General features: G+C 33.8%; 4 protein-coding genes and 1 pseudogene across 5 annotated transcripts; 4 read left to right on the top strand and 1 right to left on the bottom strand.

The window, feature by feature from the left end:
• Window positions 1–32565: 32565 nt before the first annotated feature.
• LOC117917788 (putative disease resistance RPP13-like protein 1) lies at window positions 32566–39006 on the top strand. Of its 2 annotated transcripts, XR_004651768.1 has the most exons (4): window positions 32566–33055; window positions 34642–36728; window positions 38523–38590; window positions 38700–39006. XR_004651768.1 is itself a non-coding variant. In XM_034834175.1 (3 exons), exons 1-2 carry the CDS (start codon window positions 32744–32746, stop codon window positions 36706–36708), a joined length of 2379 nt encoding a protein of 792 aa, XP_034690066.1. In that variant the 5' UTR covers window positions 32566–32743; the 3' UTR covers window positions 36709–36728; window positions 38523–39006. The 2 variants fall into 2 exon arrangements, 1 of the variants encoding a protein (XP_034690066.1); XM_034834175.1 differs by having other exon boundaries at window positions 38523–39006.
• A 475-nt stretch (window positions 39007–39481) lies between these two features.
• Window positions 39482–40663, top strand: LOC117918097 (G-type lectin S-receptor-like serine/threonine-protein kinase At1g67520). The gene has a single exon (XM_034834623.1). The coding sequence runs from the start codon at window positions 39482–39484 to the stop codon at window positions 40661–40663; it is 1182 nt and encodes a 393-aa protein (XP_034690514.1).
• Window positions 40664–40973: 310 nt separating this feature from the next.
• On the top strand, window positions 40974–42754 carry LOC117917792 (annotated as a pseudogene).
• A 17723-nt stretch (window positions 42755–60477) lies between these two features.
• On the top strand, window positions 60478–62471 carry LOC117917791 (G-type lectin S-receptor-like serine/threonine-protein kinase CES101). The gene is made up of 3 exons (XM_034834177.1): window positions 60478–61718; window positions 61934–62026; window positions 62110–62471. Exons 1-3 carry the CDS (start codon window positions 60560–60562, stop codon window positions 62286–62288), a joined length of 1431 nt encoding a protein of 476 aa, XP_034690068.1. The 5' UTR covers window positions 60478–60559; the 3' UTR covers window positions 62289–62471.
• An 885-nt stretch (window positions 62472–63356) lies between these two features.
• LOC117917793 lies at window positions 63357–67520 on the bottom strand. The gene is made up of 4 exons (XM_034834178.1): window positions 67273–67520; window positions 66722–66947; window positions 66152–66628; window positions 63357–66031 (listed from the first exon to the last, which is right to left on the bottom strand). The coding sequence occupies exons 3-4, from the start codon at window positions 66197–66199 to the stop codon at window positions 65162–65164; spliced, it is 918 nt and encodes a 305-aa protein (XP_034690069.1). The 5' UTR covers window positions 66200–66628; window positions 66722–66947; window positions 67273–67520; the 3' UTR covers window positions 63357–65161.
• Window positions 67521–72089: the final 4569 nt, after the last annotated feature.

Raw genomic sequence — 72089 nt, 5'->3', positions numbered from 1 at the left:
CAAAGTTAGTAATGACTTTGACCAACAGGTGAAATCCTAAAGCGATCTTATATTCCCTATGAATTGGGTCATTATTGATGGAAGTTGATAGGGATAGAGAGGCACCATGATATCTCATGAACTTTGAGATAGTGTATCCCTTTGGTGTCCCATTGTAATATACATAGGGTACTAGAGTGCAATTGACTCATTGTAGTGAGATGTCAAGTCAAATTTAAAAGTATATTTTAAAGGAACCAATACTATTCTTAAGGTCCCAGTGTCCCCTATTCTGGCTCATATACCTTAATAGTAAGGTTTCATGAGGGTTGAATCGACCCTTGGTTCACTTATGTGCATAAGGGTATGTTTTTGGTAAATTTTATGAAAATAAATTTTCATGGAATTACTTTCTAAATAGAAATATTTATTTAAATTGGAAAACATGTGAAATAAGAAAAGTTATTTTTTTTAGATTTTTTGAAATAGGTTAAAAATAGTTTTTTCCTATTTACAAAATTATTCTTAAAGATTTTATTCTAATAATCTTCTCAAAATATTTTTTGAGGTTTTAAGAATCAAAATTTTCCATTAAGGAAAAATGCTTTTATTTTCTAAATCATATTAAATATGATATTTTCCTTATTACACAAGATTTCAATATAAAAACAAATTTCTTTGAAAATAAGTCCAAGATAAAATATTTATTAAATTAAAATAGTGCATGAAACAGAAGAGTTCTACAAAAATATAATTTTAAAATTTGAGAGCTCATTTTATTTTTGAATTTTTATTGGATAAAATGCTCTCATATGAATTTTAAATTTTTTCAAGATAACCTTAATATTTTTGGGAATTTTCATAAAGAAAAATTTATCCATCAAAATATTACTAATTTTAATCTCTTAATCAATTTTAAAGATTAATTGAGAGAAAACCTTAGTAAAAGCCCATAGTTTCCATAGCAAGTTCATCTTGATTTTGGATCATCACCATCCCAATAATAGGTCACTACATGGCTCATTCTTGAAATTGTTATGTCTGTAAGAAACTATCTAGTTGGCTTACTACATACATGGTTCACTCTTCCACATAATTTACTTCCTAGTAAAGATGCAACTTATAACTAATTGAGTGATGTCACAAATTTATAGTTGTTGCACCATGCATATTAGATTTAGGTATTTAAGCTATGTTTGGGAAGTGTTTTTTAAAATAATACTAAAAAAACAATTTTGAGGACAATTTTTTAAAACTATTGTCTAATCAATGTTTTGTAGAATAAAAGTCTATTTGGGAACTTGAAATGTTCTTAACCAGTCCAGGACAAGAAGACAAAGAATTAATGACTTAAATGCAGCAGGACTTGTTGACAAAAATATGTGAGAAAATAATCATGTATTATAAATCTAAATTAGTTTCTAATCCAACACTTTACAATTACTAATCATGTATTATAATCAAGAAAAAGTTGTCTTGCAATATTTATAGATTCAAACAAGGAAAGAACCAAGTAAAAGCTCATTGGGATAGGGTAGTGTCTAAAAGATACTTGTCTCCTTCTATTCTAATAGGTTGGTGAATAACCCACCCTTATTTGAACCGCTTAAGCAAGTTGACGTGTTTCAGCTTCCTAATTTGACTTAGATAGAAGAGTATGTGAGTAGAGGCAAGGATACCTACTATCAGTCACTCTAATACTAGGTGCCTGGGAAAGGGAATAAGAATATATTACAATGAATGTAAATGCATTCACCGCTGATGTCCACTTGTTATTTATAGGTGCTTTCCCACGTTCGGGCCTCCTTTGTTAAGAACCTAAATAGTAAATTAAATCCCTTTCCAAATATTTAAACTCCTCTTATTCTACTCATAAGTGACATGGATCTATCTGCAATACGCAATCAAAGATTCTCCCCCAACGAAGAATTTCCATTGCTTTGTCTTCACTCTACTCATGTGTGGCACTCCTTGCTGGTAGAGCGGCATTCCGAAAAAAGAAAGCTATTATGTTCCTTCCCTACCCTATAATTGTGCAATAAAAGTACACGTGCAATCCTATCTCCAATTGAGACTACTCGATCGATGGGAAATTAAAGGAAAAGCTCATATTCCTCTATCACATGTACTACGCGTAGGTATGGGAGGCCCCTACACCTAACAAGATTAAGTGAATACCCAAAATTGTGGTCATTATCTTTCTATCTTTCCATACATAACCGAAGAATGAAAAAGTTTCTTCAAGAGTCTCAAGTCCCGAAAGTGCATGATAAATACCGCCAGAGCTTGCGTGACAATGATTTTGTGTTTGACTTTCTCGTGAGATGGCAAGCCCTTCCTGTTAGGTGTCCACAAAAGGTTACCTTATCTTTTCCTAGCCCTAGAGGACCTACCACTTCCTCCCCTCTCTGGTAGGGGCATAAAGAAAGGACATAGCAGGCCAAAAGGGTCTAAATGTATGTACCTTTTAGGCATCAAATTCAAACATGTGGACACAAAATGCTATCCTGCTCCATTGTTGCATAGAAATATAAGCCTTCTCATGCAACTTGAACAGTGCTTTTTCACCTTCTCTTCACTTTGAACAGGAGCACTAGTGGACACGGGGAGAGAGCAGGCAAAACATGTTGTTCGTAATGGAAAGAAAGATACCATTACTTGCCTTTTTGTTGGACCATTGGATGGTTAGTTGGAGGATTGCAATACTTATCCTTCACTTAACCGGATATTCAATTTGCAGTAAATCTCGTTTCTCAACATCTACAACAAGCATGCTTGCATTTAAATCAATAAAGAGAATCCTACGTTATTTGCCTTGAACTTGAATAACTTTGTTTTTCTGAAGGAGTCATCATTTTCTATCAGGTACACTATGTCATTTACAACCTTGAAATATTTCAAATGCTTGAAGGCCCTATTAACCCAAAGTAATTTAGAAAGATTCTTGTGCCATTGACTCTGTCGTCGTAATAAGCACTGTTTTAAGGTTGGAAGGCATAACCCATCTTTACTTGCCTACCTTGTTAGGAGTTTGAGTTCATCACCACTTAGGGGAGCAAAGGCACTTACGCATCTAGATTCCATTCCATTCTTTTTAAGCTCTGATTACTACCAAAAAGTGCTATTTTGTAGACCTAATTATAATGGTTTTAAGCTCCTTTGTGTAGTAATCATATTCATTTAACCCAATTAATTCATTAAGGTCCTTAGTAATTGGTTTTAACCATTTTGTGGCAAGTTTACATGTTTTTATCAGCTTATGAATCAATTCAAGCATGCCAAATGATGGAGGAGCTACTTGGACAAGTTAAAGCAAGGATTTTGGAAGTTTACAAGCTTGAATTTCAAGTGGAAACACGAGCACAAACAAGAACAATGGAGAAGAGGAAAACAGATGACAGCAGCTGCAGTCTTCTTTCTCACTTTTGGGGCACTTCCCGAAGTCCATTTTCTACATTCTATATACCATTTCAAATCTCAGGAAGTCAAGAATCCAATGCTTCAAACCATGTACAATTTGGAGCTGAAATGAGGAAGATATGGCCTTCGGAAGACAACTGCATCAAACCTTGCGAAAATTTCGCAAGGTGAATTTCTCCTTGCGAAATTTCGCAAGGGGATTTTCCTCATGGTGCGAAATTTTGCCATTTCGCAACATTGCGAAATTTCGCAAGGAGAAATTCACCTTGCGAAAATGCCAAATTTCCTCTGTTTCTTCACGCACGCACCACCGACTTCCCAGATATTTTTAGCTTGATATTTTCTCATGTAAATTCCTTTTGTAACCTTGTATTCAGCCATCATAAGGCTTTATCTTGTAATTTTGCTATATATAGAGGTGCACAACACCTTTAGAAAGGGGGGATTGGAATATAGAGATGATTTGGGGAGATCGATCCTCTATACATTAACTTAGGAATATATAAAGCTCTTTTTTCTCTCTTCTCCTGTTCTTCCCCATTTCTATTTTCTTAGTAGCCAAACAGCCTCTGAGGACTTTTCCTCAGAGGATGATTGGCTAAAACCTTTAAGTTTCTCAAAGTATGGATGTTATGTGATGGCTTGGATGCAATCCCATGGAAATTTCTTGCACCTGGAAGGTAAGGTAGTCGTTTTTCATTAATGGTTCATTAATGCAAAGTTTGGTTTTTATTTCCTTTGGACAACTTCCAACGGCCAATACTTGATAAGCTTTTGGATTTCTATCCATTAGTTATCTCCTACGAGCTATTGGAAGGTGAGGTTTTCAATTCCAAGTTTTGCATTAATCCATTAGAACCAATTTCAATGGCCATTGAAAGGTGAGTTTATCACCTAGAATGACTTTGAGTTGCCAATATTTGGTAAGCTTTTGGCTTTAGACCATTAGTTATCTCTTACGAGCCATTCAAATGAAGTCTAAGGTGAATAACCATTGATGAAATCCACTACCATCTATTTTGCCATTTTAAAGGATTAAAACTTGATTTGCTAAATCCATACCGGTTCGGGAAGCAAGCATCACCATAGTTGCAACCCCAACGCGAGGAGCCTATCCTGAGATTTCCAATTTGCATAAGAGCCAGAGCATAGCTATCCTATCTTTGAGAAACTTGTTTTTACACCCTTTCATTTTAGTCTTTAATGTTAGCTTAAATTAGTTTAAATCTCTCTAAAACATTTACATCTTCTTTTAAAGCTAACATCCATAAGAAAATCACCTATTTTCCTAATTTGAATATCACTTGTGTTTGCGAAAACCCTTCCCAGTGAACGATCCTAGAACCACTATGCTATAGTAGCTTAGCTACTTTAGTAATAGTATTTAAGGTATAAATTTTGTTGATACGCCTTTAAAGCTAAGCTACCATGAGTCGCATCAAGCTCACATCGGGATAATGGTTGTTTGCTTTTGGTCAGTTGTTCCCAAGGAGTCTTTCAAAAGATGTGGCACAATTTGTTTTGTTAGAAAAGTCCTTGTTTCATCAAGTTCATTAGGCTCCACTTTATTGACAGGATGAAACCTACTAAGGATAATTCATAGTCGCTAGTTTGAATCCATTCATGGATTATCAAACAACCTTGGTTAGGCCTACTAGGAAAAAGTCGGCTACGCTTCGCTCTTTTTAACTATTGCTAGTTTATAGTTTGTGAAAGAAGATTGCAAGTTTGGTCACTTTCAGTCTAACCCAGATTTACTTAGTTGGGACTTCCTTCTTAGCGTGTAATAGATCAACCAAGCTAGCTTTCCATTTCTCTTTTAGATTTTGAGATAACAAAAGAAAACAATTGACCTGGTTTTGTAAGGGTCATTTTGCAAAGTAGGGACCCTATTTAGAAATTATTGTGTGAATTGAAGGGAAAAAAGAACAACAAGATATATGTTTAAACTATGCTCTAGAATGACAGAAAATGGCATAGAAAAAGATTATCTTAAACAAATCCCATTCAAATCAATATAAAGCACAACTAAAATAGAATTAAGAAATGTTGTTCCATTTCTTTTCCCATCGAACATTTCACTTTAACCTACCTTCCATCTCCGAGTTAGACTTGTGGCACAACTTCCTAACTCAGCGGTGTGGTTAACAACATCTATGGGTAGAGTTGGAGGAGAAAGGGGCACAACTTCATTAGTTAACATAAAAATTGCATCTAACACTATAGGCATATTTGCAGCATTACCTTGTATACATAGCATAGCAACATGAATGCATCTCAACATTTAGGCTGTGTAGTTGGAAAACCCCTAACTCTGGATCAACTAGCTCCAAGCTTTTGCCTTCTTTCCATAAATCCCAAGCCTAAAATCAGTTTATTTTAAACATAATTTATTTATAATTAGCATTAGGCCTTCGAGAATGTTGAATGTATTCATTGTATTGGCTTAAGAATTAGTTCATCAGAGAAGCATTTGTTGTTGTAGTGGGCTAAACAAATAGAAACAACTATATAAAGAGATAACAAAATTAGAGAAACTAAGAGGTATTAGTGCCTCAACTTTTTGGTCAATGTTTGCACTACTAGTAATCCCGATTGCATCTATATTTGATAAGTACTTTGTACAAAATTCTATAACTTCCTCTGTAATATAACATTCAGCAATGCAACCTTCAAGGTGGTTACGGTTTCACACATACCCTTTCAACACTTCAAAATCTTTCCAATGGGTACATCCATCTTAGGTAAACCAGTCCACAAAGCCTCACCTCTCTTACAAGATGCACATTAAGATGAAGCATGATATCAAAGAAAGAAAGTGGGAAGTACTTTTCAAGCAAGCATAATGTCACCACTACCTCATTTTGTAACTCATCCAATGTAGGGACATCAACCACTTTGTTATAAAGAGCATTGAAAAAGAAACTTAATCTATAGATAACATGCCTTACATTCTTTGGCAAAACTGATTGTAGCGACACTGGCAATAATTGTTACATTAAGGTGTGATAGTCATGAGACTTTAAACCATAAAGCTTTAAGTCTTTCATTGACACTAAATTTCTCTAGTTAGAGCAATACCTTTCAGAAACCTTCAATTGTGATAAAGTTTGGCAAAAAGCCTTCTTATCCATTATAGATAGTGTATAACATGCAGGTGGGAGATAAGTTCACTTTAATTCAAACCTTGAGTAAGGTACCAATGATGCTTTCACAAACATTTTTCTCAATGTGCATCACATCCAAGTTATGACGAACATGTAAATGTTTCTAATACTCAAGATCAAAGAATATGGATTTCTTCTTCCAACAATTTGTAGTATTGGTGTTCAACTTTACCTTAGGTAACTTTATTTTTTCCCCATGAATTACAAATAGCTTCAATTTTACTGAGAATTTCCTTTCCACTTAATGGTTGTGGAGGTGACCCAAACTCTTATTCACCATTAAATGCCTTTTTCTGTTTCCTGAAAGGATGGTTGCATGGAAGAAATCGTTTATGGCCTGTATAAGAGTTCTTTTTCCCATCATTTAATCTATGAGAGTATGTTTCTTTCCCACACATGTGACATGTAAAATAACTTTTAATTGTGAAACCAAACATGTTTCCATATATTAGGAAATCATTGATTGTCCAAAGCAGAACAATCTTAATGTAAAGACCTCTTGTTTATGCTCATCATAAGCCTCAACTCCTACATCCCACAATATTTTCAAATCTTCCAATAATAGTGCTGAATAAATATCTATGTTATTTCCAAGTTGGTGTGGACCTGATATTAATAAAGATAACAGCATAAATTTTCTTTTCATGCACAATCAATGGAGGAAGTTATAGATGATCATTATAATAAGCTAACAACTGTGTTTGCTACTCAATGAACTGTGAGGATTTATACCATCTATTGAAATAGCAAGTCTAAGGTTTCTAGGTTCTAATGCAAAGTCAGGCCATCTATGATCAACTAACTTCCATGATGGGGAGTCTAATGGATGATGCATTCTCCCATCAAATTCTCTTCCTTGGGCATACCATATGGGGTCTTTTGAAATTTTTGAGGATTGATACGTTCTTATAAATCTTGGAATAGAAGGAAAATGCCACATTACTTTTACTGGAACTCCTTTTCACTTTTTAGTTCCAGTTTTATCTACCTTCCACCTTGAAGTTCCACATGTAAGACATGAAGACGCATCCTTAAACTCGTTCCTATAAAGTATGCAATCATTGGGATATGCATGTATTTTCTCATACTCCATGCCTAATGCATTCAATGTCTTTTTTGCTTCATACATAGACGAGGGCAACTCATTGTTTATAGGCAACATATCTCCAAGTATTCTTAAAAGCTTTGAAAATCTTTTATCGAACCACCCATATCGTGCTTTCAAGTTGTATAATTTGACCAATGCAGACAACTTTGTAAAAATTCTACAATCAGGATATAAAGCTCTTTGGGCATCTTCAAGACATCTTTCAAACAACTCTGAGTCATTCTTACTATCATCATGTGCAGGTTCAACCATTTCTATTGTACTATCCATATCATTTAATTCAATCCTATCTAACGTTCTGTTTTTTCAGTTGGTGGTGCACTTGGAGCTACCTCTCCATGCCAATACCATGTATGGTAACTTTGATCAATTCAATAGAAAAATAGATGCTCTCTAATCTTCTAAGGAGTATTGAATATCTCATTACCACACTGTAGGCATAGACATTTAATGAAGCTTTTATGTGTATAATTTTGTACTACAAATACAATAAATTTGTGAACCCCATCCTCATAATCCTTGGACCTTCTATCATTTGACATCCAAGAATGATCCATTTTTTCTAGAACTGATGAACTACATTCCTAGATAGCACAAAAAATTAAATGTCATATTAATGGCCTTAAAATGTATAATCCATCAATATCAAATTTGAAGCATTGTTGGAATCATATAAACAAACTAATAGAACACTATGAAAGTCATCTAACTATCAATCATCCATATATTCATAAATTTGAAAACATTTTTTTTCAGAACATAAATAGTCCATGAAGGAAGCTAAAGTTGGATGTGATTCGAGGAGGTTTATCGAGTTGAAAGAACCTGGTAATGAGAATGGTAGTAATAAACAGTCCATGGAAAAAATGTGTAAAAAAAACAAAAAAAAAAAACACTAGTGGATTTACAAAGAAAAGTGCAATTGATTAGCCTTGATAATTGCAAGTGTCAAATTCAAATATTGGTGCCAAGAAATAATCAAATAAAATAAAAGAAGAAATTTTGACATATGCAATAATCTAATTTGGAAGCTTGTAAATGATCATGAATGATTCTTTTCCAAAACTACTATAATGAAAAACATTTAAAAATTGAATTAGATGTTAAAGAGTCTAAAAGAATACATTAGCTAGAAAGATCTAGATTTAATTAGTAATGATAGAATAAACTAGAACAAAACCAATCAAGAGGAAATTTTTTGAAAACTATTTAGTATAAAGTTGAAATGTAGGAATTAGGAATCTAATACATAGGCTACCATAAAGAAAGATATACTTATCAGCTTTACCAAAACCAAATCTAGCACCATAATAAAAGGTAACAGCAAGTAACCAAGCATCATTGTGTACAAATTAAAGGTTAGATGAAAGTGAATGTTAAAAGGTATTTGATGAAGAAAAAGATGATGAAGGAGAAAGTTATTCATCCTAAGAGAGTACTACTAGGATTCCCAATGCAACTAACTCAAATAAAAAACAAATGAAAATTATTTCAAATTAATGCAATATAAAAAGAAAGTTGCAGAAATGGATTTGAACTAAGACTGTTTTAATAGCCATTTAAATCTTTCCTAAAAAGAAAATAGAAATAGGTAAAAATAGAAGCTATTTGAACTCAAGCCTAAATTTTGATAATAGAGGCATTTTGATTGCTTAGTTTCTTGAATTTCTTTACATAAAATAAATTAATCCAAACATAAGAATGAAACGATGCAACATAAAACTAAAACTACACATAAAGAGGCTAAAAAAGGAAACATACCCATGTTAATTTCATTCACATGACTCATAATATATTAATACAAAGAGGGAAGTTGGTAGAGTATGCCAAAAATGCACAAATAAATGCTTGAATTATATTATGCAAAACATTAGAAGATTCAGCAACGAAACGACAATTTTAAGCCAAATCAATCACCACTACCTGTAGACCCTCAATTTTGTCCTCCTAGCACATGTCCTATTAGATACTTGTTCGATACTTTACAGTAGTTCCTTGGTGGCCCATAGCTACTCACACTACTTACCTTTCTTGAGCCACCTCAGAGATTCTGGTTGAGGGATTGCATAACCCCTTATTATGACCCTTGGCAATTTTGATTTAGACTTGAGCTCTTCATTCCTTTTTAGTATAGTCCTTAGGCATGTTTAGGTCACTTAGACACCCTTTCAGAATAGGTCCAATTAGACACTTCATTGGGCTTAACTTTTTAAGTAATCTCTTCATCATTATTGCATGCATTCCATAATTATATTTATTTTCATTTTTACTCTTTATTTGTTTATTATTATCATTATCATTATTATTATAATTACTATTTTTTTTTTTATTCACTTATCTAATAGGAAATTGCTTGAATTGTTTAGACTTCAAAATGTGCATACAACCCCCTTATTGAATGATGGAATTGTACAACCTGATATCTCATTTTCTCTTTCATTTTCTTTTAATCATATTTCATTTTATTACCAATTTCATGACTTTCATTAGTTTCTTCTCTTTTCCTTTAATTTTTAATTTTATCTTATTTTGTTTTGCATGAGGAGCACCATCTTGGGGAGTACAGAGGAAAGGGGGGGAATCGATTCCATGAGTAGAGAAAGAGAAAAGAGAGCATATTTCAGTTTGCATCTTCTTAGAGGGAAATCCTGCAGTCTGAGTTAATTTGTGGAAGATCTCAAGAATTGTATTCAAGAAATGAGTTGCCGCTATCTACTGATGATGATGATACTGAATCAAAGTTATGACTTTACATTCTTGCTTCATTGAAAGAATAAAATGAGAAGCATGCCTCCAAGTTGGGGCAAGATATAGCATGCATAGAAGTAGATCTTAAGGAAGTTGAGACAAGGAATTTATTCAGGATGTCCTCCACTATTTCTTGTACACATACTGGCTTTCCCCATGGAAGAGGAAAACAGGGCCTCTATCCTGAAGATCCTCTGAATTCCAATGTTCATTAGGAATCCATCCCGGGCACAAATGTAAATGAGGCAATATTATTGATGAAAAATATCAGGCAGCTTGAGAGTGCATACTTCTCACTGAGATCCAAAATTGGGCTTTCGAAAACTAATGTGACTATATGCCCAAATAAGGATTTGCTGGAGAGCCGTGATAAGTTGACTCAAGTGCAAAATGAGAATGAGGAGTTGAGCATGAATCCGAGGCGGCAGTTGAGGGATTGGAGCATGTGACTGCTGCAACAGAGACTATATTAGAAGAAGCTCCTGTAAAGGCAACTACATTGGAGGGGAAATGTCCATAATTTTTCATTCTGCTGGTCGCAATGATGGCTTCCAGATTATCAGTGAGGGGGTTTTGGCATCATTATCTGAAGGTCCTCGTGGAAGCGAACACCATGCTACTGTTTTTGCAGCTTTCGTTGCAGGCACGGACTGACAGGGTCTGATGCAGAGCAATCCAATTCGCTTTCAGGAGATGCTCTTCAACAAATTTATTTAGCACGAGTACCAATTATGAAATGTGGAGAATGATGATAAAGTTCAACTGGCAACTTTGATAGAAGACATTCAAACGCCTGAATTTTGGAGACAAAAACACTTGTTTCTACTAACTTATGGATGACCAGTGCTCAAGCTAGATCGAGTGCTCACTACGATCCACACGATAATCTTCTATGCATAATTGATGGCTGCAAGCAAGTTGTTTTATTTCCCCCTTTTGCAAGTCTCTTATTATATCCAATGCCTATATATGGAGAGGCCTCAAACCATAGTTCTGTGACTTTAGAGGAATCTGATTTTTCAATTCATCCAAGAGCCGAACACTCAATGAAGCATTCTCAGAAGGTTATTCTTCATGCAAGAGATGCATTGTTCATTCCTGAAGGTCGGTTCCATCAAGTGGATAATAATGATTTGACTATTGTTGTTAACTTCTGGTGGCGGTCGAGCATAACGACCAGCCTGTCAGAACACATGGATGCATGTTATTTGAGGAGAATATTGAGGAGGATTTGGACACTTACCAAACAAGATACAAGGCGGTATCTTGAGGGAATCTCCAAGTGAGTCACATGTATGTACTTTCCATATATCGATGCCCATTAAAAAAAGCAAATAAAGAATTCCATATGAGTAGTCTGCCATATAGGAAAAAAAGATATGTATATATATATATAGATAGAATAACAGAGAAAAGAGCAGCGAGACGGGGGGATTTGGAGACATGGGATGAACGCGGCTGGAGAGGAGACCACAATGACAGCTCTCGTTTCTGGGGGATTCTGAACGTTCTAATTAGAGGGATCTCTGGAGATGAATCTGGAATAATACATCATCGGCCTCATCACGCAGGGGAGAGAGTTCATCAGAAGTGTTTAATTTGCACATCTCTAGACGATGATTAATAAGCATGACCACCATGCATGGATTTGTCCACAGCGGCCTAAAGATACATTGATAGATTGCTTAATCTCGAAGGAGAGTCGAGATCTAATCCAAATCTGGCTGCCATAAAGAAAGGAAATTGTCGGAACTCTGGGTTTTAATTTAGATTATAGGATTATTGCTAGCGGTAAAGATTGAAGCCACGTGCATGGGATTGGAGTTTGGGGTCAGATTATATGGAAACAGATTGATTTCTCCTACAAACCAATTGGTTGGTCTCTTGGTGATGCTGACAAGCTTTAGCGGTTGCAAGGAACCAACTGTTTGATGGTGGCAATTCGGTTTCCCAGCGGACAGAATTGAGGATGGGAAAAGGAAGGCTGTGACTGATCTTGAATCCATACAGAGAGTGTTCGAGAGAGAGAGCACGAAGTGGTGCAGTGGCAGCAGTGTAGTGGCTGAGATCGGAGAGGCACATGGGTCGGAGGCACGAGGTGAAGGGGAGGAGAAAGAATGGGCTTTTGATTATGACGTTCAAGTGAGATTTCACTCCATTAAGATGCAACGCTTTGGGGATTGTGCAATACACGAGCAGCCATCACACCATGCATTCTTATAATTGATTTTTAAAAATCCTACTGTCACTTTTGGTGGAAAACGGCCCATGCATTATTGGAAAAGGTAAGCTAAAGGTAAGTTAGAACTCTTTGTTTAATTTTTGATGTGTGAATCTTAATTTGGTAGTGGTTTTAGAATTTTAGTTTTTTTTTTTAATTTAATTAATTCCATGACGATATATTCATCTACGTGCTTTAGACTTTATTTTTATGTTTTTATTTCTTTTTTTAATGTTAATGTGAATAAAAAAATAAAAATTTGTTTAGGAATGTTTAGATAATTAATTTGGTGAATCTCATATTGGTGTTGTATTTCCGAATTCGTTAATTTTGATTTTAATCCATTAATATTCAATTGTGTACTTGATTATAATTTTAGTCAATTAATTTAGTCAATTACATGCTATTAATTTTGTTTTTTGAGTTTAGTAATTTTAATTTGGATCTATTACTTAAAGGTTAGAATTGTGTTTAAATTTAGTTTTGATGTATCATTTTAAATTAAAAAAGAAATAAAATTGATTTCATATAGTTTTTAGCTTTGATTCATTATATTAGAAAAAAGAATGATTTGATCTCTATTTAATTTAATTTTGATTCATTACATTAGATTGAAAGCAGTTGAGTTTTATTTATTTATGTATTTTCTACTCATTTAATTACTTGTTATTCATTCATTTATTTATTAATTAATAAGATTGATTCTATAGGTTAGACATATAGTTTTAAAATTTGTTTTCGTTAGTTTTTAAATGATTTTAGGTACAAGTGCTTTTATAAAATTTTAGTTCGTTAAAATAATTGATCATAAGTGTTAAGGGATTTGATTTTTAGATTTGCCTTAATTAGTGTTTAATTCATTCACCTATTCAGTTTAAGTATTTTCTATAATATTAGTTCTTTAATAAAATTAATTCTATGATTGAAAATTCATTTTGATTGTTACTCTTAATTGACGTGTTTCTTGAAAATTAGTTATTAATTCTTGGTGAGTACCTCGTTAGCTTATTTGACCTAAGTTTGAATAATTTATTGCTTTGGTAGTCTCTGGTAAAATTTACTTTTCAAAGGCCATCGGAAAATAGTGAAGATTGGCCTCCACTCTCACTTCAATTTTCTCGATTGTCAAAAATTCTATTTTGTGATTTTGTTCTCTTTTGTTTTGCTTGGTATTTTGATTTCGTACATTTTATTGTTTTCAAATTAATTTCTTTCATTTTTAAAACATAACACTGTTCTCAAAAGATCCCTTTAAAAATCCATTTCAAAAATTCATTTAGAGTTCTTAGAATCAAAATCTCATTCCCTTTAGAAATCCATTTCAAAAATTCATTTAGAGTTCTTAGAATCAAAATCTCATTTTCTTAAATAATGTGCAACCATGTTTTGATCAGTTCGCATCTTTCTCGTTTTTTTTTTTTTATGAAAATTTTGGTTTTAAATCAGACACGAATCCAAGCTTGTGGTCCCACATAAATGGGATAATTCCAGGTTAGATTTGTGTATATCAATTAGGGAATTGGTGAAACCCCTACATAAGAAAATCTTTTTTTAAAATTTATTTTTACTACCACTCTACTGTTTATTGTAATTATATTTACATTTTTCTTTTAGGAATGGTATACAAGATATGTATGATAATTAATTATTCCGAATTTTATAATTTTTGCTAATTAATTAGATAAGCATGCTAGGATTTATTATTTATTATTTATTATTTAACACCCATGTCCTAAGGATGCACATTAGGAGTTATAAATTCTATCCAGGTACGTTCCCAAAATTTCATGAATATGCATGTCATTGCCTTTGTTTGGTGTCATACTTGATTGTCTCGATGCTTGTTTGATCATCCTTGATAAAATGTATGTCGTGTGTCATACTTCTGAATTAACCATTGATGTTTTATGATAGTGCTTAAGAAGTGGTTCAGGTACGCACCCTAACTTTCCTTTATTGTGATTGATCTCCTTATTTAGCATGCTACTTTTTGAAATCACCTAGCTTACTTAGGTATATACAATTAATCAATTAATTGTCCCATTTCCCCAATTTAGTTAGTAAAGACCTCTTTAGGGCTTAGAGGGGTGCTACCTCCTAGAGGTACCTTCCCAATAAGTAACCTGATCCCCGGACCTAGACTCGGGTTTTTCAAAGACATGTTTTTTTCCAAAAATTATGGAGTCATGTTTTAGGGTTTTTCTTTCTTGTTTTATTTTCCCTTTAAAATAAAAATAAAATAAGTGGCGGCTCCAACTTTTCCAAAACTAAATAATTTTTTCACAAATAAAAAGTGAGTCTCGTCGATCGAGTGGGGACGAATGTGAAAAATGTAGGTCCACACTACCATATTCGAGCTACTAACTCAAACTAATACTCCACAAAAGACTAGATATTGCATAAAAACATTTTTAGAAAATAAAAGTTCTAAAAATATAGTTAAAGAGTGAAGTAGAGGTGGAAATCCTCACCAAAATCACACTACTAAACCAATGATATGTTTAGATTGAATTTAGATATTTAATATTCAAATACTAGGTAGTACTATAATAAGCTATAAATAGTATGACAATGAAGTTTTAGTTTATATCATTTGGTTGATATGTTGTGTTTTTTCTTATTTTATAAGTGGTTCTCATATTTTCTTTTTCTTTTTTGTATTTTTTATAGGAACTTTTTTTATGTTTTATTTTTTGTATTTTCTTTGTATTTTATCCAAAAGACCAAAGCCATACAAATATTGAAATGAATAAAACTAATTTGATATCAAACAAAAAAGTTTGAATTAGGTTATAATGCCTATACATGTAAGCACCTAATATATGTATATATAATATAAAAAGACAAAACAAAGCCTAAATCTAATTGACAAAACATTTGACCAATCAAACAAGGTTCATCAATAAAAAAATAGTAAATATGTAAATAGTGTACAACCTAGGTAAGACAATTTCCAAGAGGCTTGTTAAAGACTGTGGAATTAGACCATTTTGTTTAGAAAATTTTTGTGTAGTTACTTTATTTATTAAGAAATAAAGGAAATGAAACCTCTTCAATAAGGTCTTAAACAAAATGCCTAAAAAATCCTATTGCGGAAAATGGATTGTATCCTTTGAGAATGGGCTTTTAGGTAGGTTTTTTTTTTTTTTTTTTTTTTTTTTTTTTTACTGAATCTTCTGGAGCCTCGTTGTTTTTTAGGCTACCTTCTTCCCAGGTGAAAAAACATTTCTTATTTATATTCGAACAAACATGTAAAATTTCCAAATTCATAACAAGATTATCCAAAATATCCAAGGCTTTCCTAGCCACTTTAGTTTTGTTTTTATAATGTTTTTTACCAATTAGGATTGACCACACTTTATTTCAAAGGAAAGTTCTTAAAATTCTTTTAAAAAAATGTTCATTAGAAACATTTTTTGCAATACCACAACCTCTAACTAGACCTTATCAAGCATTCACACAAAAAATGAAAACAACTAGGAATACAAGTATTGAAACTCAAAGACCAAAATTGGGAATACATAAGTTTCTTGAAAGCTTGAATTTTCTCCAAATGTCTTGAAATGGGCAAACACCCAATAGTAAATAGAAAATTATCTACTTATTATGAAATTCTTTAATAAAATGAAATCACATACATAATTTATAAAAATTAATAAAGAATAGAGAACATAGATTTAAAAAGAAAAAAGAAAAAAGAAAAAAAAAACAACAGAAAATAGAAAGTAAGAATATATTCATTCTATGAATGAGTATATCATGAAATATTTAAGTGGTTTTGTAGACTTTCTAACACAATTTTTTTAACTTTGAAAGCTTATATTTCACTGTCTCTTTGTGTGCAAAACACCATGAAAAATATCCATCAACAATTTACATTGTTCACAATATATAGCATAACCTTAAACTACACCTTTTCATGCATTCAAACAAAATAAGAAAACAAATAAAAATACAAGTATATATTGAAACTTAGAGACCAAAATTGAGAGAACATAAGTTCCTCAAAAACTTGAATTTTCTCAAAACGTCTTGAAATTGGCAACAGCCCAATAGTAAATACAAAATTATCTACTTATTATGAAATTATTTAATAAAACTAAATCACATACGTAATTTATAAAAATCAAGATATAGATGTAGCCTTCCTAACACAATTTTTCCAGTTTGAAAGTCTATATGTCATTTTAGCACTTGTTGTACAGAACACCATGAAAAAAATAAATATATCCATAAGCAATTTACATTCTTTGCAATAGCTCAACCTTAAACTATACCTTTTTAGACATTCACACAAAAAAAGGAAAACAAAAAGGAATGCAAGTTTTGAAACTCACATATCAAAATTAATTGGGAGCAAGTAAGTTCCTTAAAAACTTGAATTTTCTCTAAATGTCCTGAAATTGGCAACAACTCAACAAAACTACACTTTTTCAAGCATTCACACAAAAAAGGAAAACAAACAGGAATCAAAGTATTGAAACTCAGAGACCAAAATTATTTAATTAATAAAATAACATCACCTATGTAATAAGGGGAATGATACATATTTTTCCTAAATAATTAATAAAAACACAAGAATAATGAATAGAGAGCACAAATTTTAAAAATAAATAAAAAATAGAAAGCATGAAGTGAAGTTGAGTTTAAGGGTTGGGATACCTGAATCAAAGGATAATCTTCCAAAATAAGATTACCACCCAAATTCTAAAAGATGGAGTAGATTTACCACTTAGTCATGTAATACCAACAAAATGACAAAGAAAACCCTAAATCATTAAATTAACATATTTATCCTCATAAATTATAATTAGAATAAAGGAGATTGAGTAATAATGGAGGTCGTGGAGTAGTAAAAGAGATCATGAAGGTAATTGGAATAAATGAGGTAAAAAGGTAAAATAAAAATGTAGACTTAAAGAATAATTTAATTGTTTTTACTTATTACTTAAAAGTTTTTTTAGTACTTCAGGTCATACTATTAACTTATTTTACCAAATATATTTAACTTACTTAGGTGGTGTTTATTTTTTGGCTGAATAGAAAAAGCCAAAATATTTAGCTTTTTCTATTCAGTTAAAAGTAACTTGTTGACATCATCTAACATAACTAAAATGAACTTGTTATCAGTAGGTTTGGTTTAGTTATGTTGAATGATGTCAACATGTTACTTTTAACTGAATAGAAAAAGCCAAATATTTTGACTTTTTCTATTCAGCCAAAAAACAAACACCACCTTAGTAACTTAAATTAAATTATTAAGTTACTTTAAGTTATTAAGTTATAATTTGGTTTACCAAACACCCACGAAATGTCTTAATTTTTACTTTTTAAGTAATAAATGGATAATAGAAAATTATCCACTTATTTATTTATAAAGTCATTATAAAATATAATAACAAAATGCTAATATTTTTTTTATTAAGATTTTGTAGTAATTTTTTTGAAAGAACTTTACAAGAAATCATAATTAATCATCAGAGCCAAATAGGGTGTTTGATAAAATTTAATACTTATTACTTAATAACTTAAGTTGATTTTAAGTTAAATTATTAACTTAAAACTTATTACTTAATTCTTTCTTTAAATATTAAGGTTGTTGGATAAAATTAACTTAAAACATATTTTAAATTATCAAATTAATGTATTTATCCTTATAAATTATAATTAGGGCAAAAGAGGTTGAGTAAGAGTGAAGGTGATGAAGTAGCAAAGGAGACTATGAAAGCAACTAAGGCAAATAAGGATAAAAAAAAAAAAGTAAATTAAAGATGTAGACTTAAGAATAAGTTAATTAGTTTTACTTATTACTTAAAATTGTTTTTTACTTTAAGTGATATCATTAAGTTATTTTACCAAACATATTTAATTTACTTAATAACTTAATTTATAAAATCACTTTAAATTATTAAGTTAGTTTATCAAACATCTACTAAGGCCTTTTTTTTTTTCTCTCTCATCTCTTCAATCCTTTTTGTACTATTTGCTTTTTTAAGTTAAATATAATCATTTATAAAAGTTTTATTGATATACACAAAAAGTAAAAAAGCTTTAATTATTATCTAAAATATGAAATCTGAACTACACTTTTCAATGACTTCTTTCTTATTTTAGGCAAATTCAAAAACCAATAATAATTCTCTGAGAGATTATTTTAAGTCATGAAAGAAAAAATTAGAGATCATACATTTCATTTCAATTTTGACTGATGAGAGCTGCATATAGAAGTTGATTCCAAGTATCTGGAACTCCTGCAATACACCAATGGGTACAGTTCATGCTCCTGTTGATGCCAATGTACATGCTAGGATGTCCATCTTTTCTTAGTTGTGAGAGAGTTGTAATATTGAGGAATTGAACTAGTTTTGTCACACCACTTAGAACTCCTTCTACTACGTAACTTGATTGTGGCAAGCCACTCGGGTATGTTGATCCACTTATCGGTTGTCTCCTTAGAGCAATTAGTCACTCTTGGCTCATCCCATTCCTTGCCACTAAATTTGACCACACAAAAAAATAAAGATATAAAAGTTAGGTTGGTCGTAAATGATGTAGTTGTTAAAAACTTACCATACAATGGTAAGATATATTGTTTAGATACATATCGTAATTCGTGTTATATTTTAAGTGTATCTTATGATATTTATAAACAATACATGATACAATACGTTTTATAAATTAACATCAATGGTAAATAACCTCATAAAATATCCATTTAAATGAGTAATTGGTGGTAGTATGATTATGAAACGATTAATATACTACCATGAATCTTTTTTATTTAGAAGGAAAACAAAGTGAAAGTTTTTCTTGAACAAAAAATAAAGATGCATTAGCATTTGGAGTTTAAAAGTTAGGTTGGAGATATAAAAGTTAAGTTGGTCGTAAATGATATAGTTGTTAAAAACTTATGATAGAATGGAAAGATATATTGTTTATGAAAATCGATATATATTGTAATCTATGTTTGTAGACTCCAAAATTTGTCATATTTTTATTTTTTCTTTAATTTGAGCTCAATTTTATCAACAAATTTCAAACCTAATTACATTTTTTTTAGGCCCACATATTTCACTATTTAATTTATAGTTTTTATAATTTTGTATATTGTTTTATTTTATTATTATTATTATTATTAATATTATTATATTTTTTTTATTTTTTATTTTATTTTATTTTATTTTTCCTTTTTTTCCTTTTCTCTTTTCCTTCTTTTCTCTATACTCTCTCATCTCTCTTCCTACCTTCCCCAACTACCCCACCCACACACACACACACACTCTCTCTCTCTCTCTCTCTCTCACCCATACCCCCATGTGACCTCTCTCATTTCTCCTCTCTCATCTCTTCTCATTTTTCTCTTTTTTTAGTTTTTTTTCTTCCCCCCATTTCCCAAGAACGGCTGACCCCCATTCTTCTACTCTTTTCTCTCATTCCCTCTTATACTCTTTTCATGGCCCTTTCTATTTTAGTTTCCCCCCTCATTTCTTTTTCTTTTTTTGGTGGTAGACCCTTTTTTTTTGCAACACCATTCTTCTTCCTCAGCTGGCACCCCTCGACACCCACACACATGCCCCCACTCTCTTCTATCTTCTTTCCCTTTCATTTTTCTCTCGACTTTTTTTGTCCGTTTCAGATTTTGTCCTTCCATTTTCACTTCCTCATCTTCCTCCGAGACACTCACCACACCTTCATTTCAAAGACATCCTCCACTCCCACACGGCCGACCCCCATTTTTTTTCCTTCCTCATTTCCTTCTTTCCATTTTTTTTTCATTTTCCATTTTTTTTATTTCCCCAAAAAAAACCCATCAATCCCTCTCGCTGTCGGTAGGGCCACCGATGAGCCATTGTCAGCCAACAACTCCCTCATTCTCTCTCTCTCATTCTTCCATTTCCTCAAATTTCTCTCACTTTCTTCTCCTACCAAAATTTGAAATTGTGTAAGTTTTTTTTTCCTTTGATTTTAATAGTTGATTGTTGTTGAAATTAGGCTTGTGTTTGTTTGTGGGCCTTATGTTTGGGCTTTGAGATTTGGTTATGGGCTTATGCAGTTATGTTTGTTTGTGGGTCATATGTTTGGGCTTTGAGATTTGGGTATGCATATTGTTTATCTTATTTGGACTTGGGCCTATTGCTTATTGGTTATTTGTTTGGGCTTATTGGATTGGGCTTGAGATATTATTTCCTTTGGTCATGTGTGTTATTAATGTGGACTTGTTAATTGATATGAATTTTGGTTCCACAATGTGGGTGAGATTTGTTGGATGACTTGAATATTTGATATGGGCTTGGCCAATTTGAACTATTTAATTTGGACATGGGACAATTGTGGTGTATATTAAATTGAGCTTGAATTATAAGATATTAAATTTAGGCCTAATAGGATTTATTTTAATTTATCATGTTTTGGGTTTGATTAATTGAACTTAAATATTGGTTATTAATTTGAAAATTTTAGATTGTGGTCTATGACAAGTGAGATATTTTTGTTGGGTTATATTTGTTAATTTGGGCTCATTTTTTAATTGCTGAAATTTGTTGGACTAATTTAAAATTTGAATTTGGGCTTGAATATCTATTGAGAATTTTATACAGTTTTAGATATTTATATTTGTGCTATTTTTGTTTTTGCATGGACATATTCTACAATTCTGTTGACTGAGTATGAATTTATGACATGTGGAGTATGGAATTTCATGGAAGAAAGTGAGATTGAAAAAATTGTAGAAAGACATTAAGCTTGTTGTAAGTTTATTTGGGTACATATTTTATTTTTCACTTTTATTTGGTTTTATTTTTATTAGTTTTGTAAATATTTGTTTGTATATAATTACTTGTTGTGTACAAAATTGAACATCGAACAAACCATAAATTTTGTTTAAATAAGAGGAAGAATTCAATAAATATGTTTTAATAAAATAATAATTTTAAAATATTCTTTTTAATAAAAGAAAGTTTTTTTATATTATTAATAAAAATTTAGAAAAATCCAAAAGAATTGTTTTGAATAGAATTTGTAAATTTGTCCAAAAATTTATTTGTTTAATAAAAATTTTCTAAAAAATTGTTTTGTAAATAAAGTTGTCCCAAAAATTAATTTTTAATAAAATTGTCCAAAAAAAGTGTTTTTTAAAATAAATTGTTTTTCCTTAATGAAAATAAGATTAAAAGTAATTTTTAGAAATAAGAAATTTTGTAATAAATTCTTTTGATACAATAAGTGTAAATAACTTTTTTGAAAATTGAATACAAATAAAATTGATAAAATAAATTGACTCTTTTTGTAAATAAAAAAAAAATTGAAATCATTAATTCAAAATTATTTTTTTAATAAAATCCTTTGAAATTTCTTGAAAACTAATTTTTGCATAAATCACTTTGCATAATTCTCTCGTCATTTATTTTGTACATTCTTGTAATTAGATTTCATCATTATTTTTTTATATATTGATTTGTTCTTTTTCTTGGTATCCATGATTAATTAATTAATTTCCACAATTCCTTTAATTTTTTTAGTAGAGATCATATCTATACAAGTTTAGAGGGGTGCTACGGCTCACCACCGTACATTCCCAATAGGTAACCTGACCCCCAAACCTAGACTTGGTTTTTCCCAGACCTGTTTTTCCTTCAAGAGTCACATTTAGGGTTCTTATTTCTTTTTTTTTTCCCTTAAAAAATAAAACAAAAAGTAAGTGGCGACTTCAAGTATTTTTTTTAAAAAAAAAAAGTCAAAATTTTCGCCAAATAAAATAAAAGGCGAGTCTCATCCTTCGAGTGGGAACGCATCGAGCAAAATGCAGGGTCCACAAAATGACGACTCCACTAGGAATGTTTATAGGGTCAAACTTGAACTCGAGTTAAGGGAAATGTGGCTTTTGATTAGTCGATCAATGGATACCCCTCTCTACGTGTCTTTGTATGATTGGGTGATGATTACACGTTGAGAGCTTTCATAAGTTTATCTGTGATGCATGTTTGGTTATTATTGTTCATTAGCTATATTGACATGTTGATTACATCGATTGATTCTCTTACCTACTTTAGCATAGTGACTCTTCTTGTTGTATGATTATCTTATTTTCCTTGACATGTATATTCTCATTTTTGTATATCTTATTCATATTGGCGTGATTGATTCACTTTATTATATATTATCTTGTTTATCTCAACATATTGTTTATTCTTGTTATATACCTATCTTGTTTATCATGTTTCTCGCTTAGCTTGTGTGTAGATATGGATGATATGCCTATTATTTATGTGACTATTTGGTGCATGACTGCTTTTCTTCTATATGATGCATGTATTGTTTATCTGTGTAGGACACACATCTATCCTCTTATCTCCAACTCCTTAGTCTCGGTTGACCTTGTTTTCCTTGATCTCGTATTTGATACAAGACTTGTAACTTTGTTTGCTCTTCGACCGAGCTAATGATTTGGAGTAGGGTTTAGTGATGGGCTATATCTATGTTTAGAAGCATTCTAGAGGAGGCCGACACACTGATGCTGATTGGAGTCTGATCTTTTAAAACTTGTATAGCCCAAAGCTAGATTTCAAGATATTTGTGTGACTAGTGTGTTTTCTCTCTGCTTAGTTTGATAGAATTTTCGGATGTACCCACACCACTCACCGTGCACTTTAGTCGACTATTGAGTGCTGAGAGTTGCAAGAGCTTTCACCATAGGAAACCCCCTGGGATGTCGAGGAAGTACATGTGTGGAGGTGATGACCATCTTGCATGGAAGTGCCCCGTCTCTTCAGAGGCGTGCAGAGGGTTGCGTACCGCCGGAGGGTATGATCGCTTCTGCTAGGGATCCTTTAAATTCCATTATTTTTTCTTGCTAAAGTCACCTTAACCTTATAGGTTGAGCCTTAAATATTTTGATTAGGATTTCCTTTCCTACACATGGGTGCATCTGAGAGCCTTTAGGGCCTCCTTAGTTATAGTTCGAATCCAATACTCCCTCTTTTGGTCTCCAGTCCAGAGTTCTTAGATATCAGTGCGAGTTTGAGTATCAGTTGGACCACCCTTTGCTCTATGGTTTTGGTTTATTCTCATTGCTCGTTGAGTCTAACACATTTTCTCACTAGGGCTTTAGATAGTTTTTTTTTTCTTGAGTCGACACATTTTCTTTCGGGTTGTTGTCACTTTCTACTTGACGTTTTGGGATATGCTCATTGATCATGCTTACTTTTTTACATTTTTCATCTGTCATGGGATCGGTACTTCATTTTTTGGTCGATTTGCCTAATTTTATTTTCAACCTAATATTTTTATTACAGGAAGATGAAAGGCATGTTTTCACATTTGCACCCTTTTTGAGAGATCTGCCTTGATCACCTTATCATTTTTCTTTATGGAGCTTGGGTTGAAAGTGAATTAGGGATATTTTGTTATAGATGGAGTATCAATCTCATGACAGTGTTGTTTTTCACACCACATTCATTTTCTGGATTATTGATAAAAATTCTTTAGTCACATTTGTAGCCATCTCACAGTGGACACCTTTATAACCTTAGAGTTTTTGTCATATTTCTAGTTTTAGATTGCCATCATAGGACCATATATCATATGATGTGTTGTACTTTTGATTTGAGACATCTCTTCACTTGCACATTGTGGTCTTGAGGCTTGACCTATCATAGAGGATATTGAGCCTATTAGCCTAGGACCAGAGATTTGACTTAGGGAGTTCAAGACTATGACCCATCTTCTTATGATCAGAGTAGTACCTTACTCACTCTCACACTTGGACTTTGCTTCGACCTACATTTACCTATTGTGAGTTTTACACAGCATCACCCTTGACACCATTACATGACCTTTCCATCACCAGTTGTTCTAGCTTTGCATATCCTTTCTTTGACGCGACCAGGTAGAGTGTGAGGAGTTTGAGCCCAAGGATTGATCTTGCATGGCGAGAGATGACTTATGATCTTTGGGTGGCTTACGATGTGAGGATTGGTTGATTGCCTGATGGGACTATCACTTATTTTGCCATGAGTATAGGGATTGATCTTGCATGATGAGAGTTGGCTTATGATGAGCAATTGTGCCTTATGAGATCATCGTTTATTTTGCTTTGAGAGGATTATCTTTAAGATTATTATGGAGCATTTGGAGTATGGTTTGGCACATGATTCTAGAGAGTTAACATGGTTATATCATATGGACATCGATTTTCAGTATCAATCATTTGAGGGTTTGAGAACACGATGTTTGAGACCGAATTGCAGGATGGGTGGCCTTCATTTCGGTTAGCCCACACCCTATTACCTTTATTGACATCTGGACCATTGCTAGCCCTTTGAGCCTCATATGAGCATCACAGTCTTTTCTTTCTTATAGCCTTGCTCACTTTTTACACCGGGAAAGGGGCCCTCTGGTGTATATATGCTTTATTCGGGAGTCTCATGAGCCATGGACTTATTGACTCATCCTCTTCATTATTTTTTGTTGTCTTGTCATCATTTCTCATCATACCTCTTTGTTTATATCCTTTGTTCTATCATTTGTCTTTGTTATCATGTTTCTTTCCATGCCATGAGTGATGCTCTTTCACATTTCAGTGCATGGAAGACGGTCATGTCCCCTTCCACTCCTATCTCATGGACGTTGGTTCGGAGATCCTTAATTGAGAAGGTCATTTTTTTAGAGAGAGTTTGTATACAACATTGTTTAAGAATATATTTGTTTCATTATGTATTCTCAATGGAGCTCATTTGTCTAATATTCAAAGTATGCGCAAAAAAAAAAAAAAAAATGAAATGATGAAAAAAAGAAAGAGGTAATAAGCGCATGTATTTATGTATGTATACAGTGTCATTCTCCATTAAGTGTATATATTGGGCATTGAGAGCTGTTTTTTTGGTCAGTTGCTTATGAGAGTTCATATGTGAGCTTTTAGGCGTCCTCCTTTCCTTGTACCTATCTTGTTATGTATTTTACATGTGAGAGACAAGTGACCTTTTCCTAGGGACTCCGATCATTGTCTCCTCCATCAGTCCATACATTGATGATTTGACTGTTCTTCATGACTTGGTTTGAGTAGATCAATGCTCATTCATTTTCCTTTTATCTATTTGTTTTTCTGATGGTATATGATTTGTCTTGCCTACATTGATCTTCATTCATATTGATTTACATTTTGTATTCAATATTTTCCACACATCTTTCTTATACATCCTATCAGCAGCTCGATATTCTTCCTTTCTTCTCTTTCATCATTGACATATTCATCTTGGATTCTTCCTTCCTCACCGATATATTCATATTAGACGTCCTCAGATCCCTGGTTTATGAGACTCTTTGCACATATTGCATTTTATACACGAGGGTATGAGGTTTTATCATTGTGTAGACCCTCCATTTTGTCCTCCTTGCACATGTCCTAGTAGGTGTTTGTTCGGTGCTTTACAACAATTCCTTGGTGGCCCATTACTACTCATATAACTTATCTTTTCTAAGTCACCTTGGAGACTTTGGTTTAGGGGTTTATCCGACTCCTCATTGTGATCTTGGCAATCCTGTATATCTAGGCACACTAGGCTCATTTAGATGCACTTGGCCCACTTAGGCTCACCTAGTCTCACTCTAGTCCTGTATAGGTATACCCAACCCATTAAGCACCACCTTAGGCCCATTGAGGGACACCTAGCCCACTTAGGTCCACCTTGACCCACTTAGATTCACCTAGGCTCATTTAGGCACATCTAGACCCATTTAGGTTCGCTAGGTCCACTTAGGCATCCTGGCCCACCTATGTTACCTTTTAAGTAATTCCTACGTAAGTTACATAATTTGCATGATTTGAATTTTTAACGCTCGCATGTACTTGATTTCTTATTTATCTATTTATTTTATTTATTTATCATTATTTGGTTAGCTATTTGTTTTTATTTATCTATTTTATAGAATATTGCATGAGATTGATGTTATTAATTGCGTAAACTGATGTCTTAAATTCTTGTGTACCTATGATAGACATAATGCTTTTAATTGCATAATTTTAATTAGTTTTAATTTTGAATTTCATGACCTTTATTGATTTTAATTTTAATTTTATTTTGGCATGAGATTTGAATGCACACCTTGGAGAAGATCCTTGATGTACTCGACTGCGTATATGTGGGGATATTCTATGCAACATGGAAAAGAGATTTATATTGTTAAAAAAAGGAAGGCAGATCACGACTGAATGGAGGATGGAAAAGAGATTTATATTGTTAAAAAAAGGAAGGCAAATCACGACTGAAAGGAGGATGGAAAGGAGATTTATATTGTTAAAAAAAAAAAAAAGAGAGAAGGCTGTAGCGGCACGGGGGATAGAGTCCATACACACTGCTAGAAAAAGGGGAGATGGAGACACCACAGAAGGGATGGAGCTTAGAACGCATTGAGAAGTTAGATGGAGAGGAGAAAGCAGGATATTCAGAGAAGAAAGATAGGCGAGGAGGGAAGGGAGCAGAAATAGAGAGGGAGTCCATCTTGGTTATCGGGCCTGGTCAAAGAAAGGGAGAACTCACTGGTCTTTGGAGAAGCAGAGAAAGACTCTCGGGTATGATCATTATGACTCCCTGTACATCACTTTTCAATCTTCCAGATTTGTGTATTAATGTTAAAGATTGTTTTATTTTTATTTTTATGGATCACTTGTGGCATAGTCTCATTTATTGGAATATTTAAGATGTGTTCTTTTCTTCTCTGTTTGGGTTTTTATTTCTTTAAGCTCGCTGATAAAAAACATGATTTGGAGCTTTACATAACTTGCCAAAACTAGGCCATTCTTCTCTTTTGCTTTCATGGATTTTCTTGTGTTTTTTTCTTCCTTGGATGTTCTTGTGTTTTATACATTTCTCATACATGCCCCTGTCTCCATTCTGCCTTCAAATGCCGCAATGGATATACACTGTGTTCTGTCTGCAAGTCACGGGTCTAAACTATACCCCTAGTGAGAAGAAAGACCTATATATCATGAGAGCGTGGGGAACTTTGGATAAGAAAGAAGTAGGAAATTGCAAAGGTTGTCTTGTGGAAACAATGTCGTCATGGTTGATTTGCATCAGTTTACTACCACTGGTTCTTAAACATCGAAATCCTGTATTTGGTGGGCCACCCTTCCTTTTTGTTTACTTCTGTTAATTCGCTTGCTTCTGGACTCATTATCAGTGGTGATTAAGATTGTTTTACAGAGACCTAGAAAGATGTAGTTTGTGTTGAAGCATAGAGCATCCTGGTTGTCTTGGGAATGTCCAATTCTGCAGAATGTTATATAGCATGCAACAAAAATCCCATGAGCCCAGCTTCAGGTTCAATAACCTCTTTTGATATTAGATGCCCTCCCACAATCAGCTCGTTCAATGACCCAATTCGCAACAAGTGCCATAGCTCTGAAAGTTCAGAGTTGATTTCAGCATGCATTAAGGGGCAATGATGCTTTTGGTTTGGTATTTTCTACTATCCATGCCTATGGAAGAAGTTTACCTCTTAAAATGGCTACTACAATATCTCGCCAGAATGAGGAGTTGCCACGGAAATTTTGTATTTCATCTGTGACACCAAAGCGAATATTTTAGATGGGTACAACTGGTAATCAGCTTCATGCCTATTCTATCCAAACAAGTCTCAAAGCCTATACACATGTTGGAAATACTCTCCTTTCCTTCTATGCAAAATCAAAAGACTAAGTTTCTGTGCAACGGGTATTCAGTGAAATCGAAAATCAAGATGTATACTTGTAGACAACTCTGTTGTCAGCTTGTACCAAGAGGGAAAATTGGTTATGCTCGCCACTTATTCAATCAAACACCTTGGATGATCCCTGCAGTGTGGAATGCAATAATCACCGGATGTGTAGAGAATAAGCATACAGAGATTGCTTTGAACTTGTTTCCGAAAATGCACCAATTGGGTGTTAGACATGACAAGTATGCTTTTGCTAGTGTTCTCTGGAGTTGCTGGATTTTGGAAGGAAGGTGCATACACTAGTCATCAAAACTGGGCTTTTGGTTAGAGCTTTTGTTATTAATATTCTGCTTACAATGTATTTCAACTCTGGGAAAGTTGCAGATGCATATGAGGTATTAGAAGAAGCAGAATCCATAGTACATGATGATATTATTTTTAATGTGAAGATATGCTAATCATTTATTTTCATGTTTAAGAATTCTCATTCTAATGTAGAAAGGAAACCCAAAAAATCTATTTTCTTTTTATTGATTTATTTAATTATTATATACCATTTTTCAAATAATAATGGTATTGACTTTATTTTATAAGTTTCCAATTTAACTTCTTTTTTTTTTTTTTTACTATTGGTGATACTCAAAATAATTTCATATTGGTGAACAAATCGCTTTCTGCTTACAATCACAAAAAATAAAAAAATTTATCCACTTTCACATATAAAAATAAATAAATAAATAAAAACATAAAAAGTTCCAACACTGTCTTGAGCATTGACCAACATTTTCTAAATGGGATCCCAAATATCTCCAAAGTAAGTAATTAAGTGAGTAGTTGATCTAGATATCTTTACTAAAACCTATATATAGCATATTTACAAGAAACATCATCACTTGGAAGTTCAAAATATTATGTTATGTTGGTTGCTAGAAAATTTAGGCTATGTTTAATTCTTGGAAAATACTAAGGAAAGAAAAAAAAATGCTAAGAAAAATTATTTTCTCATATTTGGTTTTCTTATGAAAAATAAGAAAAAAATTAAACATAATTAAAATTATTAAGATATTTGGATATTTTTAAATTATTTAATTTTTATATAAAAGAGTTAAATAAAAAAATTTAAAGTAGTATATAAAAATAATTTATTTACTTTAAATCTATTTTTTATTTTCCTTCACTTTTTCTTTATTTTTACTTTTCTTCTCTATTTTCTTTCCATTACATTTTCCTTCAAACTTTTAGGGAACCAAACATAGCCTTAAGGAAAACTGTAGGAGTGAAAATAGAGAAGAAAAGTAGAAGAAAATAAAATAAAAAATAGATATAAAGTCAACAAACTATTTTTATATATCATTTCAAACTCATTTTTACTTAATTTAACTTTTCAATATAAAGATTAAATAATTTGAAAGAGCATAAATTACTACCTAGTTTTAATTATATATATATATTCATAATACATCCAAATATAAGAAAATCATTTTCCTTAATAATTTTTTTCTTTACTATGCTTTTTAGGAACTAAGCATAAGTTTAAGGTCTGGATTATTTATTCCAAGTGGGTATAAGATTTAAAGAGATGCAAATATTCTAGCATGTTCAATTTAAAATGGATGAAATCATCCCTAATTTGTATAACCAACCCTCCACTTTTTTCTACCCTGAAAAATACTTATTTTAGATAAAAATGTTCTTACTTTTTTCTTGTAAAAATAATCTTTTAAATATTGAAAGGTATCTATATCAAAAATGGGTTACTCTTCAAGTTCAAAACTGAGAAATATTAGATTTATAGATTTGAATCTTTTCATCCTTTTAATCAATTAATTAAAAAAAAAAGGACGAGAGGGGGAGGGGGAGGGGATGATTCTATTTTCAGTGTGTTGCAACTCTTAAAACATGATGAAAGACTAGTGATAGCTCTATTTCTCTATTACTATAGTTCTATTCTCATGTTTAACTTTAAAAAGTACTCACATACTAGTAATAGCTCTGGACGACGACACACTTTTTTTTTTTTTTAATCAGATTTTGTAATTGCCTTTTCTATTAATCTTTGTGACATGTATATCATATTCTTGCCACTCATGAATCTAGCATTATTTATCCATTTTCTTTCATAAATTATTTCTTCCTTTAATTCTTATTGTCATTTTTTGTAGATAGGTTGAATTAAACTATTACTGCTAGATCCACTTTGTGAGGACTATGTTTTCATTTACAGGAATCCAAGGGTTGCCTCCTAAATATTAGATAGACTTCCCATTTTTCTATTGTTCTTTAAAAATCACTTTTAAAAGGGTATCAAAAAATTTTTAAATGGTTTTTAAAACTATTAGAGTTTGTCTAGTAGTGTGATTTCAAAACAATTTTTTGTTTTTAAAAATAAGAAACTGTTTTTAAAATTCCTAACATGATTTGATCATTGGTTCTCTAAAAATAATTTCTTTAAAAAAAGTGAAATAAAAAAACTATTTTTAGATAACAAATAGAAATTGTTTTCATCAATTTTTAAAAATAAAATGAAAACATAAAATTTTAAAAAAAAAAACATAAAAAACTAAATAAAATTTAACATGATATCATTTTCTTTCATTCTTCTGATCTAATACCAATACCTAAACACTTTAAATATATATATTTTTTAAATTACACCTGTTTTCCTAAATCTCTTTTTAAAAACTATATATATATATATATATATATATATTTAAATAATTTGTCAAATACCCTTATTTCTATAAAATACTATAAAACTATTTTTTTGTTCTTTAACTTAAAAAAAAATTCACAAAACATGACCAAATAGACCCTTACTTTTCCTTTAAAAGTCCTTTAAGAGTTTTTATTTTATAAAAAAATTACTACTATTTTTTATTTTAAAAACAAAAAGCAAGTAATATATGTAAACAAACACTATAACAATGAATCATGCGAATGCTGAGGATGATGACTATAACCATAATGATAATAATGATATGTCATTTTATTTTATTGAAGGGGAAATTGGTAGAGTTCAATTGACAAGTATTATTTTCTAACATGAATTGGTAAGTTGATTCACACTAAAGGTGTGATTCTCATCTCAATTATAAATATGGAAATATATATATATATATATATATATATATATATATATATATATATATATATTAGCCATTATTAATCCTAATTAAAATGGTCTTAATACAAATATCAATAAAGTAGGTTCAAGGAGTAACCTTTATGCCGACCTCACCCCAACCCAACAACAAAAGGGAGTTCTCATATTGGGGCCAAACTGCCCCGGCTCATGTTCTTCTTATTGGATTGAGTCTTATCAAACAGGTCGGGTACTTCCTTTTCACCTGCTGGATACATGTACCTATATACACAACAAATATATTATATAAGCATGAAAAGGCTGGTCATGGTTGCATGATCTTTAAAGGGCAAAGATGGTGGAAAATGCATAAATCTTTAAGCAAAGCTGCATTGATCTTTAAAGGAAGTAATTAGTAACAATTACTTCATTTCATTTCTTTAGCAAAATGAGAATGGTAGACACTCTGTGTCAAATACAAAGAACAGTATAGCAGAGGTGAGTAAAGAGAGTAAACTTTGGATTTTGTAGAGGGCATTTTCCTATACCTATAAGCCCAACGAAATGACATGGTTACAAAAGAAAATGGGTAAGTGGGAACCTCAAAGAAGTAGGTTCATTGCTTTTTCCATTTTTTCAAAGTGTTGAAAAGCAGTGGGACCATCATCAACCTTTTGTTGGTTGTTTTCCGGACATGGCCACGTGGGAGTCACTTTGATAAGTTGTTTTTTCTATTGCGAATGGAATCAATACACTTATAAAGATGCTTTTTCTATGGAGAATAGAATCATATACTTATATTATTTTTTACCTTATCTTTTGGAAAAATGCTTTATTATATTGGATGGGCATCTTAGCTAACTTCAAACCTGTTCACATGTATTACCAAGTCAAGACCATTCAATCAAAATATCTAAAAATAAAATTAAGATACAATGAATTAGAATGAGGGAAAATAACTACAAACATATGAAATTTAGATGAAAATAAATTTATCTGAATTATGGGATTTTGATATTTCAACACTTCCAAAAATAATTTCAAAAGAGTCAAACAGTCAAATGATTTGCCCTTCAAAATCCCTTTCAACTGCTCTGTATGATACATAGCCAAAGCCAAAACCCCTTTACAGTAGGATAGAATTGCCCTTCTCTGTAGAATAAGATGACCCTTCTCTTATTTTATTTTTCTTTTCAATTGCGAATAGTGGGTGTTTGTGTCCATGTCTTCTTGTGAGTTGAAAGGGTCACTACAACAACAATCTTACAATCTGTGGAAACTTTCCCTTCTCTTATCACTTTTGCTCTCTCGCATTTACTGAAAATATGTTTGTGGCTGAGGCAGTTGGATCTTCCTTCCTTGGTGTGTTGATTGACAAATTGATCGCCTCCCCGCTGTTAGAGTACGCTCGCCGGAAAAAAGTTGACACAACACTCCAAGAATGGAGGAGGACGTTGACCCATATTGAAGCAGTGCTGGATGATGCTGAGAACAAGCAGATCAGGGAGAAAGCAGTGGAAGTTTGGCTGGATGACCTCAAATCTTTGGCTTATGACATTGAAGATGTGGTGGATGAGTTTGATACTGAAGCCAAACGAAGGAGTTTGACAGAAGGCCATCAAGCCAGCACAAGTAAGGTACGCAAGCTCATCCCAACTTTTGGTGCTTTGGATCCTAGAGCTATGTCCTTCAACAAAAAGATGGGTGAAAAAGTAAACAAAATCACAAGGGAGTTAGATGCAATTGCCAAACGGAGACTTGACTTTCATCTGAGGGAGGGTGTTGGAGGGGTGTGGTTTGGAATTGAAGAAAGGCTACCAACTACTTCTTTAGTAGATGAGTCTCGTATTCATGGTAGGGATGCTGATAAGGAGAAGATCATTGAATTGATGCTGTCAGATGAAGCAACCCAGCTCGATAAAGTTTCTGTCATTTCCATAGTCGGAATGGGCGGGATTGGCAAGACAACCCTCGCTCAGATCATCTACAAAGACGGCAGGGTGGAGAACAGTTTTGAAAAGAGAGTTTGGGTTTGTGTTTCGGATGATTTTGATGTTGTAGGGATAACAAAAGCAATTCTCGAGTCCATCACAAAACATCCATGTGAATTTAAAACCTTGGAATTGCTTCAAGAAAAATTGAAGAATGAAATGAAGGAGAAAAAAATTTTCCTTGTTCTAGATGACGTATGGAACGAGAAATCCCCCCGTTGGGATCTCCTACAAGCTCCTTTTAGTGTCGCAGCACGAGGCAGCGTGGTCTTAGTAACAACTCGCAATGAAACTGCGGCATCAATTATGCAAACAATGCCTTCTTATCAGCTTGGTCAACTAACTGATGAACAATGTTGGTTATTGTTATCACAGCAGGCCTTCAAAAATCTAAATTCAAATGCATGTCAAAACTTGGAATCGATTGGCTGGAAGATAGCAAAAAAATGCAAAGGTTTGCCTTTGGTGGTGAAGACTCTTGCAGGTTTATTACGCTCTAAACAAGATAGCACTGCTTGGAATGAAGTGTTAAACAATGATGTATGGGATTTGCCAAATGAGCAAAATAATATTCTTCCTGCTTTGAATTTGAGTTATTGTTATCTTCCTACAACATTGAAGCGATGTTTTGCATATTGTTCCATATTCCCCAAGGACTATGTGTTTGACAAGGAGAAGTTAGTATTGTTATGGATGGCTGAAGGCTTCTTAGATGGCTCCAAAAGAGGGGAAGCTGTAGAAGAGTTTGGGAGCATATGTTTCGATAATCTATTGTCAAGGTCGTTCTTTCAACGATACCATAACAATGATTGTCAATTTGTGATGCATGATCTGATTCATGATTTGGCACAATTTATATCAAAAAAAATTTGTTTTAGATTAGAGGGCCTACAACAAAATCAAATTTCTAAGGAGATTCGACATTCTTTGTATGTTTGGAAAACTTTGAAAGCCTTCAAGAAAGTTGAATCGTTTCTTGACATCTATAGTCTACGGACCTTCCAACATTGTCTCCTTATTCTGACCGGGTTCCTAATTTCTATTTAAGCAAGGAGGTCTCACATTGTTTGCTGTCAACATTAAGGTGTTTGCGGGTTTTGTCTTTGACTTACTCTGACATTAAAGAAGTACCCCACTCAATTGAAAATTTGAAACACTTACGCTATCTGGACCTCTCTCATACTCCAATTGGAACACTACCTGAATCAATAACTACTCTTTTCAACTTGCAGACGTTGATGCTATCAGAGTGTAGATATCTTGTTGATTTACCAACAAAAATGGGAAGACTAATCAACTTACGCCATCTCAAAATCAATGGGACTAATCTAGAAAGGATGCCGATAGAAATGAGTAGAATGAAAAATCTTCGAACGTTGACTACTTTTGTTGTCGGTAAGCATACAGGATCAAGAGTTGGGGAATTGAGGGACCTTTCACACCTTAGTGGTACACTTGCCATTTTCAAGTTGCAAAATGTGGCGGATGCTAGAGATGCCTTGGAGAGTAATATGAAGGGTAAGGAGTGCCTTGACAAGTTAGAATTGAATTGGGAAGATGATAATGCAATTGTCGGTGATTCACATGATGCAGCAAGTGTGCTGGAAAAGCTGCAGCCTCATAGCAACCTGAAAGAACTCTCCATTAGATGCTACTATGGTGCAAAATTTCCAAGCTGGTTAGGGGAACCTTCATTCATCAACATGGTGCGTCTACAACTCTCTAACTGTAAAAATTGTGCATCCTTGCCACCGCTTGGACAGCTACAGTCTCTCCAGAACCTCTCCATTGTGAAGAATGATGTTCTGCAAAAGGTGGGGCAGGAGTTTTATGGGAATGGGCCTTCTTCATTTAAGCCATTTGGAAGCCTGCAGACTCTGGTGTTCAAGCAGATATCAGTGTGGGAGGAATGGGATTGTTTTGGAGTCGAAGGGGGGGAGTTCCCTCGTCTCAATGAGCTCCGTATTGAGTATTGTCCAAAGCTGAAAGGGGATTTGCCCAAGCATCTTCCTGTTTTAACAAGCCTGGTAATTTTAGAATGTGGGCAATTGGTGTGTCAGCTTCCAGAGGCACCGTCCATTCAGAAACTGAATTTAAAAGAATGTGATGAGGTAGTGTTGAGAAGTGTTGTCCACCTGCCTTCAATAACTGAGTTGGAAGTGAGTAATATTTGTTCCATACAAGTGGAATTTCCAGCAATTTTGCTTAAGCTCACATCTCTCCGGAAGTTGGTTATCAAGGAATGTCAGAGTCTTTCTTCTCTTCCAGAGATGGGGCTGCCCCCCATGCTTGAAACCCTTCGAATAGAAAAGTGCCACATTCTAGAGACCCTACCAGAGGGAATGACTCAAAATAATACCAGTCTCCAGAGCTTGTACATAGATTGTGATTCTCTTACGTCTTTGCCCATCATCCCTTCATTGAAATCACTTGAAATAATGCAGTGTGGGAAAGTAGAGTTACCCCTTCCTGAGGAGACCACGCACAACTATTACCCTTGGCTTACCTATTTACTTATAACTAGAAGTTGTGATTCTCTTACGTCCTTTCCATTAGCCTTCTTCACAAAGCTTGAGACACTTAATATCTGGGGTTGTACAAATCTGGAGTCTCTTTACATTCCAGATGGAGTTCGCAACATGGATCTCACATCTCTCCAAAACATATATATCTGGGATTGCCCGAATCTGGTGTCTTTTCCACAAGGAGGATTGCCAGCTTCCAACCTGAGATTCCTTTGGATCCGCAATTGCATGAAGCTTAAGTCACTGCCCCAACGGATGCACACCCTCCTTACATCGCTTGACGATTTGTGGATATGTGATTGTCCAGAAATTGTTTCATTTCCGGAAGGGGGTTTGCCGACTAATCTATCTTCACTTGAGATATGGAACTGCTACAAGCTTATGGAATCTCGAAAGGAATGGGGCTTACAAACACTTCCCTCCCTCACATATTTGACTATCAGGGGAGGTACCGAAGAAGGGTTGGAGTCATTTTCCGAGGAGTGGCTGCTGCTGCCCTCCACTCTCTTCTCTTTCAGTATTTTTGACTTTCCAGACCTGAAATCCCTGGACAATCTGGGGCTTCAAAACCTCACATCTCTCGAAGCACTCCGGATTGTTGACTGCGTTAAGTTAAAGTCCTTTCCGAAACAGGGGCTGCCCTCCCTCTCTGTTCTCGAGATTCATAAATGTCCTCTGCTGAAAAAACGGTGCCAGAGGGAAAAAGGGAAAGAATGGCGCAAGATTGCTCATATCCCCAAGATAGTTATGGATGCCGAAGTCATCGTCTCGTGAGGATGCCAAGTTTCATTCAGGTACTTTACTTGAGTCTAAAATTTGAAGAATTTTAGTGTTGAATTAGAGAGAGATCGAGTAAAAGTAACGTGTGCAGGAATATTTGTTATGATTTGAAAGGTGAGGGCATATTTATAGAAATTGGAATGATATAAATAGAGTTAGCATAATAGATAATAAATTTTGTTTGAAAATGAAGACAATGATAGTAAAATTTATTTATTTAAAAAAATTATTAAAAGTTGATAAAGAAGAGATAATTAAATGAAAAGAAACATATACTTATTAAATTAATTATACAAAAAGTTGTATTAGTAGAAAGTGAGTATATCCCACCTAAAAACATCTATCAATATAAACTAAAATTCAAATCTAATATACACCATAAATACCATAATACTACAATTCAAAATGATCTATGTTAAAAATTATTTTAAATTTTTATTTTTTTTAGTGAGAATGAATTATCATGCATCTATTTTGATCTTGTAATTTTAGATATTACATAGAGACAAGTAACTTTACGTATGTTTGGAAGTTGCTTTAAAAAAAGAAAACACAAAAAAAAGTTTGTTTTTAAGGACAAAAAAAACATGAAAACATGTAGAACAATTAAAAAAAAAAAAATATGTTGTTTTTTTAAAACATATTTAAGTTTTCTAAGGGATGTTTTAAAAAATAAAACACTATAAATAAAATTCATTTCTACAAAATATTTTAAAATATAAAAAATATATTTTAAATTCTCAAATAGACTTTTGTTCTATAAAACGTTATAAAATAATTTCTAAAAACAATTCTCAAATTTAGAACTATTTTGAAAATATTTTGCAAGCAAATTTATGTAGTTTTATGAAACAAAAGTATATTGGGAACTTAAAATGTTTCATAACCTATTTTTATGTTTTTAAAATTAAATTTTATTTGTAGTACTTCATTTTTAATCATTTTTCAAACTTGTACAATTTTATTTAAAACAATCATTTGACAACTTATAAAAACAATTAAAAACAAATGAACAAAAATACAAACAACTAAAATAGGTTCTTAGAAAAATATCATGTTTTCTATTTTAAAACATTAAATTGTTTTTTGTTTTTAAGAATATAAAATTGTTTCTTTTTTAGAATAGAAAATTATTTTCTATAAAAATATTACATTTTTCTTTTTCTTTTTGGTTCTTGAGAATGGAGAGTTGTTAAAAGCATATTCCAAACAAACCCTTTATTTCTTGCATACTTTGATATATTCTTTTTATCTATAAGTTTCCAAGACTTCAAATATATTTAATCTTTGATAGCTTCTCATGAAAAATTACATCTCCTCATTCATGACCCTTCTTCTATCAAAAGCTACTTTTAGTGCACATGTGGTCATATGGACTATTAATATGTCACCCGTCATGATGGAAAATACAGAATAAATAATGGTATTGTGACTTATACCATGCCATAATTTTGAAGTCCCATCCAACAAGAGCTTTTCATAAAATGTTGCAGTTACTGAATTACATTACCTGGCAAGGTGAGGCTCTTAATTGGATTTGAACCTAGTTCTTTCAATATCTATAGAGAAATTGTAAAAGTTGCCAAACAATTCACATCCCACAAGAGCTCCAATGTTGGAGTTTCAAAGTTGGACACCTTGACAAATGATGAAATTAGTATCCTTCCTTGTGTGTATATATCTCAAATTCTATCCAATATTCCTTCAATTCAAAATGTGTAATTTTCCACATAAAAGTTTTTGAAGTGTGGCTAGCATTACTTCCTACAAATCTATATAGCCTATTTGAATTTTGGTGGTCTTTGTAGGTGGTGATCCATGACCTCCCTTGAAAATTTGGTGTCAGATTGAGTACAAGAACTCACCACTTGCTGAGGTACAGTTGTCACCACTTGGGGAGTGAAGAGAAGGATGCATTATGTGAAATTTATTAGATCCTTGATTGTATTGTGTTATGGGAAACTGAAGGCATTTACATTTGGTAGGTTGTTAACTCTCACAAGTCTTTGATGGAAAATGCTCCTATTTCTTGGGAGTTCTAGAAGGGGTTTAGCAGCTTTCTTTTGTCTGCAAGGGACTTTTTATGGCATTGAAGGTTGTTATCTATAAAACCAAGTACCAGACTACATTAATCTTCACTATGTTCTAGTTGGATGAAACTTTCTAAGAAAATATTCTTAACAAATCATCATTTATATGCTTTGCTTTTATGTAGACTTTTATTGATATTTTTACTATGAGGTTCAGAAAACCACAATCTACACTCATCTGTCCATCACCTGCTGAGAATAATCCCAAATTTTCTTGTAACTATGTGCATGGCTCTTGGTATTTATTCTGTCACTTGGTCAATAATATCGTGCGTAAAAAGAGTAACTGAGGTGAATGTACATTTGGAAGGATAACATTTGTTACTTATAGCCCATTGCAATTTTCATGTTCTCAACTTCCTATCTATGTTCCCTTTTGTAAAGCAATGAGTAGCACAATAAAAATGGGAGATACAAGAAAAATAATATACGGGATAGCTTGGCCAAGTTCAACTTCAACTTCATTGTCCTCCAGAGAGTAATCTACTTTATCTTCAATAAATGCCTCAAAAAATATCCATAATTAGACTGCTAAGCTTAGAAGACCGGGCTCCAAAAGGATGCTGTGAGATATCTGGTAGTTCACTGATGACATTGTCAACGTACTATGAAGTTGAAGGCTGAAGGATAAATACTAACCATGAAAGCATGGTCATGTGAAACTTGGAATGGTAGAAATGGAAAGCAGCATGTGCCTCAGCAGTGCAATTTTATCTCTGTGTTTGTCATGTATGTGGTTGGGAGTACTGCCTTACATTTCTAGTGCACCGACAGACACCATCAAACCTGGGGAAGAGCTTCAATTCTCAGAAAAATTACTGGTTTCTGCAAAAGGGACTTTTACTCTAGGATTCTTCAGCCTGGAATCTGGCAGTTATTTAGGAATATGGTTCACAATTGATGCTCAGAAGGAGAAAGTTTGGGTTGCTAACAGAGACAAGCCTGTATCCGGTACAGATGCAAACCTCACACTGGATGCCGATGGAAGATTGATGATCATGCATAGTGGGGGTGATCCAATTGTCCTGAATTACAATCAAGCAGCCAGAAACTCAACAGCTACTCTGCTTGATTCTGGAAATTTTGTTTTGGAAGAGTTCAATTCGGATGGATCTGTGAAGGAGAAACTATGGGAAAGTTTCGATGATCCTACTGACACCCTCCTGCCTGGGATGAAACTAGGCATCAACTTGAAAACCAGACAAAACTGGTCACTTGCTTCATGGATAAACGAACAAGTGCCTGCTCCTGGGACTTTTACTCTGGAATGGAATGGCACACAATTGGTAATGAAACGCAGAGGGGGCACCTACTGGAGCAGTGGAACCTTGAAAAATAGGAGCTTTGAGTTCATTCCTTGGTTGAGCTTTGACACTTGCAATAACATCTACTGTTTTAACAGTGTTGCTAATGAAAACGAGATTTACTTTAGCTATTCGGTTCCAGATGGAGTTGTTTCAGAGTGGGCGTTGAACTCGAGAGGGGGACTTTCTGACACAAACAGACCTTTATTTGTGACGGACGATGTATGTGACGGGTTTGAGGAATATCCAGGGTGTGCAGTGCAAAACCCACCCACTTGCAGGACTAGAAAAGACGGATTCATGAAGCAATCGGTTCATATATCAGAATCACCATCATCAATAAAAGAAGATTCGAGCTTGGGACCTAGTGATTGTCAGGCCATATGCTGGAATAATTGTTCTTGTACTGCTTGTAATACTATATACACTAACGGAACTGGATGTCGGTTTTGGGGTACAAAAATTACACAAGCCTACGCGGGTGATGCAAATCAGGAGGCGCTCTATGTTTTATCCTCATCACGAGTTACGGGTAAGAGTCTCTCTGTATTTTAGTATTCCTGAAAGTAACCAAGGCAAAGTAGTTGATGAATCCAACATTTTTACTGAATTTACAACCCTTGTAGGTGATCAAAAATTCAAAATACCATTAGAGGAGCTATATCAAGACCATAAAAGACCCTCTCTCTTTCACTCAGTTCTGTTCTAAGCCACTAACCACAAAATTTATCAACTTGTATCTACGCAGGGAACAGTTGGTGGATATGGGTCATTATTGCAGGAGTGGTACTTGTGGTCCTGTTTCTTATGGGCTTCTTATACTATTTAAGGAGAAAATCCAAAGGCAGTATTTTATTTTAACTTTTGCAGATGATAGTAATGCCATTTGTTAATGGGTTGGATAATTGAACTTGTGACTTCTGGTATAACAGGGGAGAGGAGGAAGCTATGCTGCATGAATTGGCAACTTCAAATAGCTTTAGTGATTCAAAAGATGTTGACCATGCTGGAAAGAGGGTTCATGATCTCAAACTGTTCAGTTTTGATTCTATTGTGGCTGCCTCGAATAACTTTTCATCTGAAAATAAACTTGGAGAGGACGGATTTGGCCCGGTTTATAAGGTAATTATAATTTCATTAGGTCATAGCATGCAATAGGAATAGGGCATTATTTGTTTTAAGTACCCCAATTAAAGCTTCCTTGTGGATTATTTTTGCAGGGAAAATTACCTGAGGGGCAAGAAATTGCAGTGAAGAGACTTTCAAGGGGCTCTGGACAAGGATTGGTGGAGTTCAAGAATGAGATTAGACTGATTGCCAGACTCCAACACATGAATCTTGTTAGACTTTTGGGTTGTTGCATCAAGGGAGAAGAAAAGATGTTAATCTATGAGTTCATGCCCAATAAAAGCTTGGACTTCTTCCTCTTTGGTTTGAATCCTTCCCTTTTTTATTCCTTTTATCTGCTTAACTTTTCCTTATGTTCTTTATCCTTTTTTGCTTGAAACAATTTACTAGTCGTGTTGTGTTCACCCAAATTTTCAGATCCTGCTAGAAGAATGATATTGGATTGGAAAAGACGTCAATATCATTGAGGGGATTGCACAAGGACTTCTTTACTTGCATAAATATTCAAGACTAAGAATTATTCATAGAGATCTAAAAGCAAGTAACATCCTACTTGATCATCACTTGAACCCCAAAATTTCTGATTTTGGCATGGCCAGAACTTTTGGGCGAAATGCATCAGAAGCAAATACAAATAGGATTGTTGGAACATAGTAAGCATGACTCTTCCTTATCTACTGCTTTCTTTTTCAATCTAGTGAATTGAACCTTCTACTTTGGATGCAGTGGTTACATGCCCCCTGAGTATGCCATGGAAGGAATTTTCTCAGTGAAATCAGATGTTTATAGCTTTGGGGTGCTACTGTTGGAGATTGTGAGCGGCCGGAAGAACAAGAGCTTTTATCATAATGACGGTGCCCTTACCATAAACCTGGCAGGATACGTAAGTCTGCTAAATCTCATATTTGTCTCTACATTATTATCAACAACACCCGGTGTATCCTTCCAAAATTTTCATACTAACCTTGTAAGTAAATCAACCCTAAAATGAACTGGAATCAGGCTTGGGAGCTATGGAAAGAAGGTACTAGCTTGCAGCTAGTGGATCCAATGCTGGAGGATTTCCACTCATCAACCCAAATGTTGAGATGCATTCATATTGCTCTCTTGTGTGTACAGGAGAGCGCAGCAGATAGGCCTACAATGTCAACTGTTATCTCCATGCTCACCAACGAAACTGTGCCCCTACCAAACCCAAATCTGCCTGCATTTTCCATTCATCATACAATGTTAGAGCTAGATTCACACAAAGGCGGGCCACAGAGCTGTTCTGGAAGTGTAAACATTTCAGAGATGGAAGGTCGGTAAAGAAGAGAATTTCAAGGGGGGAAAGGGAACCTAGAGAACAGCAGTTTTTGTCCTAACCTATTAGCAATTTGTCTAGATTGATTCGTATTGCCATCATATATGTATTAGATATATATAGAATCAACTAGGTTTCCCTCAAGGTAATCTTTTTTAAAACCTTTTTGAATTTATCATAGCACAATAGAAGCCGGTTTGGTATCATTTGAAACATAGTTTGAATCTATATTCTGCGGCTCATTTATGTTCAGTTATTCATTCTCATTATTTGGAAGGCATGGGATGGACTACGCCATATGTTGGCATCAAACAGATGATCAAAGCTATGTTCTACGCCATACGCAAAGAAGAGTACTCCAGACCAGACCACCGAAGTAGAAAGTAGAGATAATGTATGTGTGATCCTCATTCAATTTGCACATACACCACCGGTTAACCAAACTTCATCCTCCGTGCTTCAGCTAATCCATAACCAAGTTCTCCTCCCACGCGTTGCAGGAGACATAGGTCTTCAAATCGAAATGTCCACCTCCTAAAGCGCAAGATTTTACTGAGAATCGTCCCTTTCTGGAGGCCTCATCTACGCCAACTCAGAAATTCAGAAATTCAAACCATGAAAGGCTGAAAGCCCATGATATGGGTTCCAACATCCCCCGCCGGCCCCGCCCCCGCCCCCCTCTCCCCCTCCTACAAAATTTGCACACATACATAAAAGGTTATATATTGAAGCGACACCTATCCCCACATCACCATGATGCCAAAGTTAACCCTTTGCCCATTTCCAGCCACTCCTTACGCTCTTCCATAGCCCTCTCCCGCATGGTTTGAAGTATTTGCTAAGACTGGCACCACTCAGCCAAGTCTTATTTGCCTTGACCATGGCCACGATCAATCCAAGATAAAATTTGAGAATTTTACAGTTGATAATGACTCGGTTTCAAGTCCAATACCAACTACGTAATTCAACCAACTCCAACTCACAACTCTACAATAGGAGTAAACAAAATTTGAGAATCTCTGCATCTCCAAAAGTGAACCCATCTAAATTACAAACAAAAATCCGATTACATGAAAAAGGCATCAAACCTAAGCTTTTTAGAGTAAGGGAGGCAAGAATCACAAACACGAATACAAAAGGCAAACAGCATAAAAGGATAGAAAAGTCATGCATATTAATCACTCATGCAATTTTAGTAAGTTTACGATGTTATGATCCTCATGTGTGGATCAAACGAACAAATGAGAAAATGGTACATCAAAGGCACATAAAGGATATATCCATTTACTAATCTATTAAATACCAATTTTATCCTCACCCTCATGTTTGAATTTCAACCTCTTATCATCCCAATGAAATTGCCATTTTGTGAACCTACATTTTTTATTTATGTTTCCTGTCAAATAACAAAATTTGGACTCTATGAAAAATTTATTATGAAAACTAATTTTTTATTCTTTTTTTAGGCTGCCATTAATTTTATTTATTTTTGAAACAATAAAGAAAACAAAATTTAAAAAATAAAAATAAAAATAAAATCTTGTATGACTCCATAGAGGAAAAGCTAGTCTAGAAATGAGAATGGATATGGGATTAAGTTATTTACTAGTTAGGTATGGGGGCACTCATCTAAGCTCTTATATTATTTGGTCTCTATTAGTGAGCTAAGATATGGCCTAAAATTTGATTTAGTTTACATAATCTTGCAAAATTAGTTATAAAATGTTTATGATTTTATTACCATTAATACAAAAAATTTATCACGAGATACACAAATTTGATTAAAAAAATCATTTTATGATTTTAGTAACTAATATAAAAAATTAGCATATAAACCAAAAAATATAATTTAATTTATTTCTTAAAAAATTAATAAATAAAGTATTTTTTTTTTATTTTATTAATGTCAATTTATAAAGAATTAATATATAAAAAATTTTGTGCCACATAACCTTAAAAAATTAATTTATGAAATATTTTTCTCATTTTATTAATATACAAAAAGAAATAAAAAATTCTAATTTATTTCACACAATCTCACCAAATTAATTTCCAAAGTGATTTCTTGATTTATTTTATTTTATTTTATTTTATTAACATTAATGTAGAAGGAAAAATTTTAATTTTAGATCCATTAGAAAGAAAACCCTAAAAAATGACTCCATAATTTTTGGAAAAGGTGTCTTTGAAAAATCGGAGTCTAGGTCTGGGGATCAGGTTATTTATTGGGAAGGTACCTCTAGGAGGTAGCACCTCTCTAAGCCCTGTAAAGGTCTCTATTGACTAAGTTGAGAGAAATATGGCAATTAATTGATTAATTATAGATACCTAAGTAGGCTAGGCGATTTCAAAAAATAGCATGTCAAACAAGAAAACCAATCACAATTGCAAAGGAAGGTTAGGATGCGTACCTGGACTGCCTCTCAAGCGCTATCATAAGACATCAAAGTTAGTATAGAAATATAGTACACAACATGCATTTTATCCAAGCAAATCTAACATACATCTAAGTACCCAAGGATGGAATCAGACATGGATATGGCTCACAACAACATGCATGCATGTTCATAAAATTCAGAAAAGCAAGTGATAGAGAGCGTACCTAGATAGTATGCATAATTTATAAGATTCCTCCAAAAATGTTAGAATGGTTAGGACACGTATAAATTATATAACATCTTTATTATATCTAATACACAGTATCAAAGCCAAAATTGAGCCAAGGTAAGTCAAATGACTCCAAAAGTAAATAACCAACTCAAGTAGTGTACAAGATCATCAGCATGCCATTAGAAAAGGGAGCATAAAAAACAATGTCTAAAAAATGGCTTAGAGTGGAATTTAATTATGAAAAATTTTAGAAAATAACTCCTACACATCTAGATCAATATACTAAAGGCCAAACTCTCATTCAAAGGACAGATTACAGCAAAGGCACCTAAAGGTTCTATAAAGTCCAGATTAGATAAGGAAAAATGACATGCATAAACGAATTTTTAAAAATAATAAATGATCACATAAAATCATAAAATAAAAAAAATCACACACATATTTCAAAGTATTTGTATCACATAAAAAAAAAAAAATTCAGGGTCAGATAGTATTCAAAAATATTTTTAAAACACTCAAGTTAATTAGATGCCCAAAATCCAACATGTGCAGTAGGTATGACTTTGAAAAATCATATCTCCCTCAAAAAGGCATATTTTTTTTAATATTTTATGTGTCTAAGATCAATTTCAAGAAGCCTAGAATTGAGGGAAAATATTGAATCAAATTTAAAAAAGTCATCTGGTATTTTATTTTTGCAAAAAGATCTCCGATGTCCAAAACTGGGTGAAAATGAAGCCCCACTAAAGACTCATTCATATCTTCTATTCCATAATTGCTTTCTAACTCATACGGAATCTTAAATTCAAGTTCAAGAAGTGAGGAAAATCATACAAGTTTTGGAATTTTTTTTAAAAAATATTCTAAAGTTGTAAAAAGGAATTTTAAAACTAAAAGGTCAATGGTTGAGTGAAAACTAGAAGCAATGAAGAGTTTCGGAAAAAAATTTCTTATGTAGGGGTTCCATCAAGTCCCCATTCAATTTCCATAAGTTTTAGTTGTGTGTCCCCATTAGTTTGGGAGCACAAGTCCAAACCTATGTGAATAAAAAACCAAATGTTTTAAAAACCAACAAGAAGAAATGCAACTTAAATGAAATGAGTTGCATAATTTTAATAGAAACTGTATTCTTTGCCTAAAGCTAGAATGAATGTTTTTCTAAAACCTTTTATTGGAGATTTAAATGCTTTTGAAAATGACTTTAAGGGAAGTAAAAAAAATGACCCAATGATTTGTTAAATCCTAATCAATAGACACAAAATAAATATTTTTGATTTGTAACTTAAGGGGGTTTTGAAAATAAGAGAAAAGCTAAATTGGAGCCGCCCCCCTTTTTGGCTACCTTTCATTTGGGATCAAGGTGCCAAACTTATAATGGCAAAATTCATTTTTGAAAAAAGAAAATTTGACTAAACTCAAAATGTCAATTTGATAAAATAAAAAAAAAAAAATAAAAATAAAAACCCTTTTCTAAAAGAAAGTTGAAACTCAAGAATTCCTTAAAGTGCCTATAAAATAAGTATCAAAGATAAAGATAACTAACAATTCAATCAAATATCAGGAAGCCAATATCAACAATTATGTATTAAACTTTGGAAAATAAGGAATTAAATAAGAATCAATCAAACTAAATAAAATTATCAACTTGAACATGCAAGGATTTAACTAAAACTGAAATTCTAAACACTAAATAATTAGCAAGGTAAATCAAACTAGCAACTTAATAACTTAGAATAGGTCTAGATTTTAACTAAAACTAAAATTCTAAATAACTTAATAATTATGGATTTTTAGCTAAAATTAAAATTATAGACAAACTTAACAATTGGCAAGAATCAATCTAACTAATAAATTAATCCTAAATCTTTGAGACTAAACATTAACATGAAATATTGGAAATAACAACAAGAGATATTGAGATCGTGAACTTAAAAAAAAATATCAACGAAAGCTTGCTCAAAAAAAATATTAAGGTCATACATTGTCATGAAGATTGAAAATTAACAACAAGAAATACTAAAATTTGAGATATCAAATCAATGACTGACTCTAGAATGTGAAAAACCTATACTACCATAATTCTAACTTAGTGAAAATAAAATAAAGAATCAAAACAAAAATTAAACAAATATCAAGCTTTATACAACTATAATGATGAACCAAAACCAAAATGGAAACAAAGTTTCAAGCTTCTCCAATCTAAATCAAAGAATCAAACTAAAACAAAAACAAAAATAAACATTTTCGAACTAATATGAGAATCAAAACTAAATCGAAACAAAGATCATAACTTTTTTTTGTCTAAAACGATGAATTGAAACTTAATTAACAAAATTCCAATTTTTCAATTTTTAAAACCAAAACTTAAAACCTTTACTTACCTTCTCTTCTTGAATCAATCAGTCGCAGTGTCACTCACCTTCCTTTGCATTTCCTTCACACTTTCAGGCCAATTAATATCATCTAAATCTTCAAGAAGACGATCAGCATATGCAGTGATCTTGAGAATTCACTGTCGCATTGGCTTTCTTATTACTGGATGACCACCACGTTCACTTACACCATCTACAACCTCCTCATTTGCCAAGACAGTACCAAGAGCAGGGCACCAGTTGACTGGCACTTCAGCTTGATACACTAATCCTCTTTTTAGAAGTTGAAGAAGATCCATTGCATCCATTTATAGTATTCTGGTTCTATCGTGGAAATTTCTCGTTCCTAGTCATATGTGAAGCCCAATTATTTAAGCTGTGAACGGAAACGTGCAATGTTCCTCTACGCTAGTCCCAACATAATTAGATTCTCATGGATTCAATCCTCCATTTGACATTCCAACTTCGACGTCGTTACCGTCGTGTAAGGTAGGGATCGATGCCGATGGATTTGACGGTGGAAATTCGAAATCTGGTTCGGTGTGTATCGGATTCAGCCTTTCAGATCGTGATGGATTGGTATCAGTGGGTCCGATTGCCTTGTGATTGAAATCAGACGGCTGAGGATGAGGATCTACGATGATTGAAAGCATTCGAAAGGAGAGAATCCGGACGTAGGGGTTTTCCGCGATGAGATTCGGTGCTGTCAATTTTCTTTTCTAGATGTGTGCTTCGTCAAAGCTCTTCTCCAGTGCAGGTTCCAACCTTCTTTGTGATTCGAAAATGAATCCAGCAATCTCACGTTCTCAAGATCCCCCATTGCCTCTTCGTATGGCTGCTGCCAGCAAAGACGAGTGGTAAGGTTGACCATCTCTTTCCACTGCACTTCTAGGTTTTCTTCATGCTTATAAACTGACTGTACTGCCTAAGCAAAGTATCCTCCTACCCGAAGCATACTGTTTACCTCAAGCAGCAAGATTCCATCATCACAGGTCTAGTTGATTCGGCATCTTGAACAATGTATCAAGTCAAAAGCCTGATTGAGATATAACAAACGACGAGTCACCAAAGCTGCCACCATTGCAGGCAGATCATGCTCAAGAGCAAACTGAATCTGGTTCTCATGAGCATCTTTGGGAGCTATGGATAGAGTGATAACATTCCGTGATAACAAATAGGCACCCAAAACTGGTCACCCCACATCCAACATCCAAAACAACTCGAGTATGCTTGCCAAACGCCATGTCAAGCACTATATTTTGAAATTTGATCTCAGTATTCATCTACTCCATGTGCTCAGAATCCTCCTTTTCCAAAGTCCCTTCCTTCCTCTTTCAATCGTGCGGTTGCACATTTTTTTCCCTTTTTTTTTTCAATGGTGCAACTGTACCTTTCTGACCACCCGAATCCCAAACTTTCCTCTGGTCTGAATGGTGCGGCTGCACTTGCTCCCACTCCTAGAATGATATGGCTGCTAATCTACTTCTCCAGATTCAACAAGGTAAGTCCGTACTCCTCACAATCGCAGGGTGAATAGCCGGTGAATCTCAACAAATAGTCGCGTATGTGGGTTCCTAAAACATCCGCCTCAATCCACTCTAAAACATGGACTAATTCCTCCCAAAACAGCAACCCTAAATGCCCTTTCAAAACATGAACTGATTCCTCCTTAAACAACAGTCCCCAAATGCCATTTCAAAACATGGACTAATCCCCTCAAACAACAACCCCAAATGCCCTTTCAAAACACGGATTCATTCCTCCTCAAATAGCAACCCCAAATGCCCTTTCAAAACATGGATTGATCCCCCCAAACAGCAACCCCCAAATGTCCTTTCAAAACACGGACTGATTTCTTCCAAACAGTAGCCTCAAATGCCCCTTCAAAACACGGACTAATTCCTCAAAACAACAGCCTCAAAATCCCCTCTGAAACATGGACTGATTTTCTCCAAACAACAGCGTCAAAATGCTCTTTCAAAACATGGACTGATCTCTCAAATAGCAACCCCAAAATGCTCTTTCATAACACCGACTGATTCCTCAAAACAGCAGCCTCAAAATCCCCTCTGAAACATGGACTGATTTCCTCCAAACAGTAGCCTCAAATGCCCCTTCAAAACACAGACTGATTCCTCAAAACAGCAGCCTCAAAATACTCTTTCAAAACATGGACCGATCTCTCAAACAGCAGCCCAAAAATGCTCTTTCAAAACACTGACTGATCTCCCAAACAGCAGCCCCAAAATGCTCTTTCAAAACACCGACTGATCACTCAAACAAAAACCCCAAAATACTCTTTCAAAACACGGACTGATCTCTTTCCCCAAACAACAACCTCAATCCCTTTTGAAACATGGACTCTTTTTCTCTAAACAGCAGCCTCAAAATGCCCCTTTAAAACACGGACTGATTCCTCCCTCTAAAAAATGACAGCCTAACCTCTCCAAAGTAAACCTTCTGACCTCCTTCAATCGTGCGTCTTCCTTCCTTTTCTTTTCTTTTCTTTTCTTTCTTAATCTTTTCTCCATCCCCTTGTCAGCTTCTCCGCAGCCACGGTGATGGAAAAAAAAGGGCAGAAAAAGGTTTCCTTCTACTCTTTCAATCACCCTCCATCCCCTCCAATTTTTTATTTTTTTTTCATTTTGTCTTTCCTTTTCTCTCTTCCTCTCTCTCCAATCCACCGACTGCCTCCATCTTTCCTCTTACTGGCGTTTTTCTTTTCCTTTTATGGAGCACATGAGATCCATGCAACACAAATAATAAAAACAAAGGAAAAGGAAAATAAAAATACCAATAAAAAAAAACAAAAACTAAGGGTTAGAATAATTAAAAAAAAAACGTGTAACTAAGGATTAAAAATCCAAAATATGCAATTTTAAATGAAATTAAAAATATAGGTCACATGCAAAACTAAAATGAATTATCCACTCAAGCAACTTTTTATCAAAATAAATTAATAAATAGATAAATAAAAACAAAATGAATATGATTATTAAGCTCATGCAATTTCCTAAAAATAAATAAATAAATGAATAAAACTAATAAATAGAGAAAGATAAAATAAAAAATAAAAAAAAAAAACCAAAATCAAGCACATGCAAGCCATACGAGCTATGCAACCATGCAAACCATGCATCCATCCAAAAAATGATCTAAATGGGCCTAGGGTGCCTAAGTGAGCCTAGGGTGCCTAAGTGGGCCTAGGGTGGTGCCTAATGGGCCTAAGGTGTACTTAAATGAACCTAGGATGGTGCCTAATGAGCTAGGTGTGTCTAAATGGGCCTAGGGTGCCTAAGTGGGCCTAAGGTGTAATGAGCCAAGTGTGTCTAAATGGGCCAGGTGTGTCTAAATGGGCCTAGTGGGCCTAGGGTGGTACCTAATGGGCCAGGTGCGTCTAAATGGGCCTAGGGTGCCTAAGTGAGCCTAAGGTGGTGCTTAATGGGTCAGGTGTGTCAAAATGGGCCTAGGGTGCCTAAGTGGGCCTAGGGTGATGCCTAATGGGCTAGGTGTGTCTAAATGGGCCTAAAGTGGTGCCTAATGGGCCTAAGGTTCCTAAGTGGGTCTAAGGTGCCTAAGTGGGCCTAGGGTGGCGCCTAATGGCCCAAGTGTGCCTAATGGGCCTAAGGTGTACTTAAATGAACCTAGGGTGCCTAAGTTAGCCTAATGTCATGGACTTAGTCTTTTCCTAAGCTCATGCAGCACTTAGACAAGACAAGACCCTTGATCTAACTAAGTCAACCTTACTCTCAATGCTTAGCTTGCTAGGCTAAGACGCTCACAACTCGGAAGCTTTAGAAGGCGTAGTAGGCAACTCTTAAAGAATGGAAGTTGTTATTACTCAAGGAAGCCTTTACAAGTGCTTTTGGGAACTCACTTGCTTGGTTAGGAAGTGATTTGGGTGGTGCCTTGGCCAAATGAGGCCCTCACCTATTTATAGGCACTAATGGAACTCTTTGGAACCTTGGAGGGTTCCTTACAAATCAGGAAGATTCTAGAATACCCTACACAATTCTATGTATAACCTTATGTACAAGAGATCTCTAGAATTCTCTAGAAAGCCTTGGACTCCTCTCATGCCTTCCACCATAGTGTAGAGATGTGTGGACATCTCTAGGCATCTCTAGAACCTTCCACACTCTTCCCTCCAATGGCTTAGTGTAGATGGCTCCAAGAGTTTCCAGAAGCTTCCTAGGCTCTATATAAACCCATGAGGAGGCTCATTTGAAGCATCTTGTGACACTAAGGTGCCTAAGTGGGCCTAGGGTGGTGCCTAATGTGCCAAGTGTGGTACCTTATGGGCCAAGTGTATCTAAATGGGCCTAAAGTGGTGTCTAATGGGCCCAAGTGGGCTTAGGGTGCCTAAGTGAGCCTAAGTCTAAATTAGGGCTGCCAAGAGTCACAATGGGGTTAGATAAATCCCTCAACCAAAGTCCCTAAGGTGGCTTAGAAAAGATAGGTTATAGGAATAGTAACGAGCCATAAGGGAATTGTTATAAAGTACCGAACAAATACCTAATAGGACATGTGCTAAGAGGACAAAATAGAGGGTCTACAGGTGTATTTTAAAGAGACACCTTCTAGAATTTCAAAAAATTGGATTTATATTGAAAGTATCTCTTGAAAATACACTTTCCACAATTCCACAAAATCTAATATATACTAAATGTGTCCCTTCAAGAGACATCTTCCACAATTTCACAAATTTTAATTTATACTACAAATGTCTCTTGAATTTGATTTATATTAAAAAAAATTGGATTTATACTAAAGATGTCTCTTCAAGAGACACTTTCCACAATTCCATAAAATTCAATATATATTAAAAGTGTCTCTTCAAGAAACACCTTTCACAATTTCACAAGTTTTAATTTATACTACAAGTGTCTCTTGGATTTGATTTTATATTAAAAGAGACACCTTCTGCAATTTCAAAAAATTTGGATTTTTACTAAGGTATCTCTTAAATAAACATTTGCCACAATTTCACAAATTCCAATATATACTAAAGGTGACTTAAATTTTAATTTTCATCTTCAACAATTTCAAAAATTTTAATTTATACTACAAGTGTTTCTTAAATTTGATTTTATATAGAAGGTGTCCTTTGAAAAAATACCTTTAGTATATATTGGATTTTGTGGAATTGTATAAGGCGCCTCTTTAAGAGACACCTTTAGTTTAAATTCAATTTTTTTTAGAATTGTAAAAAGGGTTTACCTTTAATATAAAATCAAAATCAAGAGACACTTGTAGTATAAATTAAAATTTGTGAAATTATGGAAGGCGTAGAGTTTAGTATATATTGGAATTTTTTTTTGAATGGTGGAAATTGTTTTTTCAAGAGAAACCTTTTACTATAAATCCAATTTTCTGGAATTGTAGAAAGTGTCTCTTGAAAAGACACCTTTAGTTTAAATTCAATTCTTTAAATATATATCGTAGATTTAAAAATTGTAGAAGATGTCTCTTGAAGAGACACCTTCAATATAACATCAAATTCAAGAGATATAGAAATAGGTTGCATAAAAAAAGTTTAAACATGATATAGTTTTTTTTCCATCCCCCTCCTATATGTCCAAAAGTGCCACAAAATTGGAATTATTTTCCAATCTACGATATTTTAGAAAATAATTTTTAAAGGGAAAGTTGTGCTTTGGGCTTCCCATCCCAACATAATAGCATTTTAGAAACCTAACAATGGGAAATATTAGAATCAACTTTCAATATGAAAAGTATTATCATTTTTGTGCACTCTGGGTCGACTCCACCTTTTGTGCCCAAATTACCCCTTCGTTTCTCTAGCTCAGCATCATCCTAAAAACCCAAAATTTCTCTCATTTTAGTTCAAAAACCCAACTCCAAAACTCCAAGGCAGTGTCAAAACGCATCTTTTGGCTCATCTAGGAGCCATGGGAGTAAAAAAGAATATGGGAAAAACGAAATGGAGCTTGGGTGGAGAGAGTAGGTACCCAAAAATCAAAACCCTAACTTCCAAATGCATCCTAGACTCGCAAATTCGTGTCCAAGATAGCTCTATCATCAAGAAATAGCACCAAACATCTCTCCTAGACTACTAAATCGGCGAAACCCTTGAAGAACCAGAGGAAATAGTGCATAAAATGAAACGTGGGAGACTCTTAAAGTATTGGGTCCCGACGAACTGGTCAACCGGTCCTCGAACCAATCCCCATTGGTATTTTAGTGATTGTACCTTAGGTACTACCTTAATAGCCTTTAGATACTAGCTTAATCTACTTTAGGTACTACCTTAACCGACCTTAGGTACTACCTTAGTTAAACCTGCGTTCTACCTGTGTGAAGGCTTAAAACTTCATTTGTGGATATTAATTAATTCATTTGTGACCCTTAGAGCATGCCATTACGTGATTAATCAGTGTGGTCAATTGGTTCACCTTTGGTATTTTGGTGATTGTACCTTATGTACTACCTTAATAGCCCTTAGGTACTATCTTAATCGACCTTAGGTACTACCTTAGTAAAACTTGGATACTACTTATTTGAAGCCTCGAAACTTCATTTATGGATATTGCTTACTTCATTTGTGACCCTTAAAGCATGTCATTATGTGATTAATTAGTATGATTAATTAGCATACCATTATAACATGCTTTAAGGGTCACAAATGAATTAAGTAATATCCACAAATGAAGTTCCAAGGTTTGAAATAGGTAATACCCAAGTTTTACTAAGATAGTACTTAAGGTCGGTTAAAGTAGTACCTAAAGTAGATTAAGGTAGTACCTAAGGTATAGTTATCAAAATATCAAAGGTGAACCAATTGACCACACTAATTAATCACATAATGACATGCTCTAAGGGTCACAAATGAAGTAAGTAATATCCACAAATGAAGTTTTGAGGCTTTAGATAGGTAGTACCCAAGTTTTACTAAGGTAGTACCTAAAGTCGGTTAAGATAGTACCTAAGGTAGATTAAGCTAGCACCTAAGGGCTATTAAGGTATTACCTAAGGTACAATCACCAAAATACCAAAGGTAATCAGTCGAGGACCGGTCGACCAGTTCATCGAGACCCAATACTTTAAGAGTCTCTCGCACTTCATTTTCTACACTGTTTTCTTTGGTTTTTCAAGGGATTCATCGATTCAATGGTCTAGGAGAGATGTTTGGTGTTATTTATTACTAATAGAGCTATCTTGGACACGAATTTGTGAGTATAGGACCGATTCAGTGGTCTAGGTTAGGTGTAGACCCCTCTTGAACCAAGGGGTATTGCTGGCCACCCGGTGAGTTGAGGATTTTATTTGAGGAGTGGGGGATGACTTCCATGAAGAAGCTGCTGAGATGTGTGGCAAAAGATGTGACCACCTTGCCATGGTGGTGGTTGAAGTAGGTAAGAAAAGAAAACAGAGGAGTACCATGGAGCTGGGTGATGGGAGACTTTTTGAGGAGTGGTAGCTGCAGGAAAGGAGAAGTAGAGGTTTTGAGAGAATGTGAGGAAAGAAGGGCTGGGAGAGAAAAACGGAGGAAGTTTTTCGGATAGAGGTTTGGAGGGGGGTATGAGAAAGGAAAACAAAGCAAGAGATGTGGGAGCAAAAACAGAGAGTTGGACTGAGACAAGGGGATGAGCCGAGGAAGGAGAGGTCCATGGGTGTTTCGTTTTAGAGAGACTGAGAGAGAGTGAGCTAGGTAGAAAAACAGGGTTGCAAAAACGCGGGGTGATCGATTGGTTTTGGAGGAGAAGGAATAGCTAGAAGCCGACATTCCACATATCCGGAGAGAAGTCTTCCAGGTATGGATTTTTTTTGTTTCTATTGTTCAGTTTGTTGGCCATACCGCATTTCTTTCTCTCTTTCTGTCTTCCTCTCTTTCTTCCACTGCTTGCATGCCCTCTGATTGCTGGAGACCCAAAGTTAGCTTGATGGTGCTCCAACAGATCCGCATTTGACTATGATAAAAAGACCCTAGTTATGCCATTGTTTTTCTATGTTGAGGTCCAGACTGACCATGGTTTGATGTGTGAGAATTTATGAAACTGTCTTAGGAACACCAGAGGATCATGTTGTCATCTTTCTTGTCCACAATGGACCCACGAGTTTAGGTTTTAATATGAATGACATCTGTGGAGTGGATTAGGTGTATGGAGGTGGTGATCATGGTGATCCAGATTTAGCACAAGCCATTTTCCACTTGAAAGAGACCACCAAATTCTCCACCCCCTGGTTGTATTTGGCCACATGTATAAAGAGCTAGCACATGGAAATGCCCACAAAAAAATGATTGTTGTTGGGGGAAGACGACACCACATACCTTTGGTGGGGCATCCTTGAAGCACATGCCTTTATCTTTTTGTTTTTTTATTATTTATCCTCACGCGTCAAAGTTTGATTTTCGCAAATTCTCTTTTAAATTATTTTCAAAATTCCAAATTTTCAAATAATCTTATTTCCATTCCAATTTGCAAATTTAATTTAAAGAAAAAAAATTCATTCTCAAATAATTTTTAAAATTCCAATTTTCAAATTTAATTTTCAAAACTTTCATTCTCAAATAATTTTTCAAAATTCCAGTTTTCAAATTTAATTTTCAAAACTTTAATCTTCAAATAATTTTCCAAAATTCTAATTTCCAAATTTAATTTTTAAAACTTTCATTTTCAAAACTCCAATTTCCAATTAATTTTTTTAAAAAACTCCAATTTTCAAAACTTCAATTTTCAAATAATTTTCAAAATTACTATTTTCAAATAATTTTCAAAACTCTAGTTTTCTTTCAAATAATTTTAATTCCACTCCAATTTTCAAATATTTTTAATTCCACAACTTTTCATCCTTTATTAGGGTTTTGGGTAAAAAAAAATCTCGTTTTTAATAAACTTGCTACATTTCCCTTCAGTTAAGCATTTTCACAAATTTTCTTTGATTTTCAAATAATCTTTTGTTTCTTTTGATTTTAAATAAGCATGAATATGATTTTCATAATTTCAAAACAATGGAATTTGTGGGATTAATTCATGCAAAAACAATTGGGCTTTGGAGGGGGGCCTACATATGAGTTTGCTCTTCTGATTGTCAACTGTTATGCTTAATGAATATTGTTTGATTTTTGTTTTGCTCTTTGATATGCATGTGATAATTTTATACTTGAGCTAACATTGTTTCCATGATATCACACTATTACTTGTTGTTAAGGTACGCTCTCACTCTCACTTTGTTTATTTATTCGTTATCATGACTTACTTTTGATCTATGATCATTTTGGCATCCATTGATTTCCTAATTAAGTTCCACACTTGTTTCACCTTATTTAGTAGAGACCCGTTTTTAAGGACTTAGAAGGGTGCTACGGTCTTTTACCGTACGTTCCCTATAGGTAACCTGATCCTCGGACCCGACTTTGGTTTTTCACAAACCTGTTTTTCCTTAAGGAGTCACACTTAGGGTTTTTCTTTCTCATTTTCTTTTTCCCTTTAAAAAATAAAAACATAAATAAGTGGCGACTCCAAATCTTTTCTAAAAATCATAATTTTTCACAAATAAAAGAAAAGCGAGTGTCGCCATCGAGTGGGAATGCATCATGCGAAATGCGGGGTCCACATTAGGGTTTTGATTTTTTTGGTACCTACTCTCTCTACCCGAGCTCCATTTCATTTTTCTCAGATTCTCTTGGACTCCCATGGCTCCTAGATGAGCTAAAAGGCGTGTTTTGACACCTCCTTGGAGTTTTGGATTTGGATTTCTGAACTAAAATTAGAGAAATTTTGGGTTGCTGGGAGTGAATAAAGATCAGAAAAAACTTCCAAATAAGAGAGGGTGACCTAAAGGTTGGGATGATGTTGAGACTGTTGAGCTGGAAAAACGAAGGGGCAATTTGGGCACAAAAGATGGAGCTGACTCAAAGTGCACAAAATGATAATATTTTTCATATTAAAAGTTGATTCTCATATTTCCCATTATTGGGTTTCGAAAATGCTATTATGTTGGGATGGAAAGCCTAAAGTATAACTTTCCCATTTTTAAAAAGTCCATACATTTATCAAAAATTCCCAATTTGAGCTGCAAGACCCAACACTCGAGGAGGAGCATTCTGACTATGAGGGGGTTGCCTTGTTGACATTGTAAGATTTAGTCCACTTGACGAGTCACCATTTTCGGCACCAAAGCTCCACCCTCCAATAATGCTCAATTTTTAGGAAAATTTGGTAAGTAAATCCTAAATCATGCCCTCATCCTTCAATGGTTTCTCTTTTTATTTGCGAATGGGTTAGGGGTTGAGTTTTTTCTTCTTTATGTTGTCATGTGTCTGTTTGGGAGGGCCTTGCTCTTGTAATATACACACACAAAGAATTAATATATATATATATATAAAATTTGTGCCACATAACCTTAAAAAAATAATTTGTAAAATAATTTTCTCGTTTTATTAATATACAAAAAGAAATTAAAAAAAATTCTAATTTATTTCACGCAATCTCACCAAATCAATTTCCAAAGTGATTTTCTGTTTTTTACTAACATTAATATAGAGGTAAAATTTTTAATTTTAGATCCATTCAATCTTACCAAATAAATTTATAAAGTAATTTTCTTTTCCTTTTTTCAAATTTACTAACATTAATATATGGAAAAGAATTGATTTAGTATTTATAAACTTTACAATTAATTGGTAAAACAAATTTACATCATTATCAATATAAATTTATAAAAGATTAAATATCAAATACAAATAAAATAAAAAAATAAAAAAATTGATTTAATATTTAATAGTTTACGATTAAAATTCAAAGTGAAACTATTTAAAATTCAAATTGTGCCATGGTTGAATGTGCCTACAATGTCATGGATTAGGATAAATTTGGGTAGGCTATGCTTGATTCCCGGAAAGTTTAAAGAAAAATACAAGGAAAAGAAAATAGAAAACAAAAGTAAAAGGAAAGAAAAAGTGAAATAAATTCAATAAATTATTTTTATATCCTACCTCAAATTCAATCCACTTATTTATCTTCTTCATATAAAGATTAAATAATTTAAAAACATAAAAATTTCTTACTTATTTTAATTATATTTGACTTTATTATTTTCCATACTAAAACCAAACATAGAAAAATTATTTTTTTCTTTGCATTTATTTTCTTTTCTTAGTACTTCCCAGGAACCCAACATAGCCTTAGTATTATGCATATATTCTTACACAAACAACCGCTGTTGAGATAACTTATTTTAAAAATTTTCTAAGAGATGAAGTCAATATCAAAATTTTAAAGGGATAATCTTATTATTATAAATTTCTTATTAAATATAAAGCTACTTCCATGAATAAAAAGAAAAAAAATTATGAGAAGTAGCTTCAATTTCTTTCTTTTATTTTTGTTTTGTTAAGCTTTTTTAATTTTAAAGTTACCAATAAATACAATGTTTGATGTAGTGTGAAAATAATAACTTAATGCATTAAGGCCACTTTTAATATATGAAATTCTACAATAGGAATAGGAATGTAAGTGTGATTTACTAGTGGTCCTAATCGTGTGTGTCCAGGGGCGGAGCCACCTTGTGCCCAGAAAGGGCTTTGGAAAAAAAGAACTTTACGAGTGCCTACAGCGAGGGTGGAGCTTATCTTCAGCGAGGGTGGGGTAGGCGGTCAGCATAAGAGCTGGAAAAAGGTGGGTAGGTGGTCCAGTTAAGAGCTGGAGCTTATCTTCAATAAGGGTGGGGTGGATTCCGTGGAGGCTTTTGCAGATGTAAAACTACAAGACCTTAAAACCTGTATAACACTGATCAAAGTATTGAAGGCAAGCTTGTTTTGTGCCTAAGAAAAAGCATGGCGTCCTCTCTGTCCTGTCCAGGCAACTCCTTGACCCAGTCAAAAACCCTCTATGCAAATCAAAAGGTTATGTTCATATACAGAGAGAAAGAAAGGGAAATAAAAACGAAGCCTGTTGAACGTCCTTCCACCCGGTCACCTTATACAAAGAACATTGCCCGCGTGGTCACATGAGTAGGTGAAGGATGGATCCATACAAAGGCATATAGAAAATGAAACTTGGATTCAAACACGTCGTTTGAGTTACAACTAATATATGGAAAATAATTGATTTAGTATTTATCAACTTTACAATTAATTTGTTAAACAAATTATGTCATTATCAATATGAATTTATAAAAGATTAATATATCAAATACAAATAAAATAAATAAATAAAATTTTGATTGAGTATTTAATAGTTTACAATTAAAATTCAAAGTGAACTATTTAAAATTCAACTTCCTCTCTCATTTTTAAATTGAACTATAAATGTACATTGAAAAGTTTAAAAATTAAAATTTAAAATTAAATAAATAAATAGAAGTAAAATAAAAATAAAAACAGAAATAAATATACATATTTCGGCTAAGAGTGAGTGGACCTACTCTGTATCCGAGGAAAAATAAATGGGCTTAAAATTGGCTCAAAGTAAATGGTCAAGAATGAATGTGCCTATGATGTCATGGGTTAGGATAAATTTGGGTTCCATAAAGTATATTTGCTTCCCCAAAGTTTGGGGGAAAAATGCGAGGCCAAAAAATGAAAGAAGAAAAATGAAAAAAAAAATAATAATAAAGTAAAAAATATATATTTAAAATTAATAAATTATTTTTATATCTTACCTCAAATTCAATTCATTTATATGTCTTTTATATAAATATTAAATAATTTAAAAATATAGAAATTTCTTACTAATTTTTATTACATTTGACTTTTTATTATTAACCAAGCATAAAAAAATAAGAAAAAAATATAAAATTATTTTTTTAACATTATTTTTCTTTTCTTAGTGTTTTTGGAACCACACATAGTTTTAGTATAATGCATATATTCTTACATAAATGGTTATCTTATTTTAAAATTTTGTCAATGTCAAAATTTTAAAAGGCAATAGCCTTTTACCAAGTTGAGCTGCAAGACCCAACACCCGAGGGGGCATTCTAAGTGTGAGGGGGTTACCTTACCGAGGTCGGCATTGTAAGATTCAGTACACTTGACGAGTCACCACTGCTCAGGTAAGTAAATCCTAAATCATGTACTCAGGTTTCTCCTCTTACTTGCGAATGTGTCAGGGGTTGGGTTTTTTCTTCTTTATCTTGTCATGTGTCTGGTTGGGAGGACCTTGCTCTTGTAGTGCACGCACAGACAGCATCAAACTTGGGGAAGGGCTTCCATTCTCGGAGAATTTACTGGTTTCGGCACAAGGGACTTTCACACTCGGGTTCTTCAGCCTGGACACGGGCACTTATTTAGGAATCTGGTACACAAGTGATGTTAACAACAAGAAAGTCTGGGTTGCTAACAGAGATAAGCCTATATCTGGCACCAATGCAAATCTCATGTTGGATGGCAATGGCACATTGATGATCATTCATAGTGGGGGTGATCCAATTGTCTTGAATTCCAATCAAGCATCCGGAAACTCCATAGCTACCCTGCTTGATTCTGGAAATTTTGTTGTGGCAGAGTTAAATACAGATGGATCGGTGAAGCAGACACTATGGGAAAGTTTCGATGATCCTACAGACACGCTCCTGCCTGGGATGAAACTAGGCATCAACTTGAAAACCAGGCAAAACTGGTCACTCGCTTCGTGGATAAACGAACAAGTGCCTGCTCCTGGGACTTTCACTCTAGAATGGAATGGCACACAACTGGTAATGAAACGCCGAGGGGACATCTACTGGAGCAGTGGAATTCTGAAAGATCAGAGTTTTGAGTTCATTCAAACTCACCATAACATCTACTATTTCATCAGTGTTTGTAATGACAACGAGATCTACTTCAGCTATTCAGTTCAAGACGGAGCTATTTCAAAGTGGGTATTGAACTGGAGAGGGGGATTTTTTGACACTTACGGAACTCTATTCGTGAAGGAAGATATGTGTGATCCTTATGACAAATATCCAGGGTGTGCAGTGCAAGAGCCACCCACTTGCAGGACTAGAGACTTCCAATTCATGAAGCAATCGGTTCTCAATTCAGGATATCCATCATTAATGAACATAGATACGAGCTTGGGCCTTAGTGATTGTCAGGCTATATGCAAGAACAATTGTTCTTGTACTGCTTGTAATACTGTATTCACCAATGGAACTGGATGTCAGTTTTGGAGGGATAAATTGCCACGAGCCCAAGTGGGTGATGCAAATCAGGAGGAGCTCTACGTTTTGTCCTCATCAGAAGACATAGGTAAGAGGCTCTATGTATTGCATTCCGAGAAGTAACCAAAACAAAGTACTTGGTAAATCTCACATCTTCATCAAATTTACAAACCTACAAAAAAAGTCCTACTGTATAATCGTCTACCATTAGAGGACCTATGGCAAAACCATTAAAGACCCTCTCTCTCTCTCTCTCTCGAGTTCTGCTCTAACAATAAAATTTATTAACTTCTACCTATGCAGGGAAGCCTTGGTGGATATGGATTATCATTTTCGTTGTAGTAGTATTTCTGTTCTTGTTAGCTGTCTTTTGTTGTTCACAGAGAGACTCCAGAGGTAGTATTTTAACTTTTGTAGATAATAGCAATGCCATTTGTTAATGGGTTGGATAATTGGACTTGTGGCTTCTGGTATAACAGGGGATGGAGAAGGGAAGAAAGTCAAGCTACCTGAAGATGGGGCTACTGCTTCAACAGGGGATGGAGAAGGGAAGAAAGTCAAGCTACCTGAAGTTGGGCCTACAGGGGATAAAAAAAAGAAGAGAGTTAGGTTCCGTGATCCTTTGGCTTCTTTTAAATTTTTTATTCCCTCGCGGTAAGCTTTTCTTTATTTACGTTTTGTTAATTTATAATAAGATGACAACTGAACTGAAGCTAGTTTTGTGATCATTTGGAACATATTTGTACCCATGTATTCTGGAGCTCTATTTGCCCTTTTGCTCTCCAAAACATCTTATGATATACGTCTATCTATATCCATCTCAGCCAAAGTAGGCCATATATATGTTCTATAATTCATTATTTGCCATTGAATAGATGATCAAAACACAAGGTGGCAACAGTGTGCATGTGATTTATGTCTTACAGTCAAGAGGAAATCTACTCACAGTAAAATTATTCAAACATTACTTAACATCAACTAAGCAGACTAAAACATAGAAACATGATTTATAACATTTGTCACCCGTCACAGAAAGATAAATGTCTTCATGAGGATGCATAATATAAATAGCTTGAAGGTTGCTTCCCAAACTTCTAATACCAGAGCATGCATCTAAGCAACAAGCAGAAAACATCATCCTAGCCACTCAACAGGCCAGATTATCAATGAAATCTGAAACTGAGAACCTCGTAGGTATAACATCCTTCAACCAGTTATACTAGGACCTCAGAACCATATCTTGAAGGTTTCTTTCCAAAGTTCTAATCCCTTTTCCCTCCCTGCCCAAGCTTCTGCTATTTTGCCCCTTCCAAAAGCACCATGCCAACTGAAAGATGTCATTCTTACTCCCTTTCTGCTCATTAACTTGAGACGCCGGCTAGCACGCTCACCTGCCTCATTGCTCCTAGAAGCACCCAAGTAATACCTAATCAGGCAAGTAAAAGAACCCAATTAATCCTTTGACAACACAAAGAGGAGCACTCATACCGAGAAACCAGACAATGAACGCAGAGATAATGTATGACTTATTCAAATTGCACATACACCAACCAGTTAACCAAACTTCATCCTCCATGCTTCAGCTAATCCATACCCAAGTTCTTCCCCCACACATTGTAGGAGATATAGGTCTTCAAATCCGATGATAGGAAATTTCCAACATATGACTCATGAAGCTCAATAAAACAGAACCAATAAACATAAATTGATGGATCAAGTCCAATTTAAGAAATAAAATAAATAAATAAAACACTTAAATAAGATTTGGAGATAACTATTACACTCATAATGAAAAGAACGAAAACAACAAACACAAATCCCAATACAACCCAATCTCAAGAGAACAAAACCCAGAAAATTAAATTAATAGATCAATTAAAATAATTTTGATTAAGGACCCCCCCAATAAAAAAAATAAAAAATAAAATAAAATAAGCCAAAAACCTAAAATAAGATAGCAAACTATAATTCCTATATACACACCTTACTTGGAAAAAATCCCTTAAAAGTAAAACTAATATATCAATTCAACTTAAATAAACAAAATCCAAATTTAAAACACTTGAAAAAGACCTAGAGTCCATCTTAGTTGCAATGCAAAATTTGTGTGTCCATCTTAGTTTATGATAAATCAGGCATGCCATTAAAGCAACTGAATTGCACAGAATTTGCTGGGACTAGTTCAGTGCAAAGAAATACCCAGGTCTGTAGAACGGATGCCAGTCATGCTTCGTCCATTCCCCATCAAATATATCACAGTTCCTCAATGATTCTGATCAATCCTCTTTCCCTTGCTTTGCCACCACTGCATTCAAACTAGTTCCTTCACTCTGGTTCTTCAACAAAGAAGTCATAACTAAGACACCACAAACTCTCTGCAATAAAGTTATCTCTCTCCCCAAAAATGCTATTACCTGTACAAGGACTCTTCAAAAACCATGCATGGCAACTCAGGAAAACAAAACCAACCAGAACCCTAACAAATATCCAGGTGTCAAACCAAAAACAAATTTTGGCAATGAATCCAAGTAGAGGTTGGGCTATTCGAGCATTAGCAACTAGCATAAACCATTAATCGAAACCCAAAATATATTAAAATTCTGAACATTAGAACAGAGAATCCTATAGGTCTACTCAAGGGAGACTAAAGAGGGGGGAAGAAAGTTACCATAGGTTAAACGAGGGGAGAAATGGAATGGATTGGGAAAGAGGATACTTCTTTATTTGGTCAAAAACCAAGAACTCGCTGTTCCAAGTTCTGGTTTTGTCCATCAAAAATTTTGAATAACTGCGATTGGTTACTAAAAAGATAGGTTCCTGCTGCAGGACAGCTATGAACCACAGTAATTATTTAAACAACCTTAATGGGGAAATGACAGAATAATGGCAAAATGTTGTAAGAATTACATATATTAGAACTAAGACTCTCCATTTGAGGCATACTATTCTCACATTCTCAAAACAGGTACCACATCGATTCATGATGACTAAACATGAGTCTCATGATCAAATGTTAATAACATAAAAAAATAGACCATAAGAACTAGTTCATAGTGATGACTGAAGACAGCCTCTAGAGCAACAAGGATCACAATGAAAAAGCCTGAACTAATACTAATAGCTTGCATCTTAAATTGGATCCAAATAAAGAGATTAAAATTACACCATGAAGAGTTCACATCAGACTGCATTTCCACAACCTTTGCCAGCTCAAATAATCCCATATTTTAGTCAAACAGACCTTGTTGTTCAAACTTGGTTGAAGAGGTATTTTTGCCTCATGGCCTCCAACCATGCTAAATAATTTTGAAGCTGCACTAACTTATCAATGTTACTTTAAACATATCTCAGGAGTTCATAGCACCAACTTCTCATTTTTTTTTTTTTCTTTAGTTGACCCACTTAGAGCTGCTTTAGTTTTACTCCATTCTTTCACAGAAGCAGCAGTTCTCATGAAAGAGCATGTTTCACCAATTTTAACATCCTTGATAGATGTTTTCTTGGGGGCTATGTGAGGTTTCTTCCTAAGTGTTAGGGCAGAAACTTCATATTATTGCCTATCATCTGTACACCTTTTTCTGGTGTACTCTTCTCAACATCCAGATCAACAAAATTATGTTCTTCATCCAAAGCTACCATATCAGAGCTACTAGTAGTAGTGAATCCTTTTCCAACTTCCAATTTTTCATTTCCATCTCTTATAGTCTCACTTGTATGCTGCTTCACTTGATCATGGTGCTTGCTACCACTGGAAACTGCAAGGTCCACATCAGAGAATTTTGGTAGCTTTTGTTTTTGAAAAGGAATCCCAGGCAGAATTTGTGAGATGCTGAATGAACTACTATTAGCCTCGCTAACAAGTTGCGTCCATGAGGATTTCTGGAGCCATGAAGCACCTCTACCAGACCTTTTTACAACTTCATCAGGTATGGGAGGCTGAGCTTCTGCGAGGCCCTCCAGCCCTTTCAATTTTCCAGATTGGGCTTCCAAGTTTTCATGGTTTACTAGGTTTTGCTTTTTTCTGTCAATAATATCATGGTCATTTAGACCATCAGACTTTGCCTGCTCTTGTTTTCTTGAAGCAACACCTGGCAGCATATCTGAGATGATGAATGGACTGTTGCCCTTATCACCTACAAGTTCTCTCCATGAAGATTTCTGAGACCATGAAAGATTGGCAGTTGTTTTCTGGATGCCTGGTCTCAGTTCACTAGTTTGAGCACCCGATTGTACTCCTGAATCATTTGAATGGGTTTGCAAGCTTGGCTTCTTTCCAGGGATGGCAGACAAAGATTCATTTCCATCACTCTCATCAATATGAAGTGATTTCCTCTTCTTGGTAGAAGGAAAAGTAATCTGGGCTGGCCCATTTGTCGACATCCAGGTATCATTGAATCTTGACTTTTGGGTATCCAAGGCAACAGAACAGTAAAGAAAGTCAGGTTAGGAAATAGAAAAGACACCTAATATGCACAGAACCATAAAAACAACTGCCCTGCAGCATTGAATGTTGACATATACCCGATTCATTGATATTGGTTCCTGTTCCTGGCTCCCTAGCAAAGCCATTCTGTGTCACCCAGTGAACATGTTAATTACAAGGTTATCCTCATCTTCTGCAAGATCTGATTCATTGTCATCAATTTGCAGTTCATCCTCGTCTGCTGCATGATCTGATTCATTGTCATCAATTAGCTATTCATTAGTTGATTTGAGGGAATCGTGTCCTCCCTTGGTCAGTCCAGTCACATTATATGCCACCTTTAAATCAGTTTCCCTCTCAAAGATCTTGTTCATTACTGAGTTCATCATATTAAGCTCCTCCTCGTTCATCCCACCACTTTGTGGCTCTCGATCACAAAAGTATTGTTTTTGAGCAGTGTGAGGAGGGCCAGAGTGTTCCTCACAATCACAGAAATGGGTTGGGAGAGAAGGAACTTCAATGCGTTGGAAACTATATTTGTGCTTGCCAGTTCCACTAAAAGGTAACGACTTCATCTGCACAAGAAAGTCCCATTTCAAATAAGGGAATGTTCCATGTGCCACACAATGATGAACCAAAGTAAGGGTATTCTAACTCTGGATCTTTACCTTTTTCAACTTGGGAAAGAAAATCCTAAGCTGAGACTTTTCTCGATTCACAGTTTTCTTGGGCTTATCTGAAGAGACAATTTTTGTATTTTTATCAATACTATTACTAGGTTGACTAATTGCAAGTTCACCATCTTCGGCCCACTCCCGTCTCAAGAGAACAAGATAATGTTCTTTAGCCTTTTCAAGTTTCAACTTCCCTCCCTTCCAGAAGGTACCCATTATACTGTATGCTTACAAATTAAAATGAGTGTAAGCCACCATATCCAACATAAAACAAAATTCTCCTCTAATATGTCAATAAATAAACAAACAACATGTGCACTGCCCAGGTACTCACCCGGTGGCGCTTTCTTAAAGAAAATAAGGTAGTTATATGACTACAGAGTTCATTAGTAGAATTTTGCAAAAAACTGTAAGATGAACTGTAATAATTGAGTCTATACAGAAGCTGAAAGACACAATGTTGCTCTAATACAAAGTAACTAAATTTTGAAAATCTGGATGGATCCTTACAAGAAAATAGAGGGAGAATGAGTGAGCGAGAATACCGTGCTGAAGAGCTTGGAAAGAGATTGTGCGAATGAGGGAAGGAAGTCCAAATAAGCAAATCTACGACCTTTGGTCCTCACAATATCCACTGCCTTAACCGTTCCCAAAGATGACAACATCTTGTGAATATCATCGCTGGTCACAGTTTCTCCCAATCCTCCCACAAATATCCTTGTTGTTGTGATACCTTCTTCCTCCTCCTCCTTACTACTACAATTCTGGTTGAGCCTTTCTTCCATTTTCTCGTCCCTATAAACCATAACAACAAATCAGGATCACAACCCGCTCAAATCGATTTAGACGAAATGCTGGGATAGGATGAGATGGAATAACCCTTCTCTGAATGGAACAAATACCCATTCCATGAAATTGGATATGGAGAAATCTTCGATGTTCATTTCAGTGTGTGACAACATCCAATTCAGAAATCAACAATGCTGGAACTGAAATGGAATACCTATTCACAGAAAGAAGATACCAATTTGCAGAAATAGGATACCCATTTCCCAAAATCAGATAACCAGAAATCATTCATTCCTATTCCAATATTTCAAATGCCACGATCCGTAACTTTTCGGGTGCAGTACTAGGAATCCAAATCTAACGAAATTCTCAAATATATTGAGAAACATGTATTTCTGACCATAAAATCACTACTAATGGCTTTAATCGATAAAAATTGAAATTACCCAGGTAAGATTAGTACCAAAAACATTCATACAATGAAGATTATCATGCTCATAGAGTTACAATGCACTCAAATTTTGGATATTTCAGACACAAGTGAATAACATATTTATTATCAACATGTTTAACAAGTAAGAACTTGATCCAATGGTAATTAGTCATTAAACCATCATGACTATATGGTGAAATTGTTATATGGGAACATTATCAATATTACACTATAACATGCTCACACCTTTCACAACAAGCCAAATCAGTAGTAGTCAACCATTAGCTTACTGTGAACCAACTAAACAACTTCTTTTATGTATAATAGCACTGTGTGAACCTAAAAGTAACTTAAGGTGACACTTGAGACAATGGATAAATTGTTAACCATTTTACAATTTGGCACTATACTTTGTGAAAATAAGGGGCGAACAAAGAAAAACTATTATTTTTTATCGCTTTATTTGGCCTACCAGTGCCAATGATTCAATCAAATATTTCTGCATAACAATATATTCACAACCCAATGAATAGAAAATGGAAAATGATATAGCTCATTCATGAAATTCAAGAAAACCCGAGAAATGGAAAATCATGCATTACTTTGTACTAGAGCAAATAAAACTAACTTTTGGAGCCAAAAGTTAAGCATAATAAATGTGCACTTAAAAGTTAAAAGTTAAAAGTTAAAACAAGCATCTAACCTGAAAAATAAATAATATAAATAAACTACCAGTTGTACTTAAAGCTTAATAAGAAATGATCCAAATGATGATAATAATGTTAACTATCATCAATAATCTTAATTAAAACTAAAATGTTTACTTCACAATGAGATTAGTCCAAAGAACTGTTTGACAATAAAACTATAGCGCATACCAAGTAAACCAATGTAGTATAATATCTTATAATTGTAACACTTTGTTTACCTACAACCAACAATGTTATTAACTTAAGGTGTCAGTGTATGATGCACACCGACATAGCAACCATTGTCCAAAATTAAACTTTGTATCATGACCAGCTTGAAGTTTAGGGTGAATTAAGGGATGGGAATATGTTTCGGAACACGGTTGATCGGACTTCATCTTCATCATCACATAGCAATTGCATCGCCAACTTCAAACATTCGAGCCCCATTCTGTTCTGTTTGATTGCATACATATAAGATTGTTATATTGTAAGGAAGAAGTACGGCTGATTCATTACCCCCGTAATAAAAGGTTGGATGAGAATGCCTCACTCGGTCTATGGATCTACTCAAGTCGTTACCATCCCAAGTTTGCATGTATAGAATAGCTGTATAAAGAATATTTCATAGGTTAAAGTAATGCATTTTATTGTGTTGTAATAAAATTGTTCAAAAGGTAAATTAATTACAAATGAATGTAGACACCGGAACCTAACATAATAATTAGGCAACATTAATGAAATAATAAAAAAAATTGAAGACTGATTTCTTTCATGGCATCTAGCTGTGATAATATGAAATAATATTTTTCATGATAAGAAAGAAAGAAAAAATATTATATTACTAGAAGCTATGTAGAGAAGAAAAATATATATTTCTTTATACTCTTACAATTAGAAGTTATATAATAATGATTTTAACTCAAAGATATATGAAAAAAAATTATATATTTTTGTCACCTAAATTTATTTGAAAAAAAAAAATTCTATATTTTATAGTCCAAAGCTAGATAATTTTTTTTTCCCACATATTCTTGTATCTTGAAGCTATACATAAACATTTTTTTATATGTTCTTATAACCCAAACCAGTTATGTAAAATACTTTCATGGCCTAAAGTTAGGTGAATGCAAATATATATTTCTTATAAATGGAATTTATAATGGGATTATTATTTTGTATGTTATTATAGCTTGAAGTTGTATGGAAACAAGTCAACAATCTTCTCATAGCTAAAAGATATGAAGAAAAGCTAGTATTATAAAAATTTGTCATAGGCTAGAGCTACCATAGAAAAGTTAATTTTTTAACTTTTTATGACCAAAAGTTTTATGTAGAAAATTTGTGGCCTAAAGGCATATATGTAAAAAACAAATATAGTATATAATAACAAATTATGGAAGTATTATAATATAAAAGTATTCATAACTAAAAGTTATAAAAAATAGAAAATAAATACTCTAACTAGCAATTACGCTAAGTTTATTATTTATCATATCCAGAAGTTATAGAATTCTTTAATTAATTTTATTGTTTAATTATTATTCATTTATTTCATGAAATTTTTATACAATTTTTTTATTAATAGTTGACTTTTATACACAGTTCTAGTTAAACTACGTAGAACTATATGAAATTTTCTTAGCCTATAGTTATGAAAAACTATGTAAAGATGAGAAATTTTCATAACCTAAAACTATGATCTTACATATTGTTATAAACTTGTTGCATCATTCAAAGCACAAGGCCGTGTAAATTTTTTGTCCTATAGTAATGCCAGAATTGTGTTGACATTTTGTTTTTTAATCGACTTATTGAAGTTTTTAATTTGCCACGATTAAGATTTTATTGTACTCTTAGTATTCTCTCTGCCTACTATGGAGATTGAAATCTTTAAAATTATAATTTTTATATTGTTAAAAATTAAATCACTTTAAAAACAATGTAATACAACATTAAGTAAACAATATTTATTTTTGAAGTAGTATTCATATTTCAAAAAATTCATGGTTGTAAGTGTTTCATATTTTATAATTTCTTTAAAATTTTAATTATCTTTAAGTTATATTCAATTTATTGTCACATATTATTTTTTATCTAATTAAAATACTTTGCTCATTAATTTGATTTATTACATGAAAATTTATATTGTGTTATGTTCCATTTATTATTTGTGTACACATATATTAATTGTTTGATATATTCATTCTAAGATGCTAGTTTTATCAATTGTACAACATAGGTAAATAGTTATGTCAATACATAATAGGTAAACTTGATCTTGAGTTATAAAAGAGAGAAATTATATCACTAATGATATAAAATTTCATGTAAATGATTCTTTTTATTTTATAATCTCATATAACCAATTCGATCCCTGGGGATAAACAATGATGCATCAACTTAATGGAAAGTTATGTGAATATATATTATAAAACTAGAAGTTGTTACCTAATGAATAGTCTATTCATACCAATGAAGGATAGTATGAGATCTTATACAAATAACTATTTTGATGAGACAATTTTCCCATCATTAGGTGGAGAAAAGAAGATTCTATAAGAACAACATGATGTGAAATTTCTTGGATAATTCTATCATTATATAAATGAACATGAGCTTATGCTCTTGAAGAACAATTTTAACCTCTACTACAACAAAATGAATTGAAAACACACTTAAAGTGTGAGACGTTGATGTCCTTGTAGGATAGTTAACCAACACAATAATGGATACAAGCCTAAAGCATGATCAAATATTTAAAATAAAAAATAATAATCTAGAAGGACAAATAACTATTATAACGAGTAATGATTCCAAGATATGTTTGAGCATGGTAGACTTGTCTACTTAAAGATAGTTCCCTAGAAGAAGAGAGCAAAAGGAAAAACATATGAAAAACTTGACACTTTGGATGAAACCACAAGCATGAATGGAGAATCCAAATTAAATTAATAAACTTAGCCCATGAAGAGGCACATACAAATGAAATGGATAAACCTTTGAAGAACTGCATATTGAACAAGTAACCCTCAAAGATATACAAACTAAATGAATAGTTGTTGAGAGTTATAGGTACATGAAAGTAAAGAAATTTTTACAAATAAATCATTATTAGGATAAAGTAGAAATTATAGCATAATTAAGGTTTCTTACAAATACCTTGTGTCAACTCTCATAACCACTCCATCGTATAGTTGATAATACCTTAAAGAACTTGATATATACTTTATAATACATACGGATTCATATATAGATATGTTAAAATCCTTGAAGGATTTGAAATTCTTTTAGTAAATAATTTCTTTAAAGGATTACAAATTCCAAAGCAATGATTTTAGCCACAATGATAATATATGTGATCAAGTTACATCCTTTTATGGATTAAAAGAAGAGGTTATGAATTGTTGTAATCTTTTTGCAACTTCTAAAGAATTCATAAGAATATCTA

The sequence above is a fragment of the Vitis riparia genome, chromosome 7 (assembly GCF_004353265.1).
Source record: "Vitis riparia cultivar Riparia Gloire de Montpellier isolate 1030 chromosome 7, EGFV_Vit.rip_1.0, whole genome shotgun sequence".
NCBI lineage: Eukaryota > Viridiplantae > Streptophyta > Magnoliopsida > Vitales > Vitaceae > Vitis > Vitis riparia.
This window is presented reverse-complemented; position numbering and strand designations above follow the sequence as displayed.

Coding starts and splice junctions, on each gene's coding strand:
- LOC117917788 (XM_034834175.1), top strand. CDS start 32,744: ATGTTTGTGGCTGAGGCAGTTGGATCTTCCTTCCTTGGTGTGTTGATT. Junction 33,056..34,641: donor ATCAAGCCAGCACAAGTAAG/GTACGCAAGCTC, acceptor TTCAACTTGCAG/ACGTTGATGCTATCAGAGTG.
- LOC117918097 (XM_034834623.1), top strand. CDS start 39,482: ATGGAAAGCAGCATGTGCCTCAGCAGTGCAATTTTATCTCTGTGTTTG.
- LOC117917791 (XM_034834177.1), top strand. CDS start 60,560: ATGTACTCAGGTTTCTCCTCTTACTTGCGAATGTGTCAGGGGTTGGGT. Junction 61,719..61,933: donor GTCCTCATCAGAAGACATAG/GTAAGAGGCTCT, acceptor CTACCTATGCAG/GGAAGCCTTGGTGGATATGG. Junction 62,027..62,109: donor TTCACAGAGAGACTCCAGAG/GTAGTATTTTAA, acceptor CTGGTATAACAG/GGGATGGAGAAGGGAAGAAA.
- LOC117917793 (XM_034834178.1), bottom strand. CDS start 66,199: ATGGCTTTGCTAGGGAGCCAGGAACAGGAACCAATATCAATGAATCGG. Junction 66,032..66,151: donor AACCAATATCAATGAATCGG/GTATATGTCAAC, acceptor GATACCCAAAAG/TCAAGATTCAATGATACCTG.